Here is a 72,089-nt window from a genome sequence, read left to right as displayed (position 1 = left end):
GCCTGGATGATGATGAATCACCTCCAGTTTCAGTATATTTCTGTAAAACACATTAAACACAAAATTTGTGCATCCAAATATGCATTAGTGTTAGCAAAATAACAAATTGAAATAATTACAATAACATGTTAAATCAAAATTAAACTTATACACATTTTCACAATTTTTACAATTCTACACTTTTTCAAATAAGCATATATGAAAATGTATACAAAGTTCATAAGCATTTAACTCAAATAACATGTCAAAATAGTCATTACTAGCAATTAAACAAGTCTCAAATGACATTTACATCAATTTAATCAAGTTCATGAATTTTAGACTTAAAAAGTCCACTTTAATCTTCAAAAATCATGTTTAGGATCAAAGTTTGGATCATTTAGCTACCTAAACATGTTACATTACTTAATTTAGCAATAATTCATGACAAAAATCGGCCATAACCTGTTTATATCAAAAAGCCCCAAATTGCTCAAGAACACAAACCCTAGATTTCTAAAAATTTTGAAGTTTTTGGCTTCAAATCATGTAAAATAGCATCAATCTAGGTTATACATGCATAATATACTAACAATTTAACTCTAATTATACTAGAAATTAACAAAATCAAATTAGGTAAAATATTGGTAATTATCACAAAAACTAGAAAATTTAAGAGTTTAGGGGTGTAATTTTTACCTTTTTGTTGAAGAATCCGAACCTAGACATGATTAAAGTAAGAAATTTGACGAATTACGGTGAAAATTTGAGAATTTTAGAGATGATTTGGGAGTATTTTCGGGTGTTTGTGTGTGTGGTGGTGTGAAGAACACAGCTCGCTGAGCTTTTTGATCCTGGCCTGATTTCCAGCACCATGCGATCGCATGGCTCTGAAGGCCAAATCCCATGCGATCGCATGGGGTTCGGGTACAGTGGTTTTTTTGCTTTTTTTTTTTTTATAAAAACCTTATACTAATAAAACATATAATTAATTAAAAATTAAAATTTTGTTTCTTTTTTTAGGATGAGGGAGTTTCGGAACGATGTCCTAGTCCGACCCTCGACAAAATTTTAAAATTTGTCATTTTTTAAGCGCGGTTTTAAAAGTAATATTTTTGGGTTTTTTAAATGTTTTTGGCATACTTTAATTCAATAAGATTAAAAATAATGATAATAAAAGTTCTCGTCCCTCCCTTGGGTAGAGCAATTTCGGTTCAACGACCTAGTTTTCAACTCACGACGAATTTTAAAAATCATATTTTTAACTTAACGAAATAAAGTAAATTTTTGTTTTTAAATTCACACCAAACTTAAATTTAAAATGCATAAAATTAAAAATTCATATTATTAAAATTTTAAAAATTCACACCAAATTTATATTATAATTTTGTTTTTATACATACAAACTTATATTAAAAACATAATTTTTTTTAAATATTTACAAACTTAAATATATTAATTTAAAAAGTTTATAATAATAATTTAATATTAATTTTAAAAACAAAGTAAAAATAAAATTAAAAATCTTTTTGGTCTTTTATCCCACTTTAATCAATCAAATATTATCAAAAATATACGCTCCTCTTTTCGGTAAAGTAATTTCGGCTATATTACCTAGTTTTACTCCTTACGAATTTTTGAAATATTTTGGTTTGATTGATTAAAGATATTTATACCTTAAGAATAAACGGTAAATTTCGCAGTGATGTAATAAATTTTCGTATGATATCAATAATTTCGGTCGCAAAACCTAATTTTATTGAGTATCAATTTAATACTTTATAGCGAACAATTTAGCGTTTATTATCAAAAGGTTAAAAGCAATAAAAATAAAAATAAAAACTGTACATACTTACCTGTGAGATAGAATTCTCAGTGACCTGCTTTAGCCCACTCATAAGATAGTCGGACTAATTGGTTTTCCATAGCTACATAGGTATAACCTCGAGCATTCAACGATATTTCTTCGAAACATATGAACGGTCCTTCTCTACATAAAGTAACGAACTCGGTATTGGAATATGTCTGATTCGTCGAGCATTATCCTTCGTTTGACCATTTTCCGCATTTGTGACATCTTTCAAGGTGTCGTGGTCTTCTTTTCACTGCGGATTTTGATTTTTCTTTACCAAAATGTAACTTATTATGATCGTTTCTGAGTTCTTTTCTTACTCCGTCCAATTTGGCTCTTATTACTGATACCAGGTCACTTGGAAGTGTGTCATTATAACGTTTAGTGATCAAAGCGTGTAGCATTAGACCATGGTTTAGTTCACAGGAATTCTTCATCTCGTAAAACCTAAAAAAAATAAAAATTCAGAATGGGAGGAGAAGACTAGTTCTTTAGGGTCTGCTAGGGAAAGACCATTCGGATTCCATTCTCGAGAACTACACGAAAACAGAATATCTAACTTTAACAGAAATACATATTACCCTAAAAAGATTCGAACCTCCCCACACTTAGTTAGTTGTGGTGTCGAAATTGTGATTAACTTCATCTTCAACTTCCATTGGATTATCTATGTAATGTTTAACTCTCTGACCATTAACTTTAAATTCAATCCCATTTGAATTTATTAATTCTACTGTTCCGTATGGAAAAACTCTTTTGACTATGAATGGTCCAGACCATCTTGATTTTAATTTTCCAGGAAATAGCTTGAATCGTGAATTGAAAAGAAGAACTCTGTCTCCTTCCTTAAATTCTTTTGAACTTCTGATTCTTTTATCATGCCATTTCTTCGTTCTTTCCTTATAGATTAACGAATTTTCATATGCTTCATGTCTTAATTCTTCTAATTCATTTAATTGACTTAACCGTAGACGTCCAGCTTCATGTAAATCAAGATTACATGTCTTCAAAGCCCAAAATGCTTTGTGTTCAATTTCTACTGGAAGATGACATGTTTTTCCGTAAACGAGTTTAAAAGGTGTGGTTCCAATTGGAGTTTTGTAGGCTGTTCTAAAAGCCCAGAGTGCATCCTCCAATTTCATGGACCATTCCTTCGGATTTGATCCTACGGTTTTCTCTAGAATACGTTTTAAAGCTCGGTTGGTATTTTCAACTTGTCCACTTGTTTGTGGATGATAAGCAGTGGAGATTTTATGAGTTACTCCATATCTTTTGAGAACTTTCTCAAGTTGATTATTACAAAAATGAGTACCCCGATCACTTATTAAAGCTTTCGGTGTTCCGAACCTAGAAAAAAGACGTTTTAAAAAGTTGATTACAACTCATGCATCATTAGTTGGGAAAGCTTGTGCTTCCGCCCATTTAGATACATAATCAATGGCAACGAGAATGTAGAGATTATTATAAGATTTTGGAAATGGACCCATAAAGTCAATACCCCAAATGTCAAATACTTCACATACTTGAATGACATTTTGTGGTATTTCATCACGTTGACTTATTTTTCCGGCCCTTTGACAAGCATCACAGGATTTGCAAAGAAGGTGTGCGTCTTTGAAAATTGTAGGCCAATAGAATCCAGCATCGTAAAATTTTCTTGCTGTGAGCTGAGGCCCATAATGCCCTCCTGTTGGTCCTGTGTGACAATGGTTTAAGATTTGACTGACTTCATCTCCGAATACACATCGGCGTATTATTCCATTGGGACAACTTTTAAACAAATGTGGATCTTCCCAGAAATAGTGTTTTACATCACTAAAGAATTTCTTTCGTTTTTGGTACGATAATCCTTTTTCAAGGAATCCAAATACTAAGTAGTTTGCATAATCTGCAAACCATGGAATTTCATTATAATCTATCTTCAATAGATATTCATCAGGAAAGTTGTCTCGTATGGCCGATTCATTTAGAACTTCTAATTCAGGATTTTCAAGACGAGAAAGATGATCAGCGGCGAGATTTTCTGCTCCCTTTTTATCTCGGATTTCAATATCGAACTCTTGTAAGAGTAAGATCCAACGGATTAATCTTGGTTTGGCATCTTGTTTCGAAAATAGGTATCTAAGAGCAGAATGGTCAGTATTGACCACCGTTTTAGCTAGAACGAGATATGAACGAAATTTGTCAAAAGCAAAGACAATAGCAAGGAGTTCTTTTTCAGTAGTTGTATAATTCATTTGTGCTCCTTGTAACGTCTTACTAGCATAATAAATAGGTTGAAATTGTTTTTTAATCCTTTGTCCTAAAACGGCTCCCATTGCAAAATCACTTGCATCGCACATTAGTTCAAACGGTAGATTCCAATTTGGAGTTATCATGATCGGCGCATTAATGAGTTTTTCTTTAAGAATATTAAAAGATTTGATGCATTCATCTGAAAATATGAATGGTGCATCTTTTTCTAGGAGTTTATTCATAGGAGTGGCAATTTTAGAAAAATCTTTTATGAAACATCGGTAAAAACCGGCATGCCCTAGAAAACTCCTAACTCCTCTAACATTGGTGGGATGTGGAAATTTAGCAATTACATCCACTTTAGCTCTATCCACTTCAATTTCTTCCTTTGAAATTTTATGTCCAAGAACGATGCCTTCTTTAACCATGAAATGGCATTTCTCCCAATTAAGTACTAGATTTGATTGTTCGCATCTAATAAGCATTCGTTCAAGATTAACTAGACATGATTCAAATGTATCACCGAAGACTGAAAAGTCATCCATGAAAACTTCCATGCATTCTTCTATCATGTCGTGAAAAATTGCCATCATGCACATTTGAAAGGTTGCAGGGGCGTTGCAAAGTCCAAATGGCATGCGTTTGTAAGCAAAAGTACCATAGGGGCACGTGAATGTGGTTTTCTCTTAGTCCTCGGGTGCTATTGGAATTTGAAAATATCCGGAAAAACCATCAAGAAAACAATAGTAACTATTTCCGGCTAATCTTTCCAACATTTGATCAATGAAAGGTAAGGGAAAGTGATCTTTTCTGGTGGCGTCATTTAATTTTCTATAATCAATACAAACACGCTATCCTGTTACAGTCCTAGTAGGAATAAGCTCATTTTTTCATTTGTGATGACAGTCATGCCACCCTTCTTAGGTACGCATTGAACTGGGCTTACCCATGGACTATCAGAGATTGGATAAATTAAACCTGCATCTAGCAGTTTAATAATTTCTTTCTTAACAACATCTTGCATATTTGGATTTAGTCTTCGTTGGCGTTGCACATATGTTTTATGACCTTCTTCCATAAGGATTTTATGTGTGCAATACGAAGGACTTATTCCTTTAATATCATGAATCTTCCATGCAATAGCTGGTTTATGAGCTTTTAGCACAGAAATGAGTTGAGATTTTTCATTTTCAGTAAGAGAAGACGATATTATTACAGGTAATTCAGATTCACCATGTAAATAAGCATATTCCAAATGGTTTGGAAGTGGCTTTAACTCTAGTGTCGGTGGTTCTTCTATCGATGATTTATATCGATATCTGTCTTCTTTTTTTAGCATTTGAATTTCTTCTGTTGTTGGTTCATATCCATTATCCATAAGTGTAGCTAACATTTCAACTTCATCAATTGGTTCAGTTCCTTCTTCTAAAGAACATTCTCCTGTTCCTTGTAATTCTGGAAATTCTTCTAATAATTCTGCATGTGAATCTATAGTTTGAATATAATAACATGTATCATCTGCAGATTGTGGTTGTTGCATGGCTCTATCAACTGAAAAGGTAACACTCTCGTCCTCTATACTTAGGGTCAGTTTCTTACCAAACACGTCTATTATTGCTTTAGCCGTGTTTAAGAATGGTCTTCCTAATATGAGAGGAACTCGAGAATATTCTTCCATGTCCAGAATAACAAAATCTACTGGAAATACTAAAGTACCAACTTTAACTAGCATGTTCTCCATTATCCCTCTAGGATATTTTACTGATCTATCTGCTAGTTGTATGCTTATTCGTGTTGGTTTCAATTCTCCAAGGTCTAGTTTAGCGTATAGTGAATACGGCATTAGATTTATACTAGCACCTAAGTCTGCCAATGCTTCTATTGAACTAAGACTACCCAGAAAATATGGAATTGTGAAACTTCCTGGATCTGATAATTTTTCTGGTATCTTATTCAACAGCACTGCAGAACAATTAGCATTCATAGTAACAGCCGAGAGTTCTTCCATTTTCTTTCTATTTGTGATTAGATCTTTCAAAAATTTAGCATATCTTGGCATTCCTGAAATCACATCAATGAAAGGAAGATTTACATTTATCTGTTTAAACATATCAAAGAATTTGGATTGCTCGGCTTCAAGTCTTTCTTTTCTCATTTTACTCGGGTAAGGAAGTGGTGGTTGGTATGGTTTAACATAAGGTTTAGCCTTAACTGTGTTATCTTCAATAACCTTTTCAACTACCGGTTCTGTTTCCTTATCTTGCTCAGGTTATGGTTCTTGTAAAGTAGGAATAGCTTCATTAGAAATTACAGGTATTTCAGGTGGTTTAAGTGTAATACCACTTCTTGTGGTAATGGCTTTAGCTGTTTCATTCTGGGGGTTAGTATTTGTATCACTAGGTAGACTTCCCGATTTTCTTTCACCTATCAACCTTGCTAAGTTACTTACTTCTTGTTCCAGATTTTGAATAGAAGCTTGTTGATTTCTAAATGCTTGAGCATTTTGTTCATTGGTTTGTTTCTGAGATGTGAAAAATTGAGTTTGAGATTCAACTAGCTTCAACATCATATCTTCTAAATTTGGCTTTTTATCATCGGTTTGTGGTGGTTTATTTTGAAAAATAGGTCTTTGCTGGTTGTAAGTATTATTGGATACTTGTTGATTACTAGGACCTTGTTGGTTGTTGTATGGAACATTTCGATTATAGTTCTGGTTTTGATTATAAATTGGTCTTGGCGGTTGATAATTATTCTGATAATTATTTCCAGGCCTTTGGTTCATGTATGAAACATTCTCTCTTTGTTCCATTGTTAGTTCAATACTGAGACAATCTTTTGTTAAATGTGGTCCTCCACACTGCTCACAACTAATTCGTATTGAGTGGATATCTTTAGTCATCTTTTCCATTCGTCTCTCGACAGCATCTATCTTTGCAGAAATGGAATCAAAGTCATAGCTAGAATCGGCTCTAGCTGCTTTAGATGATCTAATGATATCTTTTTCTTGATGCCACTCATGTGAGTGGGAAGCAGTGTTATCAATAATTTTATAAGCGTCAGTTGCGGTTTTCTTCATAATGGAACCACCAACTGCTATATCGATGTCTTTTCTTGTAGTGATGTCGCATCCTTGGTAGAATATTTGTACTATTTGATAGGTGTCTAAGCCATGTTGCGGACATCCTCTTAATAACTTTCCAAATCTTGTCCACGCTTCATATAGAGTTTCATTTGGCTTTTGCATGAACGTAACAATTTCTCCTTGAAGTCTCACGGCTTTAGATGCCGGAAAGAATTGTTTAAGAAATTTTTCAACCAAAACATCCCATGTATCAATCGCCCCTTCAGGTAACGATTCTAACCAATCTTTGGCTTCTCCCTTTAAAGTCCAGGGAAATAACATGAGATATATCTATTCATCCTCCACTTCTCTTATTTTAAATAATGTACAGATCCTATTAAAGGTACGAAGATGTTCATTTGGATCTTCCTTCGGCGCACCACTAAATTGGCATTGATTAGTTACCATGTGTAGAATTTGTCCTTTGATTTCATAATCTGGCGCATTAATGTCAGGTTGAGTAATTGCGTGACCTTGGCCAGTGCGTTTAGCTCTCATTCGGTCTTCCATACTTAGAGGTTCCAGATTCTCCATGATTGAATTTGTTGAATCTGAATCACTAGAGGATTCTGATTTAATGGTAGGTTCCTCAACAATCTCTGTTTGAATGATTTATGGTTCCGGAGGAAAGATTAGGTGTTCAGGATCTCTGAATTGTCCCTGAATATCCTTCGGATTCTCAATTGTGAGGTCGGGTTCAAAAAATGGATTATCGAAAATTTGAATTGGAGTACTTGGTCGACTGGATGACGATTCTAAAAAAAATCAACGGCGATAATATTGGCTAGATGTCTTGATCGAGTTACAGGTGGTGAACGTACGAAAGGTGGTGAACGTTTTGCTCGGTGCATTCACTGAATATCCTATTAGTTTTAAAAGATAAAAATTATATAAGTTATCAAAATAATAGACTTTTCTGCTTTTGCCCACGTTTCGAATAGCCAAAAGATGTAGCAGGGAGCCAGAACCCTTTAAATCGGAAGCTCACAACTCAGCCACTAACAAATCCAACTATTACTACGAACCAGAAAATTTTTGATGTCTATCAATTTAACCGCTTAAAATAATTTTTCGTTGAAATTTAAAGAAATTTTAGAGAAGAAATAGAAAATTCTATGTCCTAAAAACTAGAGCGTCGAGAAATAAGAAAGAAAAATAGCGCGTCAAAAAACGTCGAAAAAAAATAAAAGGCTGAAAAATAATAGGCGTCGAAAAATAAAAATAAGAAAGTAGCGCGTCGAAACTTAAAAGGAACTAAAAACTAAAAATTAAAAGTTGCGTCTAAAGGTATTAAAGCTTAAAAGAAATACTATATCCAAAACGGTAATTACTTAAAAAGCACTAAAATTTATAAAATGGTGTCACAAAATTCTAAAGCACCTAAATCTTAGTCTAAAGAAAAAGCACTTAAGGGATTTTACCGGAAAGCCTAAAAATCTAGAAATAAAAATAACTATGGCAAAATACTACACTTAAAAGTAAATACGAGCGAAAAATACAAATATTACGCTAAAACAAACAAAAAGATACAAAATATAAAAAATAATCTTAACGTTGCAAAAAGTACAATTTTATAAAAATATTATTTTTATATTATTTATTTTATAAAACTATTAATTTTATATATTAATAAAACTAATTAAACTTAAAATACAAACTAAATAAATAAAACTAAAACTAATATTATAAATTAATTAACTAATAAACCCTAATTAGGGTTTTAATAATAATAATTAAAATATACTCCATAATTAATGCAGTTGCAGAGTCAAACCTGGCGTGTCAGACAGCCTCATGCGGTCGCATGAGTTCTACGCCTCTGGGCCATGCGATCGCATGGCTCTTGGATCCGATTCAGTTGTTGGGCTGCTACAGTGTAGTGGCCCGTAAACTTTTATATATTTTTTTTCTGTTTTGCTGTTTTTTTTAAAATAAATATTTATATAAAATAATAAAATACTTGTATTTAAAAACTAAAATAGAAATAAAAATACTTTTTTAACTTTATATATTTTAAACAAACTCTTAAAAATAAATATATAGATATTTTTCTTTTATATTTTTGTATATATTTCTGTATATATTTTTTAAAAACGTATATTTTTAATAAAAACTTAATAAAACTCTAATAAAATCTTATTTTTTTTTATATAGCGTTGCGCTTCCGGCGTTTAAGCAAGAAGTCCCCGGCAGCGGCGCCAAAAATACTTGATGTGTGCGAGGCGTACTAGGAAATAGTTATATTTTTACTACAAAATACTATTAAATACGATATAATTTTACACAAGTGATTTATTTATTTATAGAGTGGATATACCTAAACCTTGCTACAACACTTATAGGCAGTGTACATAATCGTATAGTAGTGTAGTGTTTAGTAAGTCCGGTTCGTCCACATGGAACTCTAGCCAAGTTTAACGCTATATAAAAAATACAAATATATATATATATATATATATATAAGTAGTAGTATTATTATAAAAGAGGGTTTTTACCATTTAATGATCGGTTTGTCGATTTTAAACTTTAATCGCAGTTAAAACCTAATGTAAAATATTAAAAATAACATAATTTAAAGCGTAAAATAAATAACGATAATGAAATTGCGATAAATAAAAGTGCGATAAAATAAAATTGCGATAATTAAAAAGTACGATAATTAAAAGTGCAATTAAATAAAATGACAGTAAATAAAAGTGCGATAATTAAAAGTGCAATTAAATATGAAAATAAAGGAATTATGCTTATTTAAACTTCCGTAATCATGATGTTTGACGTGTTGATTTTAGTTTATTCCCATGGGTTAATTGTCCTTTGTCCTGGATTATTTAATATGTCCGTCTGGTTTTTGTCCATAACAGTCCATCAGTCATAAATATAAAGCGCGAGTGTCCTCGTCAAATTATCCTTATATCCGAATTCAAATATTCCAACTAATTGGGGACTTAAACTGTAACAAGGTCTTAATACTTTGTTTAATAATTACACCAGGATATCGATTGCGTGTAACCCAAGGTTTTAATACTTTGTTAACAATTACGACAAGTGTCCTTGTACATAATCCACCCCTGTTTTAATAAGTCTATTAACTATTAATCCATTCCCATGTCCGGTTAAATGAACAATTATTAGTATTTATAAATATCCCGCCCATCGTGTCGGATCGAGTGTATATGGTTATTTATAGGTACGTCCAATTGTAAATCTTTATATTAAAATTAACAAACTATAATTTAGTTAAACAAATATAAAGCCCATTAATAGCCCATAGCCTAATTTCCACAAGTGTCGTTCTTTTGTCCAAACCCCAATTATGGTACAAAGTCCAATTACCCAATCTTTAATATTTTAGCCCAACATCATGATTACTTCGTCTTAAATAAGCATAATAATAATTTAGCTACGAGACATTAAATTAAAAAGGTTGAACATAACTTACAATGATTAAAAATAGCGTAGCGTTACACGGACATAATTTCAACTTACACCCTTATAACATTCGCTAACATACCCTTATTATTAGAATTTAAAATTAAAATTAAAATTAAAATTATAATATATATATATATATATATATATATATATATATATATATATATATATATATATATATATATATATATATATATATATTACGAGTGAGAGATAGATAGATGGTATGGATATTCAGTCGACCAGAGCGTGCTTTTATAGGAATGTGGCCTGGTACTATTCACCATGCGATCGCATGAATTTTTCACCTCCAGGCCATGCGATCGCATGGCCTCTATTTCCAGCTCAGGTGAGTTTGTTTCTTTGCTTGCCGACACTTTTAATAAATAATATAATATATAAATAATTTTAAGAATTATTTAAATATTATATTATATTTATGTGCATAGTTGACTTGTAATTTTTAGTCCGTTGCGTCGAGCGTTGAGAGTTGACTTTGGTCCCTGTTCTGGATTTTCGAACGTCCTTGCGTACAATCTAATATCTTGTATTTTGCGTTTCGCGTCTTGTACTCTTGTAATTTTGAGACGTTTCTCACCAATAATTTGAACCACTTTAATTGTAATTTGTATTTTTGAGCTTTTTGGTCGTTTGCGTCTTCAATTCGTCGAATCTGTCTTTTGTCTTCACCTTTTATTATTTAAACGAATATCACTTGTAAATAGAACAATTGCAACTAAAAGCTTGTATTTCTTGAGGGATAATGCTATGAAATATATGTTCGTTTTTAGCATTATCAACTTGCATGATAACTGTTGTTATAAGAGAAATCAGCTAGCGACAAATATTTATCCCACCCATTACCAAAATCAATAACACACGCTCGTAACATGTCTTCTAACGTTTGAATGGTCCTTTCACTCTGACCATCCGTATGTGGATGATAACCAGTGCTCATGTCCAACTTAGTTCCCAAAGCTTCTTGTAAGGACTGCCAAAACCTCGATGTGAATCGATTGTCTCGGTCTGAAATAATAGATACGGGAACACCATGCCTCGAAACAATCTCCTTTAAATACAAACGAGTAAGTTTCTCCATCTAATCCGTTTCTTTAATCGGCAAAAAGTGAGCTGACTTTGTGAGTCGATCTACAATCACCCAAATGGTACAATATCCACCCACAACTCTCGGTAACTTAGTAATAAAGTACATCGTAATACTTCCCACTTCCACTCGGGAATCTCAGGTTGTACCAGAAGTCCGGACGATTTCTGATGTTCAGCTTTAACCTTAGCACAGGTTAAACACTTAGCCACATAAGTAGTCACATCGGTTTTTAAATTTGGCCCCCAATATAACTCCTTAAGATCATGGTACATCTTCCCTAAACTAGGGTGAATACAGTATCTTGACTTATGGGCTTCATCTAAACAAGTTGTCGCAAATCACCAATTTCAGAACCCAAAGGCATCCCGCAAAACATCGAGTGCCATCGGTTCGTACCTTAAACTGTTTACTCAAGCATCCGACCTTCCCGTTACGAAATTCTCCTCCTTCAAGGCTTCTTATTGAGCTGCAAGAATCTGCCTTGTGAGGTTTGTTCGAATTGTCATATTCAAGGATCTACACCTACGAGGTTCAACTCCCTCTTTTCGTCTTAACGCATCGGCCACAATATTGGCCCCTCCTGGGTGATGAATGAGTTTACAATCATAATCGTTCAACAACTCAATCCATCTTCACTGTTTCATATTGAGCTGTTTGTGATCAAGAATATGTTGAAGACTTTTGTGATCAGTGTACACTGTACTTTTGACCTCATGTATGTGACGATCGCTCCAAATCCATATGGACAAACACGTCATTCATCGATTTCATTGCGAGGTATTTGACCTCTATATGATACGTTTTGTAAACATTGCATTCTTTTGAAAAGGCACACCATAAATGAATATTTAAATCAAAGGTTTTCGACATCTGATGATTTCTACATATAGACAATCACCATAAATAATAGTTTACAATAGTACTTCCATTGACAATGCAGTCAAATTAATATACATGGTGATGATTTGGTGAATGCAACGTTTTCTTGAAAAATATGTCATGTAAGACTCCATGCACATAGCTTGTCTAACATATAAGCAAACAGCGGAAGACTTCTAGGGAACCTGAGAATAAACATGCTAACAAGTGTCAACACAAAGGTTGGTGAGTTCATAGTTTTAATGTTTTGCATAATCTGTACATAAAGGTGGATCACAAGATTTCAGTTGTTTCATCCAGAAATGTTTATCAAAATATTCTATGAAATTGAGCACCCTGGTAACTAAACTTAACGTATATATAATTTATACCCTTTGTATAATCATCTTAATAATACACGCAAATCAACGTGTACGCTTCTCAAATAGCATACGTCCGTTAAAAGGCTAGTGCACTAGCTCGGATGGGGATATCAAGCCCTATGGATCCATATACTACTACTCGCGCCCACCAGTTCTATTAACTGGCAGTTACTAGTTACCAAAGCTAAGGGATTTTCGGTTCAAACTCAGTGTAGAATTTAATATGTACTTGTATCCATTGCGTTTAAAATAAAGTGCATGTATTCTCAGCCCAAAAATATAGATTGCAAAAGCAATTAAAAAGGGAGCAAATGAAACTCACCTTAGCAGCATATAAAGTCGTTCACCAAAATGTGACTGAAACTCGGATTACCAAATAACCGTAGATCTCAACCTAGAGAATATATGTTGGTCAATAAATGTCAATCAAGCTAGGTCTGGTCATAGTGTATCACAATCCTAATGCTCGAGATTGACATACAAAAGTTATCCAAAGTAGTTTCAAAAAGTCAATTTTGACAATAGTTCAACAAAACGAGACATACCTTATATAAGGAGTTATTTACTCGGTTGGTAATATTCAAAAATCCATTTTATCAATCTCGTAAACAAGTTGTTTAAATCTTAATTGTAGATTCAAAAGCAATTTCATTTAACGTCAATCATAATTCAGTTGATCATATCTTTTAATCCGTTCATCGAAACTATTAGATATTAGATATCTAAATGAAAAGTCATTGATTTTTCGCCAGCTTTCCAAAAACATGCATATCATATACCTTTTAACAGTAATATATGTATTTAATTCGTGATTCATCATAAACTGTTTAACGAAGAAATTTAGCATACAAGCATGTATAAATATATATACTCGAGCACTAGACATGGATACACAATTAATATATAAAAGATAAAATATGAGTGCTTACGTATCAATATTGAGATTCAATATTGTAGGAAAGTACGTAGACGCAACGGAGATGATAAACACTAGGTTTAATTTACAAATATACCCCCGAACATTACCCATAACCTCCTTGGCAATAAACCACAATTTTCTTAGCTCTATCCCGCTTGAAAACCATTTTGAAAGTGACACGCTCATAACCTCGTCGTAGTATTTTATGTATATTACTAATTAATAATTAATAATACTAATAATTAATAAGATTAATAATAATATTAATCTTAATAATAATAATAATAATAATAATAATAATAATAATAATAATAATAATAATAATAATAATTAAATAAAATAAATACGGAGTAATATATGATATGTGTGTGTAAATGAAACAGAACTCGACTGCAATTTATAGATGTGGCCTGATTTCAGACCCCATGCGATCGCATGAGTTTTCAGTGTTTTTGCCATGCGATCGCATGGCCGCCTTTTCCGTTTTTGTTTGCTAGTTCGTCGACATCAAATAGTTTTTACTGTAGCAAATAGTGTTTACTGTAGCACTGTAGCAAAGTACGGTTTCGCTGCAGCAAATAGTGTTTTACTGTAGCAAATAGTGTTTTACTGTAGCAAAGTCATTTTTACTGTAGCAAATAATGTTTTACTGTAGGAAAGTCGTTTTTACTTGTACTTATATATATATACATACATATAATTGTTCATGAATCGTCGAGAGTAGTCAAAGGTAATTGTATATATGAAACAGTTCTAAAATTTTGAGACTCAATCTAACAGACTTTGCTTATCGTGTCGAAAACATTAAATCATTTAAAGATAAAGTTTAAATTTGGTCAGAAATTTTCGGGTCATCACAGTACCTACCCGTTAAAGAAATTTCGTCCCGAAATTTAAGTGAGGTCGTCATGGCTAACAATAAAAATGTTTTCATGATGAATATGAGTTGATAAATAGAATTTTATCACCGTTGAATTATATGGATAAAACAATCCGATTTCTCAAAGCGTATGAGAGAAGTTATCGTAAAAGAGTGAAATGAAAGAATAGAGATTCGTCTTAACTTTTGACGTAGTTACGATTGATTTCCGAAATTTAAGGAATAGAAAATCTTCATAATCTGAATAAGATTTGATTCTTCAGAATTTGCAGAAATTAGGATTTTCTTTGATTAAATGCGTAATCTGCCTCGATTGCTATGTCTGATATTTCGCTATAAATTGACCTCTTCCGTTTCATTTATTTTCACCACTCCTATAATCTTCTTTTTTATTTCATACATCCCAATAGATTGTGAAAATGCTTAATCCAGTTCTGATTCTTGATATTTTCCTGGCTATCGTATCCTTCATTCTTCTTTTTCATCTGCCACCAGAGGAAGTTATTTTCTTCTACTATTATCTTGGAGTTATAGTGTTTTTCATTCTCCCGTGTCTTTATATTGCTATACGCATTGATATACACGGTTTGTAATTTCGGGGTTGTTATCGGGCTTTATATTCTCCATTATATTTCGGAGCTTCATGCTTTCATTTTCTCTTCCCGACCTTAAGTCAAGCGGATAATGGTCCAGAATTCGTAGGTATGAAGTTACAGATGAACATAACTAATGTTCTAAGAAAGAAATGGTAATAGCACAATCTGACTTGTCAAATTACCAGAATATCTGGAAAAGACCGAATCATCAAAAAAAATATTTTCTTGATATATTTAGAGGTTAAATATAATGAAAGAGTTATGTAACATGGTTCATAATGAGGGTGTGATCTGTGAACCTTTATCACGTTCCATTAAAAACTCAGCATGACTTACTGTAATATAATCACGTTGATCAAATGTCATTATATTATACTAACTCATGCTTCAGTTCCCAACACTACTTCAAAGACATCCATTTTTCGAAATTTTCAGAATTTAGAAACTGAAACAGTTTCTTTTATGATATAACACAGATAGCGCGAAGAGATGAATGATTTCAGATAAGAATAGTTATGAAAATATCTTCAGAAATATGGAGGATATTTATAACAGAAGATACGATGATATCTTATAATATTTAAGATAAGATGATGATAAAGAATATTATACGTAAAGGTTTTAGAGTAAGGAGCAAGGTATTCGCTAATGATTTCAGCAGACACTGAATCATTTGGATTCTTTGAAGGTAGATTTAGTCTTTGTGATTTGTCCACAGCCTCCTTCATGGTCTGTTCAATCCGTTTTTCAGTTCCAAATCTTCTCTTTTTCTCAGCTTTACCACCATACTATTCTTTATCATCAAACTTTTGACTGTTAAGGTCGTTTACAGTTTTTGCTGCTTCATCAGCATTGTTCCAATTTCAGAGAACTATTTCATAGTTTGGGATGTTTTTCAGAAACTTCACATTCGAAGTATGTAAGTCTAGAAGATAGATGTTATCTATATATAACTGTTGTCGTAGAAAATGCTGCGAGATTCAAAATACTGATTGCTAATTCCCGGTAGTTGGTATGACAATTACCGTTACAAGATGTGGATGAGTACATGATAGGGTTTCAATGAGTATAATGACTTTTCGGAAGGTCAAGGATCAATGAAGTTGTTGGTAAATTTACTGCTAATGTGGTGGAACATAAAAGGTTCTCCAGTAACAAAAATGTATATGTCAAGGTTATAATAAGACTAATCTGAAAAGTCAAAATTGACTGGTTGAAAGTGGGGTAAAACTGGATACTTTGAAAAAGAAATTGCAAGGTTATTTTCGGTAAAAACAACGGTAAAGGATCTTGCACAGTTTTGAAGTCAAAGTATAGATTTGAAAGATGTAGAGATCTAAGAATGATGTCACCGGTTCAGAGTTATGACTTGGATTCTAATCCGTCAATATCAGAATATGTATTTGAATTTGTATGGAAACGATTGTATATCGCTGTGAGCATAGTTAATAATTTTTGAATCAAAGTTGAAGAATGTACAATATAACATATTAATTGTGAACTTATATATTTCCCGGGAATTACCTACCCGTTAAAGATTTCACAAGTAATATTTTGTACAAAAGAATTTTCATTACAGTCTTTATGAAAATATATGTATGTATATTTTCTCAGATGTAATACGGATTTAATGAGTTAATATCATATTAAGCTCATTTGATTTTCGACTTGCCTTAAAAATGATTAATCTCTAAAACATTAAAGATTACATAGTCTTTGCGGAGTATTTCACTAATGAAATCAACACTTCATTATTTATTCTTATTGATATTCCTCAGAGGATGTTGGTGCTCGTGAAATTTTTGTGAACCTTACAAGGCACAGATGATGTTTTCTGGAAAGTTTCGAGTACATCAAAAATGAAAATGTAAAATCAATTATGTAATTGAATAATACACTTGGTTTATTATGAAATAGAATTCATTAAGTTGAAACAGAGATTGTAGTTAACAATGGTTAAGTTGTTAAGGAAGGATGTACATCATTGCATATTAGTAATATGAACTAACCGAGTAGTACCTACCAGTTAAGATTCACACGTAATAGCTTAGTACGAAAAGATTTATTTTGATTTCAAAATTCATATATATTAAATATACATAAAATAACTTCAGGGTAAATGAGTTAATACTTCATCGGTTATTGTTGCTGGTATTTCTTAGTAATTACGGTGCGTATGACATTGATGCTTATGGAATAGATTGTGAAGTTGAGGTTTGCGATGCGGTTGTTGTTGGTGGTGGTAATGGTACTGTTGGTGTTGTTGTCGGTGGTACTGTTGATGCCGGTGATGTTGCTGGTGCTTGTAACCTTTGCACCATATTCTCCAAAGCTACTACCCGAGCGCGAAGCTCGTTGACTTCTTCTACTACACCGGGATGATTGGCGGTTCGGACGAGCGGATGAATAAGATCCAGAATTTGAGATAGTATATTATCGTGATGAGATACTCTGGAAATGAGAGAGAAAATGGTGTCTCGAATAGGTTCACCGGTAAGTGCTTCAGGTTCTTCGCCAAGAGGGCAATGTGGTGGATGGAAGGGATCGCCTTCTTCTTGTCTCCAATAATTAAGTAGGCTACGAACCCATCCCCAATTTATCCAGAATAGGTGATGGCTGATTGGTTGATCTATTTCGGTTACACTGTCTTCGGAATTCAGGTGAATATCCATATCGAAATAGCTGTCGGAGTTTAAGGAATTTGAACTAGATACGGGATCCATCTTGTATAATTAGGGAGATGATTTTTGATATGAATTAGATTATAGAATTTAGTTTGGTATTCTTCAATACATAATTTACATATGTATATATAATACCAAATTCCATAAATCACGGAGGAATTTTCGGAAGATGTCAGGAAAAGTTTACAGTAACAGATACGCTAAGATATGAATTTTTGTCTATACACTATTTATGCAATAAATGCAGGAAAATGTGTCTAGACTTAAGAATGATAAGCAGGTAATTTTCGACAAGAAATGATAAGCAAAACTTTTGACATGCAGCTACGGTCGAAGTCCAGACTTACGAATGCATCCTAACAACTATCAGTTAGATACACTAATGCAAGACCTGGTTCACTAGGACCAACGCTCTGATACCAACTATGATGATCGCTCCAAATCCATATGGACAAACACGTCATTCATCGATTTCATTGCGAGGTATTTGACCTCTATATGATACGTTTTGTAAACATTGCATTCTTTTGAAAAGGCACACCATAAATGAATATTTAAATCAAAGGTTTTCGACATCTGATGATTTCTACATATAGACAATCACCATAAATAATAGTTTACAATAGTACTTCCGTTGACAATGCAGTCAAAATAAGATACATGGTGATGATTTGGTGAATGCAACGTTTTCTTGAAAAATATGTCATGTAAGACTCCATGCACATAGCTTGTCTACCATATAAGCAAACAGCGGAAGACTTCTAGGGAACCTGAGAATAAACATGCTAACAAGTGTCAACACAAAGGTTGGTGAGTTCATAGTTTTAATGTTTTGCATAATCTGTACATAAAAGTGTATCACAAGATTTCAGTTGTTTCATCCAGAAATGTTTATCAAAATATTCTACGAAATTGAGCACCCTGGTAACTAAACTTAACGTATATATAATTTATACCCTTTGTATAATCATCTTAATAATACACGCAAATCAACGTGTATGCTTCTCAAATAGCATACGTCCGTTAAAAGGCTAGTGCTCTAGCTCAGATGGGGATATCAAGCCCTATGGATCCATATACTACAACTCGCGCCCACCAGTTCTTATAACTGGCAGTTACTATTTACCAAAGCTAAGGGATTTTCGGTTCAAACTCAGTGTAGAATTTAGTATGTACTTGTATCCATTGCGTTTAAAATAAAATGCATGTATTCTCAGCCTAAAAATATAGATTGCAAAAGCAATTAAAAAGGGAGCAAATGAAACTCACCTTAGCAGCATATAAATTCGTTCACCAAAATGTGACTGAAACTCGGATTACCAAATAACTGTAGATCTCAACCTAGAGAATATATGTCGGTCAATAAATGTCTATCAAGCTAGGTCTAGTCATAGTGTATCACAATCCTAATGCTCTAGATTGACATACTAAAGTTATCCAAAGTAGTTTCAAAAAGTCAATTTTGACAATAGTTCAACAAAACGAGACATACCTTATATAAGGAGTTATTTACTCTGTTGGTAATATTCAAAAATCTATTTTATCAATCTCATAAACAAGTTGTTTAAATCTTAATTGTAGATTCAAAACCAATTTCAATTAACATCAATCATAATTCAGTTGATCATATCTTTTAATCCGTTAATCGAAACTATTAGATATCTAAATGAAAAGTCATTGATTTTTCGCCAGCTTTCCAAAAACATGCATATCACATACCTTTTACCAGTAATATATGTATTTAATTCGTGATTCATCATAAACTGTTTAACGATGAAATTTAGCATACAAGCATGTATAAATATATATACTCGAGCACTAGACATGGATACACAATTAATATATAAAAGATAAAATATGAGTGCTTACGTATCAATATTGAGATTCAATATTGTAGGAAAGTACGTAGACGCAACGGAGATGATAAACACTAGGTTTAATTTACAAATATACCCCCGAACATTACCCATAACCTCCTTGGCAATAACCCACAATTTCCTTAGCTCTATCCCGCTTGAAAACCATTTTGAAAGTGACACGCTCATAACCTCGTCGTAGTATTTTATGTATATTACTAATTAATAATTAATAATATTAATAATTAATAAGATTAATAATAATATTAATCTTAATAATAATAATAATAATAATAATAATAATAATTAAATAAAATAAATACGGAGTAATATATGATATGTGTGTGTAAATGAAACAGAACTCGACTGCAATTTATAGATGTGGCCTGATTTCAGACCCCATGCGATTGCATGAGTTTTCAGTGTTTTTGCCATGCGATCGCATGGCCGCCTTTTCCGTTTTTGTTTGCTAGTTCGTCGACATCAAATAGTGTTTCACTGTAGCAAAATAGTGTTTAATGTAGCAAATAGTGTTTACTGTAGCACTGTAGCAAAGTACGGTTTCACTGCAGCAATAGTGTTTTACTGTAGCAAATAGTGTTTTACTGTAGCAAAGTCATTTTTACTATAGCAAATAATGTTTTACTGTAGGAAAGTCGTTTTTACTTGTACTTATATATATATACATACATATAATTGTTCATGAATCGTCGAGAGTAGTCAAAGGTAATTGTATATATGAAACAGTTCTAAAATTTTGAGACTCAATCTAACCGACTTTGCTTATCGTGTCGAAAACATTAAACCATTTAAAGATAAAGTTTAAATTTGGTCAGAAATTTCCGGGTCATCACAGTACCTACCCGTTAAAGAAATTTCGTCCCGAAATTTAAGTGAGGTCGTCATGGCTAACAATAAAAATGTTTTCATGACGAATATGAGTTGATAAATAGAATTTTATCACCGTTGAATTATATGGATAAAACAATCCGATTTCTCGAAGCGTATGAGAGAAGTTATCGTAAAAGAGTGAAATGAAAGAAAAGAGATTCGTCTTAACTTTTGACGTAGTTACGATTGATTTCCGAAATTTAAGGAATAGAAAATCTTCATAATCTAAATAAGATTTGATTCTTCAGAATTTGCAGAAATTAGGATTTTCTTTGATTAAATGCGTAATCTGCCTCGATTGCTATGTCTGATATTTCGCTATAAATTGACCTCTTCCGTTTCATTTATTTTCACCACTCCTATAATCTTCTTTTTTATTTCATACATCCCAATAGATTGTGAAAATGCTTAATCCAGTTCTGATTCTTGATATTTTCCTGGCTATCGTATCCTTCATTCTTCTTTTTCATCTGCCACCAGAGGAAGTTATTTTCTTCTACTATTATCTTGGAGTTATAGTGTTTTTCATTTTCCCGTGTCTTTATATTGCTATACGCATTGATATACACGATTTGTAATTTCGGGGTTGTTATCGGGCTTTATATTCTCCATTATATTTCGGAGCTTCATGCTTTCGTTTTCTCTTCCCGACCTTAACTCAAGCGGATAATGGTCCAGAATTCGTAAGTATGAGGTTTCAGATGAACATAACTAATGTTCTAAGAAATAAATGGTAATAGCACAATCTGACTTGTCAAATTACCAGAATATCTGGAAAAGACCGAATCATCAAGAAAAATATTTTCTTGATATATTTAGAGGTTAAATATAATGAAAGAGTTATGTAACATGGTTCATGATGAAGGTGTGATCTGTGAACTTTTATCACGTTCCATTAAAAACTCAGCATGAATTACTGTAATATAATCACGTTGATCAAATATCATTATATTATACTAACTTATGCTTCAGTTCCCAACACTACTTCAAAGACATCCATTTTTCGAAATTTTCAGAATTTAGAAACTGAAACAGTTTCTTTTATGATATAACACAGATAGCGCAAAGAGATGAATGATTTCAGATAAGAATAGTTATGAAAATATCTTCAGAAATATGGAGGATATTTATAACAGAAGATACGATGATATCTTATAATATTTAAGATAAGATGATGATAAAAAATATTATACGTAAAGGTTTTAGAGTAAGGAGCAAGGTATTCGCTAATGATTTCAGCAGACACTGAATCATTTGGATTCTTTGAAGGTAGATTTAGTCTTTGTGATTTGTTCACAGCCTCTTTCATGGTCTGCTCAATCCGTTTTTCAGTTCCAAATCTTCTCTTTTTCTCAGCTTTACCACCATACTATTCTTTATCATCAAACTTTTGACTGTTAAGGTCGTTTACAGTTTTTGCTGCTTCATCAGCATTGTTCTAATTTCAGAGAACTATTTCATAGTTTGGGATGTTTTTCAGAAACTTCACATTCGAAGTATGTAAGTATAGAAGATAGATGTTATCTATATATAACTGTTGTCGTAGAAAATGCTGCGAGATTCAAAATACTGATTGCTAATTCCCAGTAGTTGGTATGACAATTACCGTTACAAGATGTGGATGAGTACATGATAGGGTTTCAATGAGTATAATGACTTTTCGGAAGGTCAAGGATCAATGAAGTTGTTGGTAAATTTACTGCTAATGTGGTGGAACATAAAAGGTTCTCCAGTAACAAAAATGTATATGTCAAGGTTATAATAAGACTAATCTGAAAAGTCGAAATTAACTGGTTGAAAGTGGGGTAAAACTGGATACTTTGAAAAAGAAATTGCAAGGTTATTTTCGGTAAAAACAACGCTAAAGGATCTTGCACAGTTTTGAAGTCAAAGTATAGATTTGAAAGATGTAGAGATCTAAGAATGATGTCACCAGTTCAGAGTTATGACTTGGATTCTAATCCGTCAATATCATAATATGTATTTGAATTTGTATGGAAACGATTGTATATCGCTGTGAGCATAGTTAATAATTTTTGAATCAAAGTTGAAGAATGTACAATATAACATATTAATTGTGAACTTATATATTTCCCGGGAATTACCTACCCGTTAAAGATTTCACAAGTAATATTTTGTACAAAAGAATTTTCATTACAGTCTTTATGAAAATATATGTATGTATATTTCCTCAGATGTAATACGGATTTAATGAGTTAATATCATATTAAGCTCATTTGATTTTTGACTTGACTTAAAAATGATTAATCTCTAAAACATTAAAGATTACATAGTGTTTGCGGAGTATTTCACTAATGAAATCAACACTTCATTATTTATTCTTATTGATATTCCTCAGTGAAGGATGTTGGTGCTCGTGGAATTTTTGTGAACCTTACAAGGCACAGATGATGTTTTCTGGAAAGTTTCGAGTACATCAAAAATGAAAATGTAAAATCAATTATGTAATTGAATAATACAATTGGTTTATTATGAAATGGAATTCATTAAGTTGAAACAGAGACTGTAGTTAACAATGGTTAAGTTGTTAAGGAAGGATGTACATCATTGCATATTAGTAATATGAACTAACCGAGTAGTACCTACCAGTTAAGATTCACACGTAATAGCTTAGTACGAAAAGATTTATTTTGATTTCAAAATTCATATATATTAAATAAACATAAAATAACTTCAGGGTAAATGAGTTAATACTTCATCGGTTATTGTTGCTAGTATTTCTTAGTAATTACGGTGCGTATGACATTGATGCTTATGGAATAGATTGTGAAGTTGAGGTTTGTGATGCGGTTGTTGTTGGTGGTGGTAATGGTACTGTTGGTGTTGTTGTCGGTGGTACTGTTGATGCCGGTGATGTTGCTGGTGCTTGTAACCTTTGCACCATATTCTCCAAAGCCACTACCCGAGCGCGAAGCTCGTTGACTTCTTCTACTACACCGGGATGATTGGCGGTTCGGACGAGCGGATGAATAAGATCCAGAATTTGAGATAGTATATTATCGTGATGAGATACTCTGGAAATGAGAAAGAAAATGGTGTCTCGAACAGGTTCGCCGGTAAGTGCTTCAGGTTCTTCGCCAAGAGGGCAATGTAGTGGATGGAAGGGATCGCCTTCTTCTTGTCTCCAATAATTAAGTAGGCTACGAACCCATCCCCAATTCATCCAGAATAGGTGATGGCTGATTGGTTGATCTATTCTGGTTACACTGTCTTCGGAATTCAGGTGAATATCCATATCGAAATAGCTGTCGGAGTTTAAGGAATTTGAACTAGATACGGGATCCATCTTGTATAATTAGGGAGATGATTTTTGATATGAATTAGATTATAGAATTTAGTTTGGTATTCTTCAATACATAATTTACATATGTATATATAATACCAAATTCCATAAATCACGGAGGAATTTTCGGAAGATGTCAGGAAAAGTTTACAGTAACAGATACGTTAAGATATGAATTTTTGTCTATACACTATTTATGCAATAAATGCAGGAAAACGTGTCTAGACTTAAGAATGATAAGCAGGTAATTTCCGACAAGAAATGATAAGCAAAAATTTTGACATGCAGCTACGGTCGAAGTCCAGACTTACGAATGCATCCTAACAACTATCAGTTAGATACACTAATGCAAGACCTGGTTCACTAGGACCAACGCTCTGATACCAACTATGACGATCACTCCAAATCCATATGGACGAACACGTCATTCATCGATTTCATTGCGAGGTATTTGACCTCTATATGATACGTTTTGTAAACATTGCATTCTTTTGAAAAGGCACACCATAAATGAATATTTAAATCAAAGGTTTTCGACATCTGATGATTTCTACATATAGACAATCACCATAAATAATAGTTTACAATAGTACTTCCGTTGACAATGCAGTCAAAATAAGATACATGGTGATGATTTGGTGAATGCAACGTTTTCTTGAAAAATATGTCATGTAAGACTCCATGCACATAGTTTGTCTAACATATAAGCAAACAGCGGAAGACTTCTAGGGAACCTGAGAATAAACATGCTAACAAGTGTCAACACAAAGGTTGGCGAGTTCATAGTTTTAATGTTTTGCATAATCTGTACATAAAGGTGGATCACAAGATTTCAGTTGTTTCATCCAGAAATGTTTATCAAAATATTCTACGAAATTGAGCACCCTGGTAACTAAACTTAACGTATATATAATTTATACCCTTTGTATAATCATCTTAATAATACACGCAAATCAACGTGTACGCTTCTCAAATAACATACATCCGTTAAAAGGCTAGTGCTCTAGCTCGGATGGGGATATCAAGCCCTATGGATCCTTATACTACTACTCGTGTATAAGGTGATCCTTTCCATCAACCAAATTCACCTCTTGGCAAAGAACCTGAAGCACTTACCGGTGAACCAGTCCGAAATATCATTTTCACCCTCATTTCCCGAATATCTCACCACAATTATATTCTATCTAAATTTCTAGATCTTATTCATCCGCTCGTTTCGACCGACAATCATCCCAGAATGATATAAGAAGTCAACGAACTTCGCGCTTGAATCATCAATTTGGAGAATATGGTGCAAAATTTACCAGCTTCATCAATATCATCAGCACCAGTAGTACCATCAATAAACAGCACCAGTACCATCAACAATACACGCTTCAACATCACAATCTGTACCTCGAGCAAAATCATCGTTCTACGTATCATTCTATTTATTTTATCTTCGTTCGAAATGGCGATTATGTAATCTCTAATGTTTTAGAGATTATATATTCTTGTTCTATCGAAAATCATACGAGTTTAATATCATATTAACTCATTAAATCTATGATTATATCTGAAGAAAATATATATGTATATATATTTTCATAAAGATTGTAATTAAAAATTCTTTCATACAAACTGTTAATGGTAAAAATATTTTAACGGATAGGTAATACCCGAGGAATATTTAGATTGCACATTAATCAGTTACATGGTACATTCTGCGAATCCGGTTCAACAGTTATTTACTATCCTATTTACAACCACCAATATACGTATCCGTTCACCGCAGAATAACCCTTTTCATTCAATTTTATATTTGAATTTTTATCTATCAGAATTCAACAAGTGGCATGATGAAGAAATAATGGACACAATAAAAATTGATTAGAAACAGACTAATTAACAATATGAAATTTTGTTAAGAAACCACGCTAACAAGATCTTAGCTAATTGTTCCTAGCTAACCGTTAATTCCGTATTACATTTTATTTTATCGCAGTTTATTTATCGCAATTTATATTCTTGCAATTTTATTTATCGTCATTTAATTTCTGTTATTTACTTTACGCATTTAATTTATCGTCATTTAATTTTTGTTATTTATTTTACGCATTTTAAATCTCGGGACACGTATACTAGGTTTTGACATATCATATCGGCGCATATATATATATTATTTGGAATAACCATAGACACTCTATATGCAGTAATGCGGGAGTTAGCTATACAGGGTTGAGGTTGATTCTACAATAATATATATACTTTGAGTTGTGATCGAGTCTGAGACGTATACGGGTCATGATACGTATTAATTAATTCGAATATTATAAATTAAACTATATATGAATTATTGGATTGTTAACTGTGGACTATCGACTAATAACATTGGACAATTAAAATGAATTAAAATACTGATTATAACATATGAAACTAAATAATTCTTCAAGTTTGCCACTTGATTTCATCTTAAACCTCATTTGTATCTTGACGATTTCAATCTGCGTTCAAACCTTTCATGATTCTTAAAAACACCTCAATCGAGAGGATGAACCAGCCGCACTTCATCTACGGAAGAAAAGATTGATGCATATATTCATGTACCTGAAAAACTCTCGGAAACTGAGTAAACGTTTAACACATATCTGTGTTAGCACCTTTGGCGTAATTATTACCCAAAATAACTTTGCAATTCCTTTCCAAATTAGCCAATTTTGTCACAGCTCCATCAAGTTGATTTCGACTTTTCGTTCAAAACAACCTTATTATAACCTCGGAATATATACGTGCTTATTTATTGTTATCAGAGAACCTTTTATATTCCACCATACTACCATTAGCGTTTAATCATCTTAAAACGCAATTCTTCTGAAAACACCTCGATTTGATAACCAATGATCCAGATCCATTAACTTTGAAAATGCTGATGAAGCAGCATATAGTAAATGGTCTTAATGACCCAAAAGTGATGATAACAGAATGGAGTGTTGAGAACGCTCGATAGAAAATTTGGTACTGAAAAATGGATTGAGCTAACCATGAAGGAGACCAAGGACAAATACAAGGACCAAATCCTATATTCAACAAATCCAGGTAATTCTGGATCCGATGAAATCTTTAGAGAATATCTTGCTCCGTACTCATGTTAAAATCTTGCGGAAAATTTTTCTTTATCAACTATCGAACTTAGAAATTCCAAAATATCATCATAAATATCTTTGAAATTTTTGAAGATATTTTCATAGATATTCACGTCTGAAATTATATACCTCTTCGTGCTTTCTGTATTTCATTATATTGGAAATTTCTGTAAAATCTAAGTATAAATTATGAATGAATTATGGAAAAGTGTTGGGAACTGATGCATGAGTTAGTATAATATAATGTGCATGGCCAACGTGATTATATTACAGTAAGTCATGCTGAGTTTCTAATGGAATGTGATGATGGTTCACAGACCTTATCCACATCATGTGCCATGTTACACAACTCTTTCATTCTACTTAATCTCTAAACATATCACGGAAATATTTCCTTGATATTTATGTTCTTCCGTAATTGCAACAAACTGCTAATAAATCGTGCTATTACATTTCTTTCTGATTAGAAGATTTCCTTAAATCTCTTGAGTTCCGAAAATCCACCATGACTACGTCAAAAGTTAAGACGAAACTTTTCACTCTTTTGTGATAGCTTCATTCGTACGCTTCACATAATAGGATCGTTTTATCTATATTAATCAATAATGATAAAACTCTAGTTATCAACTCTTATTCGTCATGAAAATGTTTTTAGTGTTAGCCATGACGACCTCGATGAAATTTCGGGGACGAAATTTCTTTAACGGGTAGGTACTGTCACGACCCGGAAAATTTCGACTAATTTTAAACCAAACTTTCTATACGATGTAATATTCTTGACACGATAAGAGAAATCTGTTAGGTTGAGTCTCAAAAATTTTGAACTGCTTCATATATGCAATTACCCTTCGACTATTTCCGACGATTCACGAACGACTACTTGTATTTAGATATAAATAAGCATATAAAAATAAATATAAATATATATATAAAAATATATGTATATATATAATATTGTGATATAAGATTTAATTAATAAAATTTAATATGTAAACGACTTATGATATAATAAAACGAGTTATATAAATTTTAGCTTTATTAAAAATATATTTAGAATCTATTTGATTAATTTTAAAAATATTTAATTTTGAGTTGGGATCAAGCTCGAATGACAGCTCAATTTTTATGATCAATACTAAACAAGTTTAAACCCGAATTTGTGAGAAGTTGAAATTAAACGTTGGTACATAATTAAGTATTATCAATTCTAAGTTTGCTAAAAATATATTTAAATACCTCGAGCTAAGTTTTAATACTCCGTATATATTACTTGGAACTTAAAATGAATTTTAGACGGATCTTTTTGATCAGGTTTCAAACAGGTAATGAGTGAAATAAATAAATATATTTAATCTAAAAATTTGGGATTTTTAGGAACACTTTTATACGTTAGTTGTTTAGCAATTGACACGATATAGTCATTTGGGATATAAACTGTCGGCACAATATAATGCTTAACTATTTATTACTGTATATGTTACTATTTGTCCTGTGATTCTTATCCACCATCTATCTTTTAAATATACATATACATGTCTTACATATACATATACATATAGATAGTTAGGAACCCACACACACATTACTCTTGTGTTCTTCTTCCTCTTACAACCGAGGCCACCACCATCACCGGTTGTCACCACCATCTCATCACCTCTTCCACCACCATCACCTTGAACTTCCGGCGGCCTAGAAACCACCTCTTTCCATCAACAACCATCATCGTAAACCCACATAAAATCACACTCTCTCTCGTTTTTCTTCTTCGTAAACCCACAAACCACCAAGAACCCTACGACTACTACATGTTTCTGTTTTTCTTCGAAACCATCGCGAGCCACCACAATTACTTTATGGTTTCTGTTTATCTGCTTTCTAACCCCATAAACCGACCCCAAGATCATCATTAATCTGCCACTCACTATATTTTTTTTTTGTTCGATGGTCTGCAATCAACGAAGAAACATCACACAAACCACCATTAAAACACCAACATACTAGTCGATATTTTTACAGCTACTGCTACAGTACGGCCGTTATCATATTTTTTCGTTTTGCTGTTCAAAACCCATTTGGGTTGCTGCTACCGCTCGAACTCTTTCAAACTCAACACCATCGATCGTTAACTGATACAGTTTCTTCTTTCGTTTAATAGCCACACCAACTTAACACCTTCTTGTTCCTACTACTGCTCGTAAGCTCTTACTATTATGTTAACTGCTACTGTAAACTAGTCCTTCAATCGGGAATTTTAACAAAGTGAAATGTGTAGTATATGTATACACTAGAGTCTTGTCAACATGGACCTATAGGAATTTAATATACCTCACTTTTTAAAAGATTATGCAAGTGAAGTATGATAGGAATTGGATGGCCAACCAAAATGGAACAATTAAAGGGACAACTAACTAATTTTGTTTATTATCCTAAAATATCACGAGCCACTAATTGGGTTTATCAACTTGGGCATATGAAGAATTGGACTAGTAAAAACTACTATATGTTCCTGTGGGTCCGTAAGAGAATGAAGACAATGAGATGTAATATAATAACGATGTATGTGGATGTCACAAGGGTGATGTATCGAATTGTTTTTGCAAGGTGGAACAAATTGCTAAATGGCCGACCAAAGTAGGGCAAGGAGGCTCGGTTTATATTAATTTTTTTTTATGGATAAAGATAATGAGATTAGGTATAAGGGAGATGATAATGATTAGTAATTAAAGATGGGGTTTAAGATATTATGAAGATGACATAATTGTGCGCATGTAGTATATGAAGGAATTTAGAATGATTTGATTTAGTCTATTACTGGTATGCTATTTATTCGATTTAGCATTCTAATGGGCCATATAGGATAATGATGATAATGGTGAAGATGGAATAATACTATGATTATGATGATACATGAGTTAGGTGTTGAGGATGAAGATTAGGAATGATTATGTATTTGACGAGTAGAAGATGATGATGTTAGGATTAGTATAAGATGATAAGGGATAATGATGATAAAGATTGTTGATGAATGTGATATGATAATCATGATGGTAATGATTATGAAATAATAATGAAGGAGAAAGAATTAGGACGTACGATATAGGAGTTTAATATAACTCGTATCCAATATAAATCAGGAAATCACAAATGGAGTAATGGTTAAGGATTTAATTGGGTTAGCGGGACGTCGTGTGTTCAAACTCGGACTTGGGCATTATTTTAGGGCTACTTCCTTAAGGTAGTTATTTATCTAATTATTATTATTATTATTATTAGTATTATTAAAATTATTATTAAAAATATCATTAATATTATTATTAGTATCATTTTTATTAAAAACTATCATTTATATTAAAAGTATCATCATTACTATTATTATTATCATTAATCATTATTAGAAAGATTATCATATTTATCAAAATTATTATTATTACTATCATTATTATTATTTTGAAATTAATATTATTATATTATTAATATTATTATCATAACAACTATTATTATTATTATTGTAAAATAAAACAACTTTTAGTTATCATTATTATCAATATTATTTTGTCAAATAACTATTAGTTATATAAAGATATATTTACTACATATAACATAACTATATTAATATTTTAATAATAAATATTAATAAATGTAACTTATTAGGGTTTTAATGAAACACTTAAGTAAGATAACAATTATATCACTATTAATATGTAAATTTGTTCGATTACAATTATATGTGTTAATATATATATATAAATGATATAGGTTCGTGAATCCGAGACCCACCCTATATTTGTTCAATGACGTCATATGTATTTTTACTACAAAATACAGTATGGTGAGTTTCATTTTGCTCCCTTTTTAATTGCTTTTGAAATATATATTTTTGGGCTGAGAATACATGCGCTGTTTTATAAATGTTTTACAAAATAGGCACAAGTACTAAAACTAATTCTACGTGGGTTTAAACCAGAAATATACCCTTAACTTGGTAACATTAAACTACTTGTCTATGTACGGTAGGCGCGAATCCTAAAGATAGATCTATTGGGCCTGACAAACCCCATCCCGACTATGGGATGCTTTAGTACTTCGAGGTTATTTTAAACACACCTGATCTGGTGTACTTCAGAGGGTAAAACGTGAACGTCAAGGCTTGTTACCGGGTGCCTACAACTTATAGAATACTTTTATACACTTGCGAGTGTACATATATTTATAAACGGAAATCTTGTGGTCTATTAATATATTGAAATGATTGTTATGATAAATCTATGAACTCACCAACCTTTTGGTTGACACTTTTAAGCATGTTTATTCTCAGGTACGAATTAAGTCTTCCGCTGTGCATTTGCTCATTTTAAAGACATTATTTGAAGTCGATCATCGCAATGGAATCAGCTGTTGAAGACTTCGTCCAGGTGGATTAGGATGGGTCATCACACCAAGAATCTCTAAAAGTCAAGAATAACGTTTTTCGGTTCAAAAACTAAAGCACATAGGCACAACTGCACAAAGGCACGTAATATAACAAGAATGTTATATGAGACGACCCGTCCTAATCCATCTGGACGAATACATTACATTTGGTTATATCGTGAGGTACTTGACCTCTATATGATACATTTTAAAAACATTGCATTCGTTTTTAAAAAGACAAACTTTCATTTCATTGAAAGTTGACGGCATGCATACCATTTCATAATATATCCAACTATAATTGACTTAATAATAATCTTGATGAACTCAACGACTCGAATGCAACGTCTTTTGAAACATGTCATGAATGACTCCAAGTAATGCCTCTAAAATGAGCAAATGCACAGCGGAAGATTTCTTTCATACCTGAGAATAAACATGCCTTCAATTGTCAACCAAAAGGTTGGTGAGTTCATTAGTTTATCATAAACAATCATTTCCATTAATTTAATAGACCACAAGATTTTCATTTCATTTCTCATAAATATCATGCATCTACATAAAAATCATTCATATGGATTGAACACCTGGTAACCGACATTAACAAGATGCATATAAGAATATCCCCATCATTCTGGGACATCCATCGGACATGATAATTTTGAAGTACTAAAGCATTCCAAATTCCAGAATGGGGCTTGTGGGGCCCGATAGATCTATCTTTAGGATTCGCGTCAATTTGGGGGCCTGTTTCCAAATTCTTAGGCTACCAAGCTAAAAGGGGCATATTCGGTTTTGATCCATTCAACCATATAATGTAGTTTCGATTACTTGTGTCTATTTCGTAAAACATTTATAAAAGTGCATGTATTCTCAGTCCCAAAAATATATATTGCAAAAGCATTTAAAAAGGGAGCAAATGAAACTCACCATACTGTATTTTGTAGTAAAAATACATATAACGACATTGAACAAAAGTAGGGCTGACCTCGGATTCACGAACCTATATCATTTGTACATCTATTAAAACATATAATGGAAATCACATAATTTCATTTATATATATATAGATTACTTATATATTTGTAGTTATATAGAATTTATACTAAATTCTATTTAAAACATATACTTATATTATACCTTAATTTATATATTATATATATTTATTTTGTAAATATATTTAAAATAATTAGTATCTATACATTTAGTTATATTAATATATCTATATATATATATATATATATGAGTATTATATTTAAAAATCATTAGTTTGTTATTTGTAAGTATTTATATATAAAAATGTTAATGGGTTTGATATATAGTTATATGAAATATTAATATGATTATAGTATATGTAATAAGTATATTTTTATATACAAAATATTTATCTATTAAAAATGATAGTTTTGATAATACGGACTCTTTTGATCAAAATAATGAAAATAACTTTATTAATAATGATAATACTAATAATAAAATGATAATGATAATAATAATAATAGTATTTATGTTACTAATAATAATAATAATTATAATACTAAAAATTATAAAATGATACTAATATTAATACTAATATTAATGATAATAATAATAATAGTTTGTGTTATTTTCATAATAACGATAATAATAATAATAATACTAATAATAATAATAAAACTTATAATAATAATAATAATAATAATAATAATAATAATAATAATAATAATAATAATAATAATAACAATAATAATAATAATAATAATAATAATAATAATAATAATAATAATAATAATAATAATAATAATAATAATAATAATAATAATAATAGAAATCTTATTAATAATGATATTATTAATAATCATACTACTTAATAATAATACTTATAATGACGATTATACTAATAATAATCATAATTGTAACTAGGGTTATGATAATAATAATAATAATAATAATAATATTAATAATAATAATAATAATAATAATAATAATAATAATAATAATAATAATAATAATAATAATAATAATAATAATAATAATAATAATAATAATAATAATAATAATAATAATAATAATAATAATAAAGGGTAATTAATACTTGTACTAGTAATAATAATTCTAGTAACTAATGTTCGTAATACTTAATAATACTAATAATAATAATAATCATCATAATTCTAATACTTAATGATAATAATAATAATATCAATAATAATAATCATAATAATAACAAAAATAATTATAGGCATAATAATAACAATAATAAAAATTAATATTAATAATAAGAATTTGATGAAGAAACTACCTCAAAAACGGTTTTCTAAAAAAAATATTCCCAGACCGGGCTCGAACCCGAGACCTCTCGCTCACCCGACTTATTCCCAAACCAGCTGCTCTACTCTATTTTTCTGTTTTAATCCCCAACTAAATATATATAACCCGACTATGATTCTGTTTCCTTCTTCTTCCTCACCAAATATCCATCAGTCGAAATTTTCAAAATAGTAACACAAAGAAATAGGTTTTGAATTCGTAAATGAAACAGAAATACTCATATTAGGGATATGGATTAACAGAAAAGAGAAAAAAAAATAAAAAAAAATATAGAAGCAATAACAGCAGTTCGCTGCAATACCAGGAACACCAACCATGATTTTTGATTTTAAAACGTTCTAGATAAAAATTACTAAATGAATTACATGGTAAATCCTTCCTATAAACTTTTTAAATCATTACTTGACCCAGAAACATCAAGACCTAATCGAATTTTACGAAGAACGCTACAGTTGACTTTTTAATTTGAAACTTTGACTCGTAAATTTGGATTCGATAATTGAAATTGAAGGCTGTAATTTTACAGGAAGTTTTAGTAGGAGATTCCTAACAACAACACATTCAAGGATTTTGAAAAATCAAAAAAATTAGAGCCTTTGACTTAAAGAGATGGCGAATCAGAGTAAACCGATGGTTTTCTTAATTTTCTGCCTAAATAATCGAATAATAGCTATTATGAGTGGTATGTAATTGATAAATATGGTGTAAGGATTGAACGATCGATGTAGCAGAAGAATGGATTGAGTAGTTATTGTAGAGGGGATGAGTGGGGTCGACAATATATCACGAGCAGAGCAGGAGGATAGCAAAAAAAAATATAAAAAAATATAATCAGATAATGATATACGCGTACTGAATCGGTTTCTTTATTTCTATATCTTTTATATTTAGTATTATAAATATAAATTATTAAATATATTAAATATAATAATATGTTAATATTAATAATAATAATAATAATTAATTATAATAATTATAATAATAATTACAAAAATGCTAATAATAATAGTATAGTATTATTAATGATAATAAAAATAATTTGTATTCTTCTTAATAATAATAATGATCACTATAGCAATAATAATGCTTTTTAATGATAACGATAATAATTAATTAATAAGACAAATATAGTTGAAAGATAACAATCGTGCGCAAGTAAAAATTGAAATTAAGCAGCCATGAGTTTGGTGGTTTGTGATAAAGGTGGGATTTAAGTGACCTATCATGTTGGAAAATAATTATGCAGTTTTGTTTAAAAGTAATATTAAATCAAAGAAAGAGTCTATTACTTGATTAGAATGATTTGAGCAGACATAAAGATGAGATTAGATAGTGACATGGAACTGAATCGAATAATTGATCGAATGAGTTCAGGGATCGACCTATTTGCTTTGAACAGACAGTAAATAAAAATGATATGGATATATAACAATATACACGTTATTATCTTTTCCTATAATAATTAATATTTACAGTTAATAAATATATTAAAAATTATTATACTGTTAAAATAATAAAAATAAAATAATAATAATAATAATAATAATAATAATAATAATAATAATTAATAATAATTATGTCACAACTAATTTATAATTTCATTCGTTCTTATAATAACATTTATATTTAAAAATCTTTATTTTGATGATCCTAAAATTATTAGAATTTCACTAATTATAATTATAACAGTAATAATACTAATTATATAAATATTACTAGTATTGATATAATAATAATAATGAAAGTAATAAGTATCATTATATATAATTATTTATATATATGTATATATATATATATATATATATATATATATATATACATACTTATTTGTTTACAAACAATTGTTCGTGAATCATCGAGCACAGTCAAAGGGAAATTGATTACATAAATATAGTTCCAAAACTTTATGAGACTCAACATACATACTTTGCTTATCGTGTCGGAAACAATTAAAGATCAAGTTTAAATTTGGTCAAAAATTTTCGGGTCGTCACAGTACCTACCCGTTAAAGAAATTTCGTCCCGAAATTTGAGTGAGGTGGTCATGGCTAACAATAAAAATGTTTTCATGACGAAAATGAGTTGATAAGTAGAGTTGTATCATCATTGAGTAATATGGATAAAATAATTCAATTATTCGAAGAGTACGAATGCAGCTATCACAAAAGAGTGAAATGAGAGAAATAAAGTTTCGTCATATTTTTTGACGCAGATAGGGTTGATTTCCGAAATCCAAGGGATTTAAAGAAAATCTTCGAAATCTAAAAGACTTGATTCTTCGACGAATAAATAAATTAAGATTTCTTTAATTATTACTCTGTCTGATATTTTCATTATAAATTAAACTTTTCCGCTCCATTATTCTCACCATTCCTATACTTTATTTCTTAGTTCATACATCCAAAAGATTGTGAAAATGCTTAAATCCCGTTCTAATCCTTGATATTTTTCTAATTATCATTTCTGTCATCCTTCTTTTCAATCTTCCACTAGAAAAATCTGTTTACTTCTATTATTACCTTGGGGTGATACTATTCTTAATTCTACCGTGTCTTTATATTGTTATCCATATTAATATCCACGGTTTGTAACCTCCGTGTTGTTATTGGGCTTTATATTTTCTCTTATATTTTGGAGCTCTATGCCTTTTCATTCTCTTCTCGACCTCTAGTAAAGTGAGTAACGGTCCAGAATTCGTAAGTATGGAGTTTCGAATGAACTTCGTGTTCTAAATAAGAAAGAACGTAATAGCACGATTTGATTTGGTAAATTACCAGAATACCTCGGAAAAGACCGAATCATCAAGAAAAATATTTTCTTGATATGTTTATAGATTAGGCAGAATGTAAGAGTCGTGTAACATGGCACATGATGACGTTATGGTCTGTGAATCATCACGTTTCATTAGAAACTCAGCATGACTTACTGTAATATAATCACGTTGATCAAGTGTCATTATATTATACTAACTCGTGCATCAATTTCTTTACATTCCTCCAAAATTCATTCATAAATTAAACTTAGATTTTACAGAAGTTTCCAATATAATGAAACACAGGAAGCACAAAGAGGTATATAATTTCGGACGAGAATATTTATGAAAATATCCTCAGAAATATCGAAGATATTTATGATGATATTTTGGAATTTCCAAGTTCGAAGGTTGATGAAGAAAAATTTTTCCGCAAGATTTTAACATGACTTCGGAGCAATATATTCTCTAAAGATTTCAATAGATCCAGAATTACCTGGATTCTTTGAATATAGGGTATGGTCCTTGTATTTGTCCTTGGTCTCCTTCATGGTTAGCTCAATCCGTTTTCCAGTTCCAACTTTTCTGAGCTTTTCCAACATACTATTATTTTTCATCAAACTTCCGAGGATTAAGATCATTTACGGTTGTCTATAGTTTCTGCTACTTCATTCAGCTTTTTCAAAGTTTAATGTATTGATTCGTAGGCTGAGTGCTTTTCAGAATTTCAGAATGGAAGATCATAATTCTAAGAGATAAATATTATATGTATACATATAACTGTTGATGTAGACATGCTGCGAAATTTCAAAATACCGATTGCTGATTCTCGATAATTGGTATGGCAATTCTCGTTATCAGATGCGAATAAGTACATGATAGGGTTTTAATGAACAAATATAATGATTCTTCGGAGAACTTAAGTCGACGAGTAATGAAGTTGCTGATAAATTTCTATTAATGTGGTGGAATATAAACAGTTTTCCGGTAATGATGACGAAAGGTAACTTATATAACAAGGTTATAATAAGTTTAATCCGAATGAAAGTCAAAGTTGATTTGCTGGAGCTGTGACAAAATAGGCTATTTTGGAAAGGAATTGTAAAGTTATTTTCGGTAATAACAACTCCCAAAGAGTTAGCACAGATACGTGTTAAACATTTACTCAGGTTCCGAGGGGTTTTAGGTGCATAACTATATGCATTGATCTTTTCTTCCGTAGATGAAGTGCGGTTGGTTCATCCTCTCGATTGGGGTGTTTTCAAGAATCATGAAAGGTTTGAACGCGGATTGTAATCGTCAAGATACAAACGAGGTTTAAGATGAAATCAAGTGGCAAACTTGAAGAATTGTTTAGTTTCATATGTTATAATCAATATTTTAATTCATTTTAATTGTCCAATATTATTAGTCCACAGTCGATAGTCCAAAGTTAACAGTCCAATAATTCATATATAGTTTAATATATAATATTCGAATTAATTAATACGTATCGTGACCCGTGTACATGTCTCAGACTCGATCACAACTCAAAGTATATATATTATTATAGAATCAACCTCAACCCTGTATAGCTAACTCGATCATTACTGCATATAGAGTGTCTATGGTTATTCCAAATAATATATATAGATGCGTCAATATGATATGTCAAAACCTTGTATACGTGTCCCGATATTTAAAGTGCCTAAAATAAATAACAAAAATTAAATGACGATAAATAAAATTGCGAGAATATAAATTGCGATAATTAAATTGCGATAAATAAAATGTAATAAGGAATTAACAGTTAGCTAGGAACAGTTAGCTAGAATTTTGTTAGCGTGAATTCTTAACAAAATTTCTCATAGTTAATTTGTTGGTTTCTAACAAATTTTATTTTGTCAAATGTTTTCTTCATTATGCTACTTGTTGGATTCTGATAAGTCAAAATCCAAATATGAAATGGAATGAAAATGGTTATTCTGTGGTGAACGGATTCGTATCTGTGGATGTAAGTAGGATTGTAAACGACTGTTGAATCAGCTTCGAAGAATGTACAGTGTAACTTATTAATGTGAAATCTGAATATTCCTGGGGTATTACCTACCCGTTAAAATATTTTCACCATTAACAGTTTGTACAAAAAAAATTTAATTACAATCTTTATGAAAATATACTTACATATATATTTTTTTCAGATGTAATTATGGATTTAATGAGTTAATATAATATTAATCTCATTTGATTTACCGTTAGAACTAGAATACATAATCTCTAAAACATTAGAGATTACATAATTGCCATGAAGGACGAAGATAATTGATGTAGAATGATACGTAAAACGATGATTATACTCGAGGTACAGAATGAGATGTTGAGGCATAGATTGTTGATGGTACTGGTGCTGTTACTGATGGTACTGTTGGTGCCGGTGATGTTGCCGAAGCTGGTATGATTTGCACCATATTTTCCAAGGCTACAACTCGGGCGCGAAGCTCGTTGACTTCTTCCATTATTCCGGAATGATTGGCGGTCGGAACGAGCGGATGAATAAGGTTTAGAATTTTAGATAGAATATAATCGTGGTGAGATATTCGTGAAATGAGGGTGAAAATGGTGTTTCGGACTGGTTCGTCGATAAGTGCTTCAGGTTCATCGCCAAGAGGTAAATTTGGTTGGTGAAAAGGATCGCCTTCTTCGCGTCTCCATTGATTAAGTCGACTACGAACCTATCAGATGAATTGGGGATGGCTGATTTTTTAATTCATTCTGGTGACGCTGCTTTCCGGAGCTTAGGTGAACATCCATGTCGGAATAGCTGTCGGGTTCCGAAGAACTTGAACTAGTGACGAGTTCCATTTCGTACGATTGAGTAAAGAATTTTTCGATAGGAAATGATTTCCAGCTATTGGATGGTATTCTAATTACATAGAATATGTATATATATATATAGAACAAAAGATTTCGTAGATTACGGAGGAGTTTACGGAATGTATCAGACAAAGTTTACAGTAACAGATATGCTAAGATATGAATTAGCAGATACGCTAAGATATGAATTTTGTCTATACACTATTCATGCAGTCAATGCAGTAAAATGTGTCTAGACTAAGAATGATAAGCAAGTAATTTCCTAAGGATGATAAGTAGATGATTTTCAACACTAAATGATAAGCAAAACTTTTGACATGCAGACACGGTCGAAGTCCAGACTCACTAATGCATCTTAATAACTATCAGTTAGACACACTAATGCAAGACCTGGTTCGCTAAGACCACCGCTCTGATACTACATGAGACGACCCGTCCTAATCCATCTGGACGAATACATTACATTTGGTTACATCGCGAGGTACTTGACCTTTATATGATACATTTTACAAACATTGCATTCGTTTTTAAAAAGACAAACTTTCATTTCATCGAAAGTTGACGGCATGCATACCATTTCATAATATATCCAACTATAATTGACTTAATAATAATCTTGATGAACTCAATGACTTGAATGCAACGTCTTTTGAAATATATCATGAATGACTCCAAGTAATGCCTCTAAAATGAGCAAATGCACAGCGGAAGATTTCTTTCATACCTGAGAATAAACATGCTTTCAAGTGTCAACCAAAAGGTTGGTGAGTTCATTAGTTTATCATAAACAATCATTTCCATTAATTTAATAGACCACAAGATTTTCATTTCATTTCTCATAAATATCATGCATCTGCATAAAAAATATTCATATGGATCGAACACCTGGTAACCGACATTAACAAGCTGCATATAAGAATATCCCCATCATTCTGGGACACCCATCGGACATGATAATTTCGAAGTATTAAAGCATTCCAAATTCCAGAATAGGGCTTGTTGGGCCCGATAGATCTATCTTTAGGATTCGCGTCAATTTGGGGGTCTGTTCCCAAATTCTTAGGCTACCAAGGGGCATATTCGGTTTCGATCCATTCATCCATATAATGTAGTTTCGATTACTTGTGTCTATTTCATAAAATATTTATAAAAGCGCATGTATTCTCAGTCCCAAAAATATATATTGCAAAAGAATTTAAAAAGGGAGCAAATAAAACTCACCATACTGTATTTTGTAGTAAAAATAAATATAACGACATTGAACAAAAGTAGGGTTGGCCTCGGATTCACGAACCTATATCATTTGTACATCTATTAAAACATATAATGGAAATCACATAATTTCATTTATATATATATATATTACTTATATATTTGTAGTTATATAGTATTTATACTAAATTCTATTTAAAACATATACTTATATTATACCTTAATTTATATAGTATATATATTTATTTTGTAAATATATTTAAAATAATTAGTATATATACATTTAGTTATATTAATATATATATATATATATATATATATATATATATATATATATATATATATATATATATATATATATGAGTATTATATTTAAAAATCATTAGTTTGTTATTTGTAAGTATTTATATATAAAAATGTTAATGGGTTTGATATATAGTTATATGAAATATTAATATGATTATAGTATATGTAATAAGTATATTTTTATATACAAAATATTTATCTGTTAAAAATGATAGTTTTGATAATACGGATTCTTTTGAACAAAATAATGATAATAACTTTATTAATAATGATAATACTAATAATAAAATAATAATGATAATAATAATAATAGTATTTATGATACTAATAATAATAATAATTATAATACTAAAAATTATAAAATGATACTAATACTAATATTAATGATAATAATAATAATAGTTTGTGTTATTTTCATAATAACGATAATAATAATAATAATAATAATAATAATAATAATAATAATAATAATAATACTAATAATAATAATAATAATAAAACTTATAATAATAATAATAATAATAATAATAATAATAATAATAATAGAATTCTTATTAATAATGATATTATTAATAATCATACTACTTAATAATAATACTTATAATGACGATTATACTAAAAATAATCATAATTGTAACTAGGGTTATGATAATAATAATAATAATAATAAAGGGTAATTAATATTTGTACTAGTAATAATAATTCTAGTAACTAATGTTCGTAATACTTAATAATAATAATACTAATAATAATCATAATTCTAATAATTAATGATAATAATAATAATATCAATAATAATAATAATCATAATAATAACAATAATAATTATAGTCATAATAATAACAATAATAAAAATTAATATTAATATTAATAATAATAATTTGATGAAGAAACTACCTCAAAAACGGTTTTCTAAAAAAAATTTGCCCCAGACCGGGCTCGAACCCGAGACCTCTCGCTCACCCGACTTATTCCCAAACCAGCTGCTCTATTCTGTTTTTCTGTTTTAAGCCCCAACTAAATATATATAACCCGACTATGATTCTGTTTCCTTCTTCTTCCTCACCAAATATCCATCAGTCGAAATTTTCAAAATAGTAACACAAAGAAATAGGATTTGAATTCGTAAATGAAACAGAAATACTCATAACATAAAAGAGAAAAAAAACAAAAACAAAAAAATATAGAAGCAATAGCAGCAGTTCGCTGCAATACCAGGAACACCAACCATGATTTTTGATTTTAAAACGTTCTAGATAAAAATTACTACATGAATTACATGGTAAATCCTTCCTATAAACTTTTTAAATCATTACTTGACCCACAAACATCAAAACCTGATCGAATTTTACGAAGAACGCTACAGTTGACTTTTTAATTTGAAACTTTGATTCGTAAATTTGGATTCGATAATTGAAATTGAAGGCTGTAATTTTACAGGATGTTTTAGTAGGAGATTCCTAACAACAACACATTCAAGAATTTTGAAAAATCAAACAAATTAGAGCCTTTGAATTAAAGAGATGGCGAATCAGAGTGAACCGATGGTTTTCTTAATTTTTTGCCTAAATAATCGAATAATAGTTATTATGAGTGGTATGTAATTGATAAATATGGTGAAAGGATTGAACGATCGATGTAGAAAAAGAATGGATTGAGTAGTTGTTGTAGAGGGGATGATTGGGGTCGACAATATATCACGAGCAGAGCAGGAGGATAACAAAAAATATATATATATATAATCAGATAATGATATACGCGTACTGAATCGGTTTCTTTATTTCTATATCTTTTATATTTAGTATTATAAATATAAATTATTAAATATATTAAATATAATAATATGTTAATATTAATAATAATAATAATAATAATAATAATAATAATAATAATTACAAAAATGCTAATAATAATAGTATAGTATTATTAATGATAATAAAAATAAATTGTATTCTTCTTAATAATAATAATGATCACTATAGTAATAATAATGCTTTTTAGTGATAACGATAATAATTAATTAATAAGACAAATATAGTTGAAAGATAACAATCGTGCGCAAGTAATAATTGAAATTAAGCAGCCATGAGTTTGGTGGTTTGTGATAAAGGTGGGATTTAAGTGACCTATCATGTTGGAAAATAATTATACAGTTTTGTTTAAAAGTAATATTAAATCAAAGAAAGAGTCTATTACTTGATTAGAATGATTTGAGCAGACATAAAGATGAGATTAGATAGTGACATGGAACTGAATCGAATAATTGATCGAATGAGTTCAGGGATCGACCTATTTGCTTTGAACAGACAGTAAATAAAAATGATTGGGATGTATAACAATATACACATTATTATCTTTTCCTATAATAATTAATATTTACAGTTAATAAATATATTAAAAATTATTATACTGTTAAAATAATAAAAATAAAATAATAATAATAATAATTAATAATAATTATGTCACAACTAATTTATAATTTCATTCGTTCTTATAATAACATTTATATTTAAAAATCTTTATTTTGATGATCCTAAAATTATTAGAATTTCACTAATTATAATTATAACAGTAATAATACTAATTATATAAATATTACTAGTATTGATATAATAATAATAATGAAATTAATAACTATCATTATATATACTTATATATATATATATATATATATATATATATATATATATATATATATACTTATTTGTTTACAAACAATTGTTCGTGAATCGTCGAGCACAGTCAAAGGGAAATTAATTACATAAATATAGTTCCAAAACTTTATGAGACTCAACATACATAGTTTGTTTATCATGTCAGAAACAATTAAAGATCAAGTTTAAATTTGGTCAAAAAATTTCGGGTCGTCACATTATATACCTAAACATAATAGCTGAAATTGAAATGCCGAGCCTTTAGAAGTCAAGAATGACATCCCGCGTAATATAACTCAAACGTTATATCCATAACCATAATAGATGACATAGAAATGTCGAGAATTTCAGAAATCAAGAATGACATCCCTCGGTTTCACTATCCGAGGTGTTCTTATAAGGATAAGTTCGCATGAGTCGGAGAATACATTTAAATCGGAATGGGAGTTCCTCCCGGATTCAGAATATAATAGAGATGCATGTATGATAACAATATACATACCAATACGATACAAATAATCACATATAATAATATATTATAGGCCGGGCTGTAGACTAGACTCACTAATGCACCCTATTGACTCGGGTAACGACATCAATGCAGCCTAATTCCCTACAACCAACGCTCTGATACCAACTGTGATGGCCCCGTCAAAACACTTAACGGCTCCGTCACTTGGTCCCACAGCTTGATCGAACTTAAATGAATTTAATAAACAACGTTGCATTCTTTTATTTCAAAAGTTTCCCAAAAAGAAAACATACCAAAATATGTAGTTTAAACAACCCATCATATTAATAACCAAAGTTGACATTAAAACATTGCCAACAAAACCCACAAGTTTAACTTATTCCAAAATAGAATGCAAGTTCAAAGTTTCATAATTGTTTAACAAAATCTGCCCAAATGCATGCAGACTCTTCTAACACAGCGGAAGCATCAAACAACTCAAGTACCTGTGAAAACATGCGAGTAAACTGTCAACAAAAATGTTGAGTGAATTATAGGTTTAAATAAACGTATAAGCTTTAGACCACAAGATTTAAAATGTTAAAAAACATAAAACATTATTCCATTATCAATGAGCCACCTGGTAACCACTTAACCCTTTATTTACCCTTGCCAAACACAATAATAATATACACCGAACAAGTGTATCTACAATCAAATACGAAGTACTAAACATTTCGATTATAAATTGCTAGCGCAACTAGCTCGAAATGGGATTGTCAAACCCGATAGATCTATCCATAGGATTCGCGTTCACCAGTAGAAACCAGTGATTACAGTTACCAGACTAGGGAATATTTTCGTTCAACTCATAATGAATAATTTAAATTTAATTGCCACTTGTGTCTAAACGTAAAACAAAATGCATGTAATCACATCCCAAAAATACTTTAAAAAGTATGAAAAACGGGACTATAACTCACCTTAATAGCAAACGAAGTAACCATACAAATATGCCAACAGCAAATGAAGTAAAGTGATCAGGAATGATCACAACGCCGACCTATAAATAAAGCAGGTCGATATAAATAACTAACTTATGTCAAGTCTTAGTATGATAGTTATTGTACATGTTGCAAGTAGACATGGAACAACACTCAACATGCATCGGTTTGATCGGAACAGCGTACGGACACACACTTTCTATTTTTAGAAAATTTCTATTTTTAGCAGGTTTCCATTTTTGGAAAGTTTCTATTTTAGGAAAGTTTCTATTTTAGAAAAGTTTCTATTTTAGGAAAGTTTCTATTTTTGGAAAGTTTCCAAATTTAGAAAGTTTCCATATTTAGAAAGTTTCTATTTTTAGAAAGTTTTTAAGTTAGGAAAGTTTCCTTAATTAGAAAGTCAACAAAAGTCAACTGAGAGTCAAAGTCAACTGAAAGTCAACTCAAAAGTCAACCTTGGTCAAACATAGTCAACATTAATTTTAAAAGTGTAAGTTGTAATAATAATATAAGTTATAATGTTATTTAAAGTCAAATATGTATAATTATGTTATAACATAAGTTTAATTAAATTAAAATGAATTATTAAAGTTAACATAAGTTTAAATGATATAATTAATATAACATAAGTATTTAATTAATTAATTAAATATTAGTCATAATATTAGTCATAAGTTTCTAATTATAATTATTAAACCATAAGTATTAAATAATTTAATCATAATTAAATAATAACTAAGCCTTATAATAGTTAAATAATTAATTAATCCTTATTATAAGTCTTATTATAATAATCTCATAATATAAGTTTAATTGAATCATAAGTAATTATTAAATCATAAGTATTTTTCATTAATAATGAAAGTATTATTAACCATAAGATTAATTAAAAGTTTAATTGAATCATAAGTAATTATTAAATGATATAATAAATATATATATATCATAAGTCTTAAATTATAATAATTACTTTTTATATCATAAGTAATTTAATAATAATGAAAATCATTATTTATATCATAAGTTTTAATAATTAACCATAAATTTTAATTAAAAGTTCATCGGGTCATAACTTGAGCCCCGGGTGTCGGTTTTCGACGAGTCTTATATATATCTCCGCCTAATCAAATCACCCAACACATTGTTGTACTCAAGAACATCCCAAGAACAGTAACCAAGTCATGATGATCAGCCATTAAACAACTTGGAGCTTTAATCCGTTCAAAAACACGTTTTAGTCATAACGGGTGATCCGTGGCTCGGATTTCGATGACCCGAACATGAAAGTTCATCCCATCATCAATCCTAAAACACTAGTACACCCTAAAGACTCCAAAAGTGGTCAAAAAGTTGGACCAAACCTGGAACAATTCGTTTTCATATTTTAATCTCAACGAAACACCATTTTAAGCATAACTAGAGCTCCGGGAATCGAAATGACATGAATCCGGAGCCTAAAATTAATTTCTTGATGAGAGGAACTCATCTAGACACCTTAATTTAACTTTTAAATCAGTTATATTTACAAAAATGGTCAAACAAGCTGCTGTCCCAAATTAATCAAACCGAAAACATGAATTAACGAGCATTTCTACGCATACAATCAACAATACAATAACATATAAGCATCATACTATCAACATAACATAAAAAAACAGAAAATTAAAGAAAAATTGAAAAGCTAGGGTTAGGGTTTATACCCTAATCGAGAAAAGATTAATATCAACGTGTAGAGATCGAAGAGATGAACGAGGTTGTGTAAATGATTAGAGGATCCAAGCTTTATTTTGATTGATGGTGATGATGATTATGGTTGGTGGTGTCGTCACCCAAAAAGAGAAAAAGGAAGGAGAGAGCAAACTTGAAACTAGGTTTAGAAAAGAAAGAATAAAATGAGATGTTAAAAAAAATGAAAGGAAAATGGGGTATACCCCCTCCCCTTGAATGGTTCGGCCGAATGGGGGTAGTTTGGGCCCTATTTGTGGGCCATTTTGTATTTTGATAAATTCCTGGTGGTCCGATCGCTCGAACGAAACCCGAAACGCGAAAACACGACTACGCGATTTAAAAATTCGGAGAGATAACAAATACGCGACGAAACATATATATAAATACTGTATATAATCATATGACATTAAAATATCATATTTAAAATAATTAGGACTTAAAAATCCCAAAAGCTTGACCATTGGTTTGAAAACTGAAAAGATTCGCCGGATAGAAATCCGCGACACGTAGAAACGTATAACTTAAAATATGAATACAAATATTCACATAACACATAATAATTAATATATTATTACAAAAATAATAATATATAGGTCATAGAAATGACGTGGCACGAATAACAGTTAACGGTTGTTAAATAGTTAACGGTAAAAGATAACGAAAAAAGTAGGGTCGTTACACAACCTATCTATGTACACAAATTAAAGGTAGTAGCTTGGATTAGAAATCCATGTTAGCCACTTAATTTTCTTCTTCTTTGATCTTGTAGAGAGTGATTCGAAGGATAAAGATTGTATCTCATTTAGCGCCATTGGAGAGGTCCATATTTTGCCTTGAAAAACCACATTGTTTTTATTCTTTCAAATAAGATACACACTTATCCATCTAGTAGCTTGCCACAAGGAACCACCAAACTTTGTCGAAGAAGGTGGTATGCTTTCACCTAGGATTTCTGGAAGATATATGATGGTGATACCAAGGATCCAACATTCCACCATTTAAAGACACGAAGCCAAATGTCCATAGCCCATTTACACGAGAGAATAGAATGATCAACCGATTCTAAATCTTCATCACAAATAGAACACCTAGCGGAGTGTTGATCAATGCCCCTTTTGTCAAGTTCGAGTTTAACGGGTAACCTACCTTTGAGAGCTCTCCAAATGAAGATTTTAACTTTTTTGGTACGAGTTTATTCCGAAGAGTGCGTTGATGAGAGGAGAACTGTCCAAGCACCTGTTCGTCTAGATTTGTAGAGAGAAGTTTGACCGTATAGACACCATTCACAGCAATTTTTTTCAGCTCCAAAGAGTCAGGTTTGCTGCTATCCGAATTAAATGAAAGTAGAAGATCGGTCAGACCTTGTAACTCAGTAATTGTTCGACCTTGAGGAGTTCGAGACCAGTTCCAGCTTAAGATTACTCCACTATTCGATTTGCAGCAGCGATCTTTGACACAAACGTTTTGATTTTCTTCCAGCCTATATAACCGAGGAAATAACCTACATAACTTGTCACTCCCGATCCAATGCTCATGCCAAAACGAGGTAGAACTTCCATCACCTATTGTCTTGATAAATGAATTTGTGAAAGAAACTTGTAAGCCATCAATGTAAGTACCTGCAGCAATTATGTTACGCCAAATGCCTATCGGTAAAGAACGAAGAATATCATTCCCAACCAATAAGCCACCTTCTGAACCATAAATACTACGAACAACTTTGACCCAAAATGACTTGGTTTCAGTTCTAAACCTCCACAACCATTTTCTCAACAAAGCAAGGTTTTTAGATTTTAAAGAACCAATATTGATCCCCCCGTTCCCGAAAGTGTTTAGGACATTTTTCCATTTAACCCACGAGATTTTTTGACCCGAACCCGTACCCCCCAAAAGAACTCTCTCCTTACACTCTTAAGTAATTTTGAGACGCTCGGCGGAGCACGGAAGAGTGAAAAGTAGTACAACGGTAGACTAGTGAGGACCGATTTGATTAGCACTAATCTTCCTCCAAAGGACATCGAACGCATTTTCCAACTCGAGAGACGCGATTTGAACTTTTCGAAAACCAGAGTCCAATCCTTCATTTTATGCATCTTCGCACCAATTGGTAATCCAAGATAAATGAATGGAAACTTTACTACTTTGCATCCAATATGCCTAACCATTCGGTTTACTTCCGAGAATTCAACCTCAACACCGTACAAACAAATTTATTGGAAATTTTCTTTTAAACCCGAAGAGAGCTCGAAACACTTAAGAAGATTTCTTAAGTTAAGAGCATTCAATCTACCCCATTCACCGAAAAATATAGTGTCGTTCGCATATTGTAAATGTGAAACAAGAACTTTATCCTCACCTACTTCAACCCCTTTAAAGAGCCCTTTATCGATTGCCGCCTTTGTAAGGATGTTAAGACCTTTCGCCGCGATGATAAAAAGGAAAGGAGATAGTGGGTTTCCTTGACGCACACCCCTACCTAGTGTAAATTCGTTGGTGGGAGCACCATTAACAAGTATAGAGATAGAGACCGATTTGAGACACGCACTAATCCATTTAATCCATTTATTACCAAATCCTATGCATTTCATAACCTCAAAAAGGAACCGCCAATTGAGACTATCGAACGCCTTTTCGAAATCAACTTTGAAAATAATACCATTCTTCCGCTTTGATTTCAAGAAGTCAATTGTTTCATTAGCAATTAAGGCACCGTCTAAAATATACCGACCTTTTAAAAACGCACTTTGCTCCGATCCCACAAGAGAAAGTAAAACTTTCCTTAGACGATTACATAAGATCTTAGCCACAATCTTGTAATAACTCCCTATCAAACTTATTGGGTGTAAATCTCCAAGGCCTTCCGGATCCGATTTTTTGGGACAAGGGTGACAAATGACGCGTTGCAACCTTTTGAGATTTCCCCTCTATCCCAGAACCAACCAATTGCTTCGACAAGATCATCTTTTATAATATCCCAGAACCTTTTAAAGAAACACCTTAAAACCATCGAGTCCCGGAGCCTTTGTGCTTCCACAATCTAAGATTGCTTCGTGCATTTCCTTTTCAAGAATTGGACTTTCTAATGCTTCAGCTTCATGCACGTCAATAGTCGGGTAATTAAGATCCTCCATCGAGGGTCTCATTAAGTCAGGTTCCTCAAAAATTTTCTTGAAGTGATCAAAGGCCTCTTTTTTTATGTCACTCGGGTTTTCATTCCACACACCATCAATTATTGTGCCCTCGAATATTACACTTTTATTTTTATTACGAATGAGAGAATGAAAGAATTTCGTATTTTCATCCCCTTCGAGGGCCCAACGTACTCGAGTCTTTTGTTTCAACATATTTGCTTTAATTTTATCTTTTTCCATCCACAGCTTCCTCTCACTTTTCCAACTCTCCAGTTGGCTATCAGTTAGCCTTACTGTTTCGGCTTTCAGCTCATATGCCATTGCGACAGATTTGTGTTTTTCAATCTCGACATCAATCTCACCAAATTTCTCTTTACTCCAAGTTCGTAGGCTCGTTTTAACCGCTTTAAGTTTTGCCATGAATTTTAAGTCCAACCTGCTACCTTCGTATCCTGCATTTAACCACCCGTTTCTAATGATTTCTTCGATACCCTTCTCTTCAAACCATATATCAAATACTTTAAATGGTTTTGGCCTGAAATTCTTTTCTTCATCTTTAAGAACAATAGGACAGTGATCAGATTGGTTAAAGCTACTGAAGAGAGATTCTCCCACAAAAGATAAAACCTTTCCGAGACGAGGAGCCGATCCAATTTGCTGAATTTATTCCCGTCATCACTAACGCGTGTATAGATTCTACCCCCCATAGGAATGTCCATAAGATTGGTGGAGTTGATGAAATCATTGAACCAACGTGCTCTATATTCTACAAATTCACAATTAAACCTCTCCGATTCTTCCCTAACTTCGTTAAAATCCCCACAAAGCACCCCAAGCCTCATCACTATCTACTAAATTTCCCAACGAATCCCAAAGTTTTTTCTTTTTGATGTCGTCATGAGGACCGTACACATTTAGCACATTTAAGTTCATACCACTATATTTCCATTTTCCTTTAACACCAATAGCATGCTCGATCCTGATTACATCTATAGCCTCAAACGAATTGTGACTGATTTCCTTTGTGAACCCTCAGCAATTATGCAAGGATGTAAAAAAGTAAAGGTAGGAAATGGTATTTTTGTTATCCTTTACTCAAGTAAAAAAATTTAAAAGTTCCAATTAAAATTTGAAAATAGATAAAGACAGATTGGACATTGGTCGATCGTAATGGTGGCAATTAGAAAATGAAAATAGATATCGGTTTGTACATTGAGTACGTCAAAATTTTATATAGTAAATAATTTTTATTTAAATTTGAATTTTGTTTCTCGGACATTAGTAATTAATTTGAAACAAGCTGCCAGCCATTTGGCAATGAAGAAGACAGAGGAATGGGAGAATATATTTTTTGTGTATAAGATCAATTCAAAAATCTTTGACGTTTTTTCGTATTACATTATATCTTAAAAGTTGTGGACTTCATGATACATCTTCTACGGACATGGTTATAGACGTAAAACATAAAACATATTAAAAACAAACAACGCCTCACTTTTAGCGCTTGCTTTCATGGCATTTCTACAACGTAACTAATATGATGTTTTGAACGATGTCAGGTATAAACTTTAATGCACACGATTCCATATTGGTTCCACTAAGTAGGTCCAATTTGGTTTTTCATAGTAGTTACAAATACAAAACGGAACAATAAATTTAAAATTTAAAACGTGTTACAGAAATGGGAGCATTGAATAGAGAAAGATGAATAATTACAATGAATGGCTAGACAAGAAATCAAGACAAATTTTATTCATGTAACTGTAGTAAAAATAACTTAATTAGTTCATACTTTTTTATGACATAATTTGAATTGAAAGGTGACAGAACTTAAGAAATAAATACAAGAAAATAAGCCTTTATGAATATGAATGATCCCAGAGAATCAATAAATAATAAATATAGTTTGCAAGTAGGAAATTTTCAAGGGCACTTCTTTTTGTTGCCACGAGTGGTCATGTTAGCGTAACAAGCACACGATTCGTAGTTGCCAGATGTGCCTGGTGGAACACAGTTACATCTTCCGCAACATGTTCCACAAGCCCTGTTGCATAAGTTAGGCCTTTTTGATAGTTTACACCTTGCTGCACATGCTTCTCCACAATCTGTATTAATATGAACAAACCAGTAAACACATCAAATGCTAAACAGAACCGTAGTTTATAGTATATATTGGTGTTCTTGAAACAATATATACCTATCTTGGTGGATATTTTTTCTTCAACGCTAGCGTCACTCTGTAACAAAATTATTTAATGTCATATACCATTTAATATTAAATATCAATATGAAACTTATGTCTCAAATAACAACTACTACTAATGATCGATTACGAAATAAATATTAAATAATTGTAATAATTAGAAGTTAAAGTTGTAAGCAGAAACTATATTACAAGTTGAAAGGCGTGGACAAGTTGTAGGACGAGCAGAGAAAGAAGAAGTGAAGCTACAAAGGTTTTGGAGAATCCCATTTTTTTATGTGTCGTGCGAGAATAAAAAAAGTAAGAGATATTGGATGGTAGAGTGCTTAAGTTAGGATGAATATAAACCAATGTTTCAACTTCTATTTATAGCTGCTAAAGACTGATTCGAGTCTCATCATCCAGCTCATTTTCTTACAACTAATCATTGTTACTTGTTTAGTTGTTTATAAGAATAAAAGTTCATCTCAAGAGTCAAGAGTGGTCATTAGATAAACATTAAACATATCATTATATAAGTATAAGTAGAATATAAATATAAATATAAATTTGAGTAGGAGACATTTTATATATGTGATATATACGATGGATAATTAATGATGTGTTAAATGTTCACGTACATGATATCATCCTTTACAATTGGACATGTATGTAATAGTATTTACTTTTCTATTTAGATTAATAGACTTGAATTTTTTCATAAATCCGGCATATTGGTAAACTTACTATTATTGTAACATCGCACACGATAATCACATCATTGTTCCTTTTACCATTTTGCTTCACAGCTTTTTTATGGTAAGAGTTTGCACATGATCCCTTGTGTTTGTGGTAAGTGACGGAACTTAAAACTTTTTTTTTTCCTTAAATGTTCACGATCGATGTAGGATTTGCCTAAATAATTTTGTAGAAAGTCTCATTTTCAATGCTCAAACATATCTACATTTTGGAACTAGGTGGTTTGAGAAGAGTCAGAAACAGCCATAACAATACCTCATTAGATCAAAAAAAGATTTGACCTCTTAAATACCTTGAAAAAACAAAACATTATATATTTACCCTTTTAGACTTCAATAAATTAATCTTTGTCATTCGATCAACAAGTTCCTTGATTGTTGAACTCAAGGGTTCGAATGTACAATAAATGATTCGTACAATTTTCTTATATAGTAATGTATGTATATGTATATTATTTTATTTCTTAAAATTTAACATCAATCACATATACTTCGAGGCCTTGGGTATAGCCCGACCGGTTAAGAATTCGGGTGCATAAGCAGTGGCAAATGTACATATGGTGGTGTGAGGTTCAAAGACCTCACTAGTTTTTGAATATTTTTAATAAATTAATACTTAAATTATATGTGACACTACTAAATTTAAAGATAGCATCTTATGTTTTTAAAAGTAATGATTTTCATTTTTATTTTTATTTTTTTGAGAAAACAATTATTGTTTGAAAAAAGAAAATATTAAAAAGTGTCATTCAAATAGTAGTACCACTTTAAATTTTGATTCTAAAATCTCCACTTTACATACGAGTCATTCAGTCATAAACTGGAAATTGGATTGGTTACAATGAGTTGTAAAACAGAGTAATAGAGTATGAAACTCTTTGCATGAAATATCTATTCTATTTATTTATCTATACATTATATAAAACGCGTAATAATAATTCTATGTGTCAACTCCTGATTAATTTCTGCAACGTGTCAACTCCTCCTTTAATCATGTCACGTGTCAACTCCTCATTCAATCCTACCACGTGTGACGTGTCAACTCTATTAATTATTTATATATATTAATCGAATTATTAGATTTTCTAATTTAATTGGATATATACAAATTTCATTACCTAAAATATCATATTACATTAACATATAGTATAATATAATATGAATATTAATATTATATAGTATATTATTATTATTATTATTAAATTGTTTTAAATGATCATAAATAATATTGTTTTAAACAATAAATTGATTTAATATAAATATTTAAATTTATAATATATATATATATATATATATATATATAATATATTAAAAATCATTTACAATATTTTTTATTATAATAAAAATTATAAAATAAATATTATTTTGTTAATATTATTTATGAATGATATTTTATATAATATAAAATTAATTTACGTACAGCTTGCGCATAAATTTAAAAAATTATGTGAATATATAATATTTATAGAATATAGAATAATTATAGAATATTATATAAACATGGAGCTCATGTTGTCAATTAAAGTTAAAATAGTTATTTGATTATCTTTATAGATATTTAGATGTATGTTTACTCAGCTTCGTTTGAGATTTTGACATTATATTATTATATAATATATTATCTAATGTTGTGATATTGAAAATTATAATATTATTATCACGCGCTTTATATATTGTATAAATTTGTCAATTGAAGTTGCAATGATTCCAACGGACGGAATCATAATATATGAGTGAGTATTCAATATTAATGTTTTCGATACAAATTCTATCATTAATAAATGGTTTTTTATTATAATTGTATTATACATTTGATAAGTATTAATATTAACGTTATCGACTTCTAATTTATACAAATGTCGTATAACGCACGGACTCATAAAACTAGTAAAATAAAAATGAAGAAAGGCGAGTCTGCGTGAGAGTATGATTGGTTGAAAGTTGAAACTAAGTTTGTGCATAGCTGGCCTTATATTAATTTTTAATCTAATTGATATGTAACAATGGTCAAATCTCATTCAATTTGCTAACCAATTGTAGTTTGTAGTACTGTAACCAATTGGGTGTCGTTTGATGAGTGTGGAGAGGTCTAAACGTCAAATTTTTGGACCTCTTTTAGTATATAGGATAAATATTCATATTTAACATAGCGCTATGTATTTACGGAATTTAAAACGTATTACCACGGGTGTATTTGTATACACGTGGTTAGTACCTAGTGTACATAATAGTCTGCGCGTTTTTGACGACAGGAAGATTGCCTAAAAAAAGGAACGGAACCGTCGATATGATGTAGTTAGTTTGATTTATATGTAAGAAAGTAAGCCGGAAATATTTTACGTTTTTTTTAAATACGTCAGTTTCGCGTATAGTTAGTTGCGTTGTGTTTGTAAAATTATTTCGAGTTGAACAGTGATGTTGAATAAATTTAACGTATAGCGAGCGAGAAGATAGGTCTCGTTAAAAATTTGGGTGGAGTTTATTTAAGATTTTTTATTAAAATTATAAATTAACATTCGACCTCTTGTTTGGGGGTTAGAAGTGTAAGTTGGGAAAACGTTGGAGGGGTGTTTTTATTTTTTTTATTTTTATTTTTTATGTATTCGTTTGAGCAAACGATCATTTTTTGCATTCTAGTTAGTATAGGATTATAATTATAATATATTAGGAACTAGTATTTGTGTTAAGTGTCATTTGTTGTCAATCAATTTATTTTAATTTATGCTAATCAATTCAATTATATATTATATATTAGTTTTAGTGGTATAAATTTTGTATCAAACTCTATCATATCTGTATATTGTATTAATATGGATATTTAACTATTTAAAATTTGATTTAAATACTGAATTCTTATTAGTTAATGAGCTTTAACTTTAAAATTGAAACCTTAAAACTTAAAACTCGATTTCTTATATATAGAAAGACGAATGATATGCGATTATTGCCTCTGCCCTACTAGATTTTTAATTACAATTCTCACCTAAAACTCTAGAAAAGCATAAGTTGGCACATAAAATGATTGTTGAATGAAAAATTATTATAGACCAACCTTAAGAGTTAAGACCAGAAGAGGTGTATGTATAGACTTATGTCGAATTTGAATTCCTGTTAATGTATATATCAATCATGATCAGCCAGCTGTATATTACTTATACTTCCTAATAATTATTATGCACGGACATATATATATATATATATATATATATATATATATATATATATATATATATATATATATATATATATATATATATATAGGGTCGTAATCAAGAGGGAATCACTTTTTTGGAGAACGGGAAAGCAAATTATTTTTTTTTTATTTTTTCGTTTTTTGAAAAAACTTTGTTCACGAACATTATAGATTAGATGAAAATATGAACATTTAAAAAGACACTTTGTGATGAATGTCATTATTTTGGCGAGAAAACGCTCGAAGAAAAAAATAAAAACATTCAATGCATTGAATGTTTTGCTGCTGATTTTTATTTGCATCGTTTTGTTTTCATCTTGTGTGAAGTGTTTTTTTCGAATTTAGCCCGATTTAGAGTTTTGGGTTTTGGGTTTTCGGGTTTACTCCGTAAACCCTCAACCCAAAACCCTAAACCCTAAACTCTAAATCGTTCGTTTTAAAATATTCAATTTAAACCCTAATTTCTAAACCCTAATTTATAAATCCAAAACCCTAATTTCTAAACCTTAATAGCTAAACCCTAATTTATAACCCCCTAATTTCCAAACCCTAATTTCTAAACTCTAATTTTTAACCCCTTAAAAAAAAACTCAGCAGCAAAACATTCAATGCATTGAATTTTTTATTTTTTTCTTCGAGCGTTTTTCCGCCAAAATAAAAACATTTATCACAGAGTGTCTTTATTAAATGTTCATATTTTCATCCAATCTATAATGTTCGTGTACAAAGTTTTTTCAAAAAACGAAAAAAAATTACTTCCCCCAAAAAAGTGATTCCCTCTTGATTATATATATATATATATATATATATATATATATATATATATATATATAGTGGTAGGATCAAAAGGAAAGTAACCAATCGGGGGGAAGCGGGGGAAGCAAAACTTTTTTTTTTTCATTTTTTGAAAAAACTTTGTTCACGAACATTATAAATTGGATAAAAATATGAACATTTAATAAAAACACTTTGTGATAAATGTTTTTATTTTGGCGGAAAAACGCTCGAAGAAGTAATATGTAACAATTATCTTGTTTTTCGAACGTATGTTGATATTTTAGATATTAGGGTTTAGATATTAGGGTTTATGGGGTTTAGATATTATGGTTTAGATTTAGGGTTTAGATTGAGTTTTTAACACGAACGGTTTAGAGTTTAGGGTTTAGGGTTTAGGGTTTGGTGTTTTGGGTTTATGGAATAAACCCAAAACACCAAACCCTAAACCCTAAACCCTAAACTCTAAATCGGGCTAAATTTTACTTCACAAAACATGAAGAAGAAAAAAAACGTTCACATTCTTCACGAACAATATTATCTTGAATGTTATTTTTGTCGATCGTTTTCCCGCCTAAAAAATAACATTCATCACGAAATGTCTTTTCTAAATGTTCATATTTTCGTGTGATCTTGATGTCGGAAAAAAAAATCAAAAAATACAAGGGAAAAAAAATTTACTTCTCCCGATTGGTTACTTCCCCATTGATCATGCCCATTATATATATATATATATATATATATATATATATATGCAAGGGTTGGTATATATCCTTTTCCAAAGCGTGAAACAGCTAGCTGATCATATATCTAATTGGCTCACTCATCATATTCTATTACGTAGTATATTTTAGGTTATACCTTAACCTTGTGTTGTCTAGCTCGTACTATCAATATCTCGTTCGCAATAATACACTTTGAACATTTAAATTAGGACAAATTTAGACACAAGTATTTATTAAACTCTAAATCATTTTTTTAGCCAAAAAACGAGTACTCATATGTAAAAAAACTCGTTTTCCATAAGAAAACTCTAAATCATTTACTATTATATATTAGAACTGTCTTGAATTCCAATAAAAAATTTCGGGTTGATTAACCTATAACGAATGGAACGACAAGACCTATATATTAGATCTCGACCCATCTCACTAGACTTGAACCCCCGTCCAGTTAGTTATAAGTGTATAATTCTACTGTCACTTAATCACTTGACCCTGTTTTCCATTTTGTGAACCTGGATGAAAAACACCTTTATCTTTTGTTTTGGTTTATGAACTCTCTTACAGGTCCAGAATGAAGATTAAATGCAATCTCGAAGACCCGCAAAAGGCAAAGACGAAAAATTGCTATAAGAATGTATGAGCAGCATCATATCTGAAGGTGATTTTTAAATCCGAGTAAAATTAAGGTTGTAAATAAGAGAAAACACAAAATGTACAAATCATCCACCTGACTGACTGACTGACTATTCTTGCAGGATTGTATTGGGGGAAAAGGTAAAGCTAACAAGCAGCAAATGTAACGTTCAATGCCAGCATTAGCTTCTACATCATTATCGAACTTACACCACTCCAGAAGGTAGACGCAAAACAAGTTGTCCTCCAAAAACACTGAAAAACAATACAATCCCCACACAGTATCAAGACCATATCATAAACTTGCAAAAAGTTAAAAAGATTATTTCAGATAATTAAGTGTTATTGCTTTAACTTCTAGTGATGTATTTGCATGTAACTAGTTTTCGAACCCTCGCTTCGCGCCGGGGGTTCGGTTTTCAATGTATTTTATTGTGTTTAGTTTGTAAAATTATTTCGTGGCTAACGATCATGTCGTTGAAGCGCAACTCGAGTCGAACCAAAAGTCAAAGATTTTAATGTTATATTAAATTAACAATATATGTGCATCTCCGCGTTTCGATATGGAATTGTTGACTTTTAAGAATTTAACGCAATTAAGTCGTTATCTTATATTAACGCTTCGTATGATTTAAGAATAGAAGATTTACTGAGATATATCCAAAAAATCACTAAATAATTAAAAAATAATAATAAGACCCATATGTGTTTGTTGTTAATAGATGAAAATAGTTATGGAGCCTGCGAGTGAAAAATCATCGTGTATGAAAAGTAATCCAAATATTTAGCGGTTTTTAAAAAGTGTCCGTTTTGCGTATAGTTAGTGACAATGTGTTCGTAAAATTATTTCGAGTTTAACGATGTAGGATCGTTTCGGGTCCACCAACATGCACAACATATAAGCTCATGAGTTCCACATTAATCTAAAACCAATTGGTGATAGAGTGAGGTTCCCATAAGCTTATATACATACATTTCTTTCTATCAGTTTCCGATGTGGGATCATTATGCATTTCCTTAACTGATTATCTCCAACAATCACCCCCTTAATCGGTTAATCCATGCTGCTTGACGAGCATCGGTGATCATCCTTGCTCTTACTTTCTGCATGCTACTTGCTACATGCTATCGATCACCGAATTTCATCCTCTTGCGTCCCGTTTACTTTCTCCCAGCTCCAGCAGCTCCGGTTCTACTCCTGGCTCTGATACCACGTGTAGGATCGTTTCGGGTCCACCAACATGCACAACATATAAGCTCATGAGTTCCACATTACTCTAAAACCAATTGGTGATAGAGTGAGGTTCCCATAAGCTTATATACATACATTTCTTTCTATCAGTTTCCGATGTGGGATCATTATGCATTTCCTTAACCGATTATCTCCAACAAACGATGGTGTCGAAAAAATTTAACTAGTTGCGAGCGAGAAGATATGACCCGTTGAATATTTGAGTGAAGTTTATTTAAGATTTTTTATGAAAATGTTAATTTGACACTTTACCCACCTGTTTTGGGGGTTGATTTTAGTTTTTGAACAAAGTGTGGGGGGGCGTTTTTGATGAAATGGAATTTAGTTAAATTGAAAAGGAAAAAAAAGGTGAGAAGTCGAAATTACCCTAGGAACTATTCATGATTTTTGTCTTTTTGTCTAATAGATATATGTATAATATAATATAAAGTTGAAAAACTTAACTACTCATGATTTTTATCAATTAGTATATATAGGATTGATGACCCGCGCGTAAACGTTTGGTCCGTTGTGTGTGTTATAAACGGTTGACGGTTTGTTAGGAAATAGTACTGAGAAAGTAAGAGTTAAAAAGTAAGGGGCAAATTGTTGGAAAATAGGACTGATAAAGTGAGAGTTAGAAAGTGTGTTGGGGGGGGGGGGGGGGGGGGGGGGGGGAAGTGTAGAAAATTGAAAGTAGATTAAGGAGGTTATGAAGTTAGGCATAAAGTTGAAGTTATTTACGTTTGGTCCGTTGTGTGTGTAAAAAACGGTTGATGATTTGTTAGTTTGTTGGGAAATAGGACTGAAAAAGTAAGAGTTAAAAAGTAGGGGGCAAATTGTAGGAAAATAGGACTGATAAAGTGAGAGAAAGTGTGGGGGGAAGTGTAGAAAATTGAAAGTAGATTAAGGAGGTTATGAAGTTAGGCATAAAGTTGAAGTTATTTACGGGTGGTGCCATCAACTATTCATCATTTTTATCTGTTAGTATATATAGATAATAGATAATAGATAATTCTGATGTCACGGGTCAACAATCGAGTTCAACCATAGTTGACCCATCTGCCAGGTGAGTTTTAAGAGCTAATAAATAGCATTGTGACACTGGTAAAAGAATTTAAAATAATAAGTGTTAAGATTTCTAACCTTTTCACATAGTAGTAACAAAAGTCGGCTAATATGAATGTTTGAACGATCTCCGAAATGAGAACCATTGACGGCCATAATCCATAACCCAGTGCTGTAAGCAGATGCCCACGACTATCCAAAACCTGATCAAACAACCCAAAAATATTACTATCACTCATTCTCTCCCATCAAATAGCAACAAGATGAAAATATTACTAAAATACCCAAAAAGTAAAAGGGTATAAATATTAAAAATGAACTTTTCATCTCAAGTATCGGTGCGCTGTCATCAAAAAAGTGTTACTTAGACATTTTTTCGTATAGATAACATCAAAATTAATTGGAACACCTACAATGAAACTCTTTTGGAAGAGAGTAACAAAGAATCAAATTTAGAAAGAGACAAATAAATGTAATTAATCACCAAATAATGTTGATAGCAAACAACCAATTAACATGAATACTATTAGGTACCATTTTCACAATGTACCATTTTCACATTACTATTTGGTGCCATTATATGATTGCTCATTTGTTTCCTAGTATTTGATTAAAAAAAATTAGTAAAACAATGTGGTTTTGCAGTAATAACTAAAGAAGTACAAAATATCAAAAGAGTCATATTCACTCTGTTATTCCAAAGATCCTTGATAATGTTACCCTTTTCAAAGAACTAATAAAAAGTTACTTTTTTTCATTATTATAGTAACGTAGTTAAGATTATCCAGCAGATTCTATAGATTCCCACCAGATGTGGAGCACAACGGTTTCTAGGTTACCACATAATAAATTTCATCATGCAAATTACCAATGCTAAGAAAAATTGGTAGATATCTAGACTTCACATCATACCTGAAGAACCCAGTGAGCACAGCTCAAAAACCTTGCAACACCTAGGGCGAATACGTAATGAGCGGTGAATGGTTCTACAATCTGTGAGCCGGAGAGAAACAAAAGTCAATAAAAGTCAAAGTCAACCAAGAGAAAGTCAATAGTTCTTAACGACCAATATCAGACCTTTGTGTTCTGCATAACCCTGAGTTGCGGAAGGACTGAAACTGCTTCAAGGTAAACACAAAATGCCCAAAACACCCTGTTAATAATATGATGAGATGTTGAAGGGTGAATTACTAAAGCTAGTACAGCACAAGGAACCGCCTATATCAACAACAAAAGAAATATATATCAAAGGTAACACATAAGAAAATAGTAGATGATAATTTATAAAATGGCATATGTCCAATGATAATTTGATTATAATATACTATTAGATAACAAACTATACATGTAAATTTCGGAGGAATAAAGAAAATTTGACAATCTTCATGATACAAGAAAACAGGACTTACCACATAGTACATTGCGAAGTTGTCTTTGTCTTCCATGTAGCTTGATTTAAGTTTAAAACGGATCATAAATACAACCCATAAAGTGGTAGCCAATGTAGCCAAATCAAGCAAAGTGTGTATGTCATACTCCATAACAAAACTGCAGTATAATCTAACAGCCAGGAAGATAGCTGTTAGTTCCTGTGTTTTCAGTGATAGCCCTACAGTCATGCAATACTCGATCAGATCAAGAATTTTATAACAATGTGAATACATAAAAAGAAGAAACATTCATTAGAGCACAGCAATCTTGTGAATAATGTGATAACAAAATTTTGAGATCTAGTTAGTTACTAGGTTTCATTTGAGATCTATTAATACTATAAAAACTGATAACAAAATTTTGTGTATAACGTCTTTGCATGAAACTAATATGACTGCTCCAGCTGTTAAAATATCAAACACGAATAACGATGCCTACCAAAATAATATCCAGTAATTTTACTTATCTGTCTAGTTTGTTGGAATAGAAAAATAATTACATTCATCATTTATTTGACATATAATTCTCGTTAAGCTTGAGGTTATCATGAAAGGAGACAAAAGTATATGCAACCATTGTACCAATTTCCAACAAAATTTACCACTTTGCATGAAATAGTAGGAGCATGTGAAAGTAGTTAAAATGATAACTATACGCCTCTTTGTGGTTATCAGAAATATAATTTTACTTCACTTTAAACATTACTTAATTAATAAGCTATAAGGGTTGCACCACAATACAATATGCTCTGACCACTTGTTCAGTTGTTCCATAACCATCACATAAAGACAAGATCACAAGAGTATGTGACATCTAATTGGCCAATGCACCTAACGTCTAACGTAATTTATACTCAAAATAGTTCAAACCAAAAACAGAAAAAATAGGAAGGGCCTGTTTACTTTCCACTTAATGATCTATTTCTGTACAACTCTTGATTCATTGAGTAAAATTGTTGTTTCTTTGTCACTTAATCTGAGACATAGATTCAGACACCCCTTCCGACCTTCCGAAACAGAGGCAAATGGATAGTCATATTCAGAAAAAAAGTAACCAGCCCCTAAGATACAAATTTACAAGTAGAGATTGTTTACATCTAGTTAACTACTCCATTGTCAAACCAAACCAAGAGCTTCTAGAGCACAAAAATGCTAATCGAAATTCTTGCTGCAAAGTTCAATACATGCACCACCTTAATGTAAATTTCATTAAAATTTACATCAAATTTGACATTAAAGTCGACCCTCTTAACATCCAACTCAAAAACCCTAACTACAAACAAATCTATCAGCAAGAACCTATATTTCATCAAAATAACAACAAGATCACCTAATTCAACATCAATAAACTAACATTACAAGTAATCAAATTTTAAATCACTTAAATAAAAAACAATCAGATCATAACTGTAGTAATCAACTTACCAGCACAAGTTTTTTCCTTCATGAGTTTATAAATAAGAACGGAGATACCAATGGAGTGAACAGCTTCAGCAGCAACAAACAAATTATCATGATCGTGTACGATCACACGAAGTAACACCAACGCTAGCATCCCTGTTACTACACCCAAAAAAGCTTTCACCTTTGGTGGTTGCCGTCGTATCCATGATGATATTACTTGGATCGGTCTCTTTGGCGGCCTCATTTTCTATTCAAACCCTAGGGTTTTGTGTCTGTGAGTTGAATTTTATCTATAAGTGTTGTTGATTTTGATTAGGTTATAGATCGGTGTTTTGTTGTTGGTAGTTAGGGTTTGATTACGCTGGTTGATTTGGGGGTGAATATTTAGGGGATTTTATTTTATTGATGATCAAGCAAAGGGTGCGCGCGTGAATTCAATCGCTAAGAGCAGAAGTTGGTGAATTCAATGCTGTATGAATGTTGATGCGTAATGTACAATACTTTAGTGATTTTTTCTGGATTTATGGAAAAAGTTATTGCCCTGAACGATAGTTGACTTTTTTCTATTATAGTCCCTGGACTTTTGTTTTACTTTCTTTCTTAGCCTTGGACCTTTTGATTTCACATCATTTTCATCATGTCAAATTGTCAATATAGTCCAAATCCTCTCCACAGCTTCTCCGATATTGACATTCAACTTTTATGTTTACATTTAATTTTAATAATTATTTATTATATTTTTACACTAAATATACTTTGAAAAATTAAATTAAAATAAGTATACCAAGGTATATAAGTATATATATAACAATAGTAAGCTCATTTTTAACATTGATTTTGAAATCATTAATAAAAAAAATATATAATAGTAATAATTTGTTTCATATATTTAACTTTTACTGTTTGTAAATGATCATTAATATTTAGTGTTGCATTATATTTGGTGCAATTTGATCCATATATAGTGCAAGCACTAAATAGTGCTATATTTTAAGGTTAAACTAGGAGATGTTTTATATACTTTTTAGATTGTTTTAGTACAAAATGTCCATATTATGATATGCTTATAGTATAGTAGAATAAGATAAAATGCAAAAATATACATAATTTCTAAACACCGTCGTATATATAAATATAAATAAAAAATACAAGGTAGTTGCATTTGCTTCATCATCCATTTAAGAAAATGAGATGTTTATTTTTTAATAAGTTTGTGTCAAAAAAATTATAATCATGTATGAAAAAAGATGTAGTCTGAAATTCAGTTTTACAAACTGTAATTTAAAAGTTTACCAGTGTCATTAAATAAATATAAATATGATAGTAAGTGTCACACCCTCCATAACCGCTATGGCGATGCGTGACTTCAAGAGTTACAAAACATAGTTAACGCCTTCTAACATGAGATATTTTTATCAAAAGTAGCATTCATTAATTTAAAAATGTTTCAAAGATAAAATTGGCAAACACGCCAAAAGTATACATCCCAAAAGTATAAGTATTGAAAACAATGCTAAAATATAAATTTTAACAATAATGCAAACTCCAAAAGAGAGGCTATGCTTGACCTATAACCAGAATGTGCGGAAACAAAACTAAGAACCGGATAAATACATGTTCAAATATCAACACATTGGTTGGTGAGCTCTTAAGTTTATTTTAAATAAACATATAATTAATGGACCACAAGATTTAGTCCAGGTATAACAACTCAAAAGTTCACATGTCATGAGCACCCGATATACGAAGCTTAACACAAGCATAGGGAAATATACGACCAGTACCCTATAAAAGTGTACACTAAATCAAGTGTATTGTTACGAAGTAATAAGCGACAAGTTATGTTTGAGTGAGATTGTCAAACCCGATAGATCTATCTATATGATTCGCGCTTACAATCACAACAATAATTAAACGTAATCGAGCTAAGGGCTTTGTAGTTTATAACTCATGCATACAAATAGTTTATGTTCTTGTGTCCATATTGTAAAACAATAAAAAGAACATGTATTCTCATCCCAAAAGTATAAACAGATCAAAAATGGATTATAAACTCACCTTAAAGCAAACGTATCAAAAGCACATATGTGGAACAATATGTGACGACCCGGAAATTTTTAACCAAATTTAAACTTTAATCTTTATATTATTCCGACACGATAAGCAAAGTTTGTTAAGTTAAATCTCAAGAATTTTAAACTATGTTCATACTTTCATTATAACCTCGACCAAATTCCGACGATTCACGAACCGTTATATATAAATAGATATGTATATGTATATATATATATATATTATAACTTGAGAATATTAATAAAGTATTAAACGTATAATACTTTACACGAACGTATTTGTTTCAATATGATTTTCGACGAAATTAAAAAAATATATATTAAATGATTGAATTATCAGAATCATTGAAATATGATTACAAGTCTCTGTTGAGAGGTCCACTATGATTTGAGAAAATCTATTCCTCTTAACGATATTCAGAATAATTTGTAAAGCTATTAATAAATAAAAACAAAAAGTGTCATTTACGAAAGTTAGACAAAAGTTAGTGGAGAATTGGTTTCCATAATATTCTATTAATCTATTTTCAAACGTACAAAGACGTTTTAAGTTTAAAAAGAACTTTATTATTAAAACGTATATAACTTTTATAAATATCTAGAATCACTTTTGACAACTCATTACTTAATCAGTATAATAAATATAACGATATTTATATTTTATTTCATTAAATATATATAACGATTTAAATTAATATTATATATATTTATACGCGTATTATACATACATAGTTTTTATATTTTTACTATACTTTAACTTTACCTTTACTTTACTTTTACTTTACTTTAACTTTAATAATTCACTTTAATAATTCATACTTTAATAATTCACTTTAATAATTCATACTTTAATAATTCACTTTAATAATTCATACTTTAATAATTCACTTTAATAATTCAAAAATCTATTATAAATAGAATTCAATATGTTTCATTATTTCATAGAAACTTGAAAATATATTTCTCTAAACTCTCTCAATCGATTTATATATATATATATATATATATATATATATATATATATATATATATATATATATATATTTGCTCTGTATTATTTCAAGATATTATTAGTATACATAAAATATTACGACGGAGTGTTGTCTGAGTGATTTCAAAATAGTTTTTTTGAATGAGTCGAAGCTAAGGAAATTATGGGTTATAGCTATGGAGGTGATGGGTATGGTTCATGGGTATGCTCGTGAGGTCAATCTAGTGTTTATCATCTCCGTTGCGTCTACGTACTTTCCTGCAATATTGAATCTCAATATTGATACGTTCGTGAATCCGAGGCCAACCTTGCACTTGTTAAATGACGTTATATGTATTTTTACTACGAAATACAGTATTGTGAGTTTCATTTGCTCCCTTTTATATATATTTTTGGGACTGAGAATACATGCGCTGTTTTTATAAATGTTTTACGAAATAGGCACAAGTACTAAAACTAATTCTACGTGGGTTTAAACCAGAAATATACCCTTAGCTTGGTAACATTAAACTACTTGTCTATGTACGGTAAGCGCGAATCCTAAAGATAGATCTATTGGGCCTGACAAACCCCATCCTGACTATGAGATGCTTTAGTACTTCGAGATTATTTTAAACACACCTGATCTGGTGTACTTCAGAGGGTAAAACATGAACGTTAAGGCTTGTTATCGGGTGCCTACAACTTATAGAATACTTTTATACACTTGCGAGTGTACATATATTTATAAACGAAAATCTTGTGGTCTATTAATATATTGAAATGATTGTTATGATAAACCTATGAACTCACCAACCTTTTGGTTGACACTTTAAAGCATGTTTATTCTCAGGTATTAAAGAAATCTTCCGATGTGCATTAGCTCATTTTAAGGATATTACTTGGAGTCATTCATGGCATATTTTGAAAGACGTTGCATTCGAGTCATTGAGTTCATCAAGATTATTATTAAGCCAATTATAGTTGGATGTATTATGAAATGGTGTGCATGCCGTCAACTTTAGTTGTAAAGAAAGTTTGTCTTTTAAAAACGAATGCAATGTTTGTAAAATGTATCATATAGAGGTCAAATACCTCGCGATGTAATCAACTATTGTGAATCGTTTATAATGTATATGAACGGGTCCTTTCAGTTGGTATCAGAGCGGTGGTCTTAGCGAACCAGGTCTGCATTAGTGTGTCTAACTGATAGTCGTTAGGATGCATTAGTGAGTCTGGACTTCGACCGTGTCTGCATGTCAAAAGTTTTGCTCATCATTTTTGTCGGAAATTACCTGCTTATCATTCTTAGTCTAGACACATCTTATTGCATTGATCGCATGAATAGTGTATAGACAAAATTCATATCTTAGCGTATCTGCTAATTCATATCTTAGCGTATCTGTTACTGTAAACTTTGCCTGACATATTCCGTAAATTCCCCCGTAATCTACGAAACCTTTTGCTCTATATAATTAGAATACCACCCGATAGCCGGAAAATCATTTCATATCGAAAAATTCTTTATTCAATCATACGAAATGGAATTCGTCATTAGTTCAAGTCCTTCGGATTCCGAAATGGAATCCCACTCAAGTTCCGAAAGTAGTGTGACCGGAATGGATCAACCAATTAGTCATCATCTATTCTGGATGAATTGGGGATGGGTTCGTAGCCTCCTTAATCATTGGAGACAAGAAGAAGGTGATCCCTTCCATCCACCACATTGCCCTCTTGGCGAAGAACCTGAAGCACTTACCGGTGAACCTATCCAAAACACCATTTTCTCTCTTATTTCTAGAGTATCTCGTCATGATTACATACTACACCAAATTCTAGAATTTATTTATCCGCTCGTCCGAACCGACAATCACCCCGGTGTAATAGAAGAAGTCAACGAGCTTCGCGCTCGGGTAGTGGCTTTGGAGAATATGGTGCAAAGGTTACAAACACCAGCAGCAGCACCAGCAGCATAAACAGTACCACCATCAGCAACACCAACAGTACCATCACCACCACCAACAACAACATCCACATCCCACACTGCAACATCACAATCTGTATCTCAAACATCAACGTCATACGCCCTGTAAATATCCAGGAATATCAACAACAACAAACGATGAAGTATTAATTCATAAACTTCATTGAAGAGATATCTCTGCGTCAGTTATGTAATCTCCAAAATCTTAGAGATTATTTAATTCTGACCGTAAATCGGATGAGTGAATGGAGATGGTAGAGTAGAAACTTTGATCGAAAATGGTGTACGATTTATAAGCTAGAATTGTTTTACCAACAGCATCAACAGGACCGTAGCATCATCAACACAGTCAGTGCCGTCAGTATCGTCAGAATCAACAGCACCTGTAACATCACAAACTCTGTCAGTTCAAGAATCATTGTGAACATCATTACAAATCAACAACAAATATATTGTATCAACGAGTTATGAAGTATTAACTCATTTCCAATCGAAAGATTTATATGTATATTTAATATGTATAAATTTTTAAACCATAATAAATCTTCCCGTACTAAGCTATTATGTGTGAATCTTAACTACTCAGTTAATTCATATTACAAATATGCAATGATGTACGTCCTTCGTCCGCAACTTAACCATCGTTAATTACAATCTCTGTCTCAATTCAATAAAAATTCAATTCATAATAAATCAAGTGTATTATTCGAATATATGTTTGATTTTACACTTTCATCATCGATGTACTCGAAACTTTTCAAATAACATCATTCGTACCTTGCGAAGTTCACAAGAATTTCACGAAAACCAACAAATAACAAAGTAATGATTCATAATTTCAATATTATTGAATAAATACTTATGCAATTTATAAAGTTTTAGGGATTACTCAATTCTAGTTCCAACCATAAAACAAATGAGTTTAATTTAATATTAACTCATTAAATCTATATTACATCTAAAGAAAATATACACATATATTTTCATAAAGACTGTAATAAAGTTCTTTTGTACAAAATATTAATTGTGAAAATTTTTTTAACGGGTAAGTAATACCCGAGAGATATATAAATTCACAATTAATATATTACATTTTTCGAAACTGATTCAGCAATCATCAACTATACTCCCTACTTTCACAACAATATCCATTCTTTCATATAAATCAAAACAATCATACTCATTCAAATTCAATTACATATTCTGATTTTGAAATCGGATAATTCAATTCGAAATATAACCAGTATCATCACTCTTAGATTCCTATATATTTCAAAGCTATACTTTGACTTCAAAACTGTGTTAGAACATCATATGTATTAACGATTACAATATGTGCTCAAACCCTTCGAAATTCTTGAAGACACTTCAACTAAGGAACAATCAAGATGATGATCCAACCACATGTTACCCACAGTTATACACCTGAAAAACTCTCAAAACCCAAGTCATAGTTCGACACGTATCCGTGTTAGACCCTTTGGCATTTACTAGCTAAAATAACTTTTCAATTTCGTTTCAAAATAGACAGTTTTGTCACAGCTCCAGCAAGTCAACTTCGACTTCTCAATCAAAACAGTCTTATTATAACCTCGATAGATACGTTGCCCTTACGCCAACGTTAACCGGGAATCGTTTATATTCACCACATTAGCAATAAACTTACCAACAACTTCACTGATCTTTGACTTTCCAAAAAAAAAATCATTATAATTATCAAAACCCTATCATATACTCATTCGTACCTTATAACAAGAATTTCCATACCAATTATTGAGAATCAGCAATCAGTATTTTGAAACCTCGCAGCATGTCTACATCAACAATTACATATACACACAACGTCTACCTCCAAGATTTACATTATTTGAATGAGAACTTTCTGAAAAAACACCCTAAACTGCGAACCAGTTCTCGAAATTTTAAAAAATGCTGATGAAGCAGCAAAAACTGTAAACGACCTTAACAGTAAAAAAAGTTGGATGATAAAGGATAGTATATTGGCAAAGCTCAGAAAAATAGAAGCTTTGGAACTGGAAAACGAATTGAGCAAAGTATGAAGGAGGCTGTGAACAAATCACAAAGGCTGAACCTGCCTTCAAAGAATCCAAATGATTCAGTACTTGCTGAAGTCATTAACGAATACCTTGCTCCTGACTCTAAACCCCTGCGGACAATATCCTTCATCATCCTCTGATATTAGACATTCTAAGATATCATCGTATCTTTCATTATAAATATCATCCATACTTCTGAAGATATTTTTATAATTATTCTTATCTGAAATCATTTACCTCTTCGCGCTATCTGTATTATATCATAAAAGAAACTATTTTAGTTTCTAAATTCTGAAACATTCGAGTTTAAAATAGGAATATTCTTGAAGAAGTGTTGGGAGCTGAAGCATGAGTTAGTATAATATAATGACACTTGATCAACGTGATTATATTACAGTAATTCATGCTGAGTTTCTAAATGGAACATGATGATTCACAGATCATAACGTCATCATGTGCTATGTTACACGACTCTTGTATTCTCTTTGATCTCTAAATATCAAGAAAATATTTCTTGATGATTCGGCCTTTTCCGAGGTATTCTGGTAATTTGACAAGTTAAGATCGTGCCATTACAATTTCCTTCCTAGAACATTAACAATGTTCATTTCGAAATTTATATCTGCGAATTCTGGACCATTACAAGCGGTGCTTAATCGCAAGAAGAAGAAACGAAAGGACAAAGCTCCGAACTAGAAATGGAAGTATAAATCATAGCAAATAGAAGAGAGCATTAACTGTGGATGACAATGATTATAGAAGAAGCAAGGACTTTGAAATATAAGGGAAGATATAAAACCCAACAACAACCCAGAAATCACAAACCGTATATATCAATGCATATAGCAATATAAAGACACGGGAGAACTAAAAACACTATAAAACCAATAGTATAGTAGAAGTAAATAGATTCTTCCGGAGGCAGATGAAAAAGAAGAGCGACAGATATGAAAGTGAGGAGTATATCAAAAATCAGCACTGGATGAAGCATATTGACAAATACTTTAAAATATGAGTTGACAAGGTGTGAGTTGTAAGAAAACAAATGAGATGGATTTATAGTGAAATATCTGACAGAGAAATCAAAATGGATTATCGCATTAATTCGAAGAGGACCATAATTTCCTTAATCGCCGAATAATCAAATCCAATATAGATTACAAAGATTTTCTTTTCGGAGATCAATCGTGATGACGTCAAAAGATACGACGAATTACTGTTATCTTATTTCATTCATTTACGATAACTTCACTCACACGCTTCGAGTAATCGAATTATTTTATCCATTCTTCTTGAACATGATAAAACTCTATAATCGTTATAATAACATTCTCATTGTTAGTCATGACGACCTCTATCAAATTTCGGGGACGAAATTTCTTTAACGGGTAGGTACTGTGACGACCCGGAAATTTCTGACCAAATTTAAACTTTAATCTTTATATTATTCTGACACGATAAGCAAAGTTTGTTAAGTTAAATCTCAAGAATTTTAAACTATGTTCATACTTTCATTATAACCTCGACCAAATTCCGACGATTCACGAACCGTTATATATAAATAGATATGTATATGT

General features: G+C 31.1%; 2 protein-coding genes across 2 annotated transcripts; both read right to left on the bottom strand.

The window, feature by feature from the left end:
• Window positions 1-51,952: 51,952 nt before the first annotated feature.
• Window positions 51,953-52,504, bottom strand: LOC139845125 (snakin-2-like). The gene is made up of 3 exons (XM_071835352.1): window positions 52,427-52,504; window positions 52,229-52,268; window positions 51,953-52,136 (listed from the first exon to the last, which is right to left on the bottom strand). The coding sequence occupies exons 1-3, from the start codon at window positions 52,502-52,504 to the stop codon at window positions 51,955-51,957; spliced, it is 300 nt and encodes a 99-aa protein (XP_071691453.1). The 3' UTR covers window positions 51,953-51,954.
• A 5,998-nt stretch (window positions 52,505-58,502) lies between these two features.
• On the bottom strand, window positions 58,503-63,811 carry LOC139842649 (uncharacterized). The gene is made up of 6 exons (XM_071832765.1): window positions 63,451-63,811; window positions 62,005-62,204; window positions 61,673-61,813; window positions 61,508-61,588; window positions 60,674-60,798; window positions 58,503-58,551 (listed from the first exon to the last, which is right to left on the bottom strand). Exons 1-6 carry the CDS (start codon window positions 63,671-63,673, stop codon window positions 58,503-58,505), a joined length of 819 nt encoding a protein of 272 aa, XP_071688866.1. The 5' UTR covers window positions 63,674-63,811.
• Window positions 63,812-72,089: the final 8,278 nt, after the last annotated feature.

The sequence above is a fragment of the Rutidosis leptorrhynchoides genome, chromosome 4 (assembly GCF_046630445.1).
Source record: "Rutidosis leptorrhynchoides isolate AG116_Rl617_1_P2 chromosome 4, CSIRO_AGI_Rlap_v1, whole genome shotgun sequence".
Taxonomy (NCBI): Eukaryota; Viridiplantae; Streptophyta; class Magnoliopsida; order Asterales; family Asteraceae; genus Rutidosis; species Rutidosis leptorrhynchoides.
Note: the sequence above shows the minus strand (reverse complement) of the source record. Positions and strands in the feature narration are given on the sequence as shown.

Bases quoted from the DNA above. Each gene is read 5' to 3' on its own strand.
- LOC139845125 (XM_071835352.1), bottom strand. From the start codon at position 52,504: ATGGGATTCTCCAAAACCTTTGTAGCTTCACTTCTTCTTTCTCTGCTC. The intron at 52,269-52,426 runs GTAATATAGTTT...ATTTTGTTACAG, and splicing joins TTGTCCACGCCTTTCAACTT to AGTGACGCTAGCGTTGAAGA. The intron at 52,137-52,228 runs GTATATATTGTT...ATATTAATACAG, and splicing joins AAAAATATCCACCAAGATAG to ATTGTGGAGAAGCATGTGCA.
- LOC139842649 (XM_071832765.1), bottom strand. From the start codon at position 63,673: ATGAGGCCGCCAAAGAGACCGATCCAAGTAATATCATCATGGATACGA. The intron at 62,205-63,450 runs GTAAGTTGATTA...GCATGACTGTAG, and splicing joins GAAGGAAAAAACTTGTGCTG to GGCTATCACTGAAAACACAG. The intron at 61,589-61,672 runs GTCTGATATTGG...TCCGGCTCACAG, and splicing joins GGGTTATGCAGAACACAAAG to ATTGTAGAACCATTCACCGC.